The sequence below is a fragment of the Hyperolius riggenbachi genome, chromosome 3 (assembly GCF_040937935.1).
Source record: "Hyperolius riggenbachi isolate aHypRig1 chromosome 3, aHypRig1.pri, whole genome shotgun sequence".
Taxonomy (NCBI): domain Eukaryota; kingdom Metazoa; phylum Chordata; class Amphibia; order Anura; family Hyperoliidae; genus Hyperolius; species Hyperolius riggenbachi.
Genome location: NC_090648.1, coordinates 48,721,830 through 48,786,388, shown reverse-complemented (window position 1 = coordinate 48,786,388; position 64,559 = coordinate 48,721,830). Strand labels below are relative to the sequence as shown.

Sequence of the window (64,559 nt, the reverse complement as noted above, 5' to 3'; positions counted from 1 at the left end):
TGATTAGAAAGGGATCTATCTGTTGACCATACTGATCAGTGTATTGCCACCATTAGTCTGTTTAATTTATTTGTAAATGACACAGTAGCTCACGTTTTTCAGGCGCTTTAACCTCCTTAGCGGTATGCCCGACACAGTCTGTGGCCCCAGGAGTCCCCCATAAATAAACAGATGTGCCTAATGGCTGTAAATCCTCTAGCTAGCACTAGGATAGCTAGTAAGAGTGTCCGGCACCCCTGGATCCCCTGGATCCCCCCATTTATACGTTACCCCCCCCCCCCCCTGGATCCAGCAATCGTGCAGCTTCCCGGCACAGCTCCGGTCTCTCTATGGGGAGGATCGGGTTTGCGCATGACGTCATCTGCGATCCTCCCCATAGTGAAGACCGGAGCTGTCCGCGGAAGGCTGCGCCGATCGCTGGATCCAGGCGGGTAATGTATAAACGGGGGAGCGGCGGCGATCGGGGGGTGCCGGAGAATTATTTTAGCTAGCCTAGTGCTAGCTAGAGGATTTATAGACATTTAACACAAATATTAAATAATCAGGCAAAAAATAACAAAACCTCCTGAGCGGCGTAATGCTCAGAAGGTTAACAAAGTAGTATTTCTTAATTGTTTTTCTTTACAGAGTTACAGACACGCAGAAAGATCTTTTTTTAGCCTTTTATTGATGATTCAGATGCTGGAGCACACCTTTTCACATTGTTTTTATAGCAAGTGTAACCTTCATTGGAAACATTAAATGCAGGATATGAACAATAAAGTTAAATTTTGACTGATTCAAAACATTCTGTATGTAAATTTGAGCTCTAGTCTCCAGAAATGCTTAACTACTAAGATAAGAGATTTCGCACACAGTGTTTCTCTTCCTTCTGACTCCTCCCCCTCCCTATGCTTGTAGAGTTATCAGACACAGGCTGGGGGATGCAATGATTTTTCTGTGATCTGTCCTCACAGGAGCAGCTTGTTAGCAAGTAAGGATTAAAATATGTCAGCAAACTAGCCAAGTACATAAGTAGGTAACTTTTATTCGATATTAGCAACATGATTTGGACAATCTGCTCTGCTCAAAAGCCTCTGAGTTCCGTTGCGATGTTTGCATTTGGTTCCTATCATTGCTAAAGTAGTTAGGGCCCTTTTACACTTAATCAGTTGATCTCAGTTATAACTAAAAGAAAACTGATTTTCATAGTAATGGCCATGTTTTCCTATGGCTTAATTCCCACTATACGTGTTTTAACTGAAAGCTTTCCATAATGCACTGCTATGGAAAAAATCGTGTACTAATGCATACTAACACATACCAATGCATTAAGTGTAAAAGGGCCCTTAGCCTTAATTATATCACCTGAGTTAGGAAAAAAATATGTAAAGCTTGCCAAACAAATATTGATTTTGATCACCCAAATCGGCTTCACCTACCAGCCATCGTGCCTCCTTCATGCCCCCCACCAAAATTTGAAGCCGGAGCTGCCACTGGAAGGTGGTGCTGATTTTGGTGGCGATTGGTAAAGGAGGGCTCATGTGAGAAGAGACTTAGGTCAGGCAATAGTAATATATTGGTAAAAATTAGTGACATTCTACTATCAGAATTAGCCACTGATCAAAAGTGTAATATTGGTAATGTATCCACATTGTACTAATGGGCTGGCTATCCCTGGTGCCCAAATTACCAACAACCCTCTTTTACATTTTTACATGTATGCTATAAATAAGCCAGGTGAGGAATAAACACCCCCCCCCCCTCACCTTTTTTTTTTTTTTTGACTGTTTACTTTTTGTTTGATTTTCCTTTTTGAAAACTGGTTACACGTCATTTTCATCCAATTAACTCCTTGGTAAATCTGAACTATTCTGAAAATAGGAGCTTTATCTAATAGATAAAAATGTCCTCTTAACTTTAGAGGACGTTGTGAATAACATTTTGGACAGGTTATACCAGCAGAGTCCACTAAACCTTGGTCTTAGTCTTAGAAAGAATATTAGTGGGAATGAGTTCATTACTTGCTGTAGCTTCTACATTTTCTGCCAATACTTTTTTTTTGTAAAATGCAAAGGCATTGACTCAGAATTCAGATTTACAAACGCTTGAGATTTGCATGAGCAGGGATGGGGCTGCTGAGCTAACTGACTACACAAATGGCATTCTCAGGAATTCAGTAGTATTTTGTCTCTCCTGCTGGTGGCAGTATATGCTCGGAACTGTATGAACTTCCAAAGCCCACCAACAAGTGGCCTCATTTTATCCTCAAGAGGGTCCTTAGTTCTCAGTGGAATGGATTTCACAAAATTATGAAAATATTCCTCTGAGATTCTAGCCTACACTGACGTGAAAGCATCACACAATTTCTACAGATTTGTCAACTAAGATTTATGTCCATCCACTCTTCTGTCCCTATCCAACAGGACTACTGAGATAATGAAGGTTGGGTGATTGGCTGTAGGAGGGCCATACATTGCTTGGTTTTGCAGGCCATGCTACTTTCTGACCTGGTAATTTTATCAAGTCGGAGGAGAATCAATGCCGCAACATGTTTTTCATGGTTGACTTTGGGTAATATTCAGGGATGCTTATTACGAGTAATCACGAGTAACCACTGGTGGTTACGCATGATTCAAATGAAGATTAATTGCTGCAGGTTTGCGGCGGGGATATAAGGTGTTAATTACCTATAATTCCCCCATCCACCCTGCGTTCCAAAGAGGCTGCAAGCCTCACACATGCACTTCCTCCGCCAGAAGGAGGAAGAATGCCATGGTGAGGCTTGCAACATGCCCAATAGGACGCGTGCAGCCTCTTTGGAATCCTCATTTGAATCATGAGAAACCACTGGGGGTTACTCATGATTACTAGTAATGAGCATCCCTGGTAATATCTAGAGCAGCCTTTCTCAACCTCTTTATCCTTGAAGAACCTTTTAAATAATTTTAAGATCTCAGGGAACCCCTGCCTATTTATTTTGCACAAAGCATTGTCTTTTAGGTTGTTGTGGCTGAACAGTTTTTATTGTAACATCTTTCTATTTTTAGCCCCCTTTCATGTTTATTCTTTGCATTTCATGGTCTCTGATATAGTGCATCCTCTCATAGTGTCCCATCCTATTGCTCATCATTATAGTGTGCTCCTATAACAGTGCTCCTTCTTATATTATTTCCTAATATAGTGCCATTCATAACACTGCTTATCGCAACACTTGATATTTAATATCAGTCTGCGTAATATGTTGGCGCTTTATAAATACAATAAATAAAAAAATCAATGATATTACTGTACTCCTTATTGTACTGCCTCCCCTTTTCCTATTTTTTTTTCCTACACAGGAGGACCATTGTACCAGTGGTGAGCAAGTAGGAAGGCTGGAGCTAAGGATGGCCAGATGATAATGGGCAGACGATAAGTGCAGAGAACACAGAGAAGCCAAGGAGGTATATTTGAAACTTCCTCACTAGGCCAGCCAAGCTAGAACCTGACTCCATTCTTGCTAGCAGGAATAATGCAACAGAACCATGCAGGGTCCTCAAGGAACCTTGGGGTTTCGTGAAATACTGGTTGAGAAAGCCTGAACTAATAGTGATGAGCACAAATTTAATACAATCATAATTTTGCATCGTAATTTGCAATTACAATACAAAATTGTAATGTGAAATTAATTTTGCATGTAAATGTAATCCATCTATAATTCTGTGTAATTACACAGAATTTCACATAATTTCATGCCTGCTTTGTCAAAGAATAGCAAAGCCCCCACACTTGCTAGTATCACCAAAATTACTACTTATGTTAGCAATTTTGAGAAAAATTATTTTACTCAAAAAAAACTGTTTTTTAAACTTTAGTTTTACATTTTTCTTAGCATTTTGTAAAATCATTTTTTCCCACCCGTATGTCATTTAACGAAGCTGTTAGTAGTAAAAACATTCCCAAGGATCACCAATTTTATTACTCTCAGGTTCAAAATTATGTAAGGAATATTCCAGGGGGTAGAATGTCGATTAATACTAATGATGCATTTGAACAACTATTATCACAACTAAAAAATAAACATAGTCTTTCTCGATTATACTCCTTAATTAGAGAAGTTAGGTCAGTAAAGCCGTTCTATAGGAGGCATGCCCTGAAATGGTCAATACTACTTAATATAACAGAAGAAGAGTTTGATAAGGCGGCAAGAGATGGTTGGATATTGATTAGAAAATGCATAATGAATGAAGATTGGAGGGAAATGTATTTTAAACATGTTCATAGAGCCTATATACCTATAAAAGGACCCTATAAACATGATTTGGTGATTACTAAATGTCCTAAATGTCCAGACATGTCCCTGACTTAAATCATATGATGTGGCTATGTCCATCTGTCCAATTGTTTTGGGATCGAGTGCTGACTTTTGCGAGCTCTGTAACTGCTGTCAAGAGGAAAAAGGATCCTGTACTGTGTCTATTTCATTGTATCCCCTTACCTGAAGCAGATAAAGTGTTACCACTATCTAATTTTAACACTTTCTGTTATTGGCAGCCAAAAAAGCAATGTTAAAACAGTGGTTGGAAGAAAAAGCTCCGTCCCTTCCTTTGTTGCAAAACATTCTGAATCATCTTATTCATATGGAAAGGCTGAATTCTCGTATAAATCTATACAGAAATTTTTTTTAAAATATGGAGGAAATATATTGAAAAAGTCTTTAACAGAGAGCAAATTATTGATTTAATGAAACCACTGGAAGGAACGGAATGGTACTTAAAGCAAAAAATTGGGGGGTATCTGGGTTACCTGGAGATTTGATAGGGGAAAGGTGAAAAATGGGTGGCGGGCAAACGGCATAACAGGGCAGGTAGGATGATAGGTTGTTAGTACTAAATAATATCTCTTTATCCTGTTTGTATTAATGCACAAATTTTTCTCTCAGTATATACGAGGTAGCTATTAACGGAAAAGTATTATAGAAACAACTGCTGTTATTTCAGTGATAAGGTTATTTTTTTAAAGCGGCTTTTCTGTTGATGTGGGTCAATGAAAAAGACACTATACCTCGTGATTATGATGTAATCTAGTTGTTTATTGAAGAAAATTGTGCATGATTGATGTGAGAAGCAATGAAGAAACAAAGACAGTTGTATTTTTTCCTTTCTTGTACATCTATCATTGCATTTATGTATAATCATTAATAAAATATGTTAAAAAAAAAACAAAAAACTTTTTTTCCCAAAAACTACAAGGTCTTTTTGAATAAAATCTTTTTTCTCAAAAACGACAATGTCTTTTTGAAAAGTATTTTTTTTTCACTTATACCCACTATTCTCCTTAACATGTGTAGCAATTGTAGTGTCAATAGCGTGTATGGCGGTTTTGCTATTCACTTCTAAAATAGGCACACACTTATGGGAAAATTTACGCAAAATTACAAATTAATATACAAAATAAATTGACTTTACAAATCATAACTACATATAGATGTGATTGATAAAATTTCCGTAGGTAAATTTAATGTACCCCTTACCTGGTTTCCCCCTCCCCTTAAACTTTTAATAGTATTTTACTATTAGTGCTGTGACTAAGTCACAGCACCATCCTCCCCCCTCCAGTACCCCCTGTGGACGCCGTTCTGCTCAGCCATCCGCTTCAACAGAAGCAGAACATCGATTATAAGGGGGGAGCTGCTCTGTGTGCGGGCTTGTGGTAATTGAGGTCGGAATGATATCCGATCTCAATTACCACAAGCCCGCACACAGCGCAGCTCCCTTGCGCGCTGTGTGCAGTAAAACATATACGGATCTGAACCGGCAGGTGAAGGGGGCCGAGTTATGGACACACAGCGGGGAGGAAGAACGTCACTTCCTCCCCGCTCATAATAGTTGCTAGAACGGGGCCACAGGGGGGCGCTGGAGGGAGATGATCATGCTGTGTGCTGTGACGAAGTCTCAGCACCAGCAATAAAACAATTTTAAAAGACTTTAACACCAGGTCAGAGGTACTTTAAAAGGTATTATTTTTACAAAACATTGTTATTTCTACCTATCGAAAATATACATGAAATTTTGTGTAATCGCAATTAGCTGATTACGATCATTACTAATCTAGAGGCTCTTGTTCAAAACATTCCCAGAAATTTAGAGTTACCAAAACACACATACTAGTCCACTTGTTGCCAACAATCACGCCATGGTTTATACCACTCCATTATCCCCATTATGGGCATTTAATGTGAAATGTATATGTAGTTTCTATGCTGTATCCACATGAATATATGCATTGCATTTCTGCCATATTAGTGATGAAGGAAAATATCGATAGGAAAAATGCCAATATTCTTTTTGCATTAATTTTCACAAAAGTAATGTAAAATTTGACATTTGAGAGAAAATATTTAAAACTATTTTGTAATACATTTGAGATTTTTCCCATTTTGGTGAATTTTGAAGCTTACAGATTTTTTTGCGTTTTTGAAAAATTGTGTAACGGAAAGTAAAATTTCTTTCCTTTGACCATGTGGCGAAAATACAATGTATTTTCGCTAATATTTTCTCAAAATCGAAAATAGCAAGCAACACTGGTCACAAATAAGCAGGTGTACAGGTGTTTTTTATAATGTGCTCAGTGACGTTAGATATATTCATCAAAAGGTTCATGAAATCTATAGAAAGCAATACCTCTGTGAAACATTTGTTATGTTCGTCATGGAAAATCTAAATGTATCCTTTGAGTTATTTTTAGATTTAATAGCAATGTAATAAGGCATCTATTTTAGCAATGGTAAGCAAAAAAATCAACAAGTTACACTAAACAATATGCCAGTCACTGCGTGTGATAATATATATTATAAGCATTCCTCTGTATATACAAGCTTGTAAAGGTGGTAAAAAGACGTCTGATGTTGCCATGTCTATAAACTTTCTCAGCAGTAAAGTTACATAGTCATTTGGGTTGAAAAAAGACATACGTCCATCGAGTTCAACCAGAAAACAGTACACCAGCCTGCTCTCTCACATATCCCTGTTGAACCTTGTTAAATAATATCTATTTCCTGTTCAAGCAACAAATAGACATCTTGGGCCATGTCTAATTCACTTTTTCTCCTAGAAGATATTTTTTATCTGCTGCTTACAATAACTTTTCAGCACTCTGCAATTGAAAAAAAAATGCCAAAAAGGAGCTGAAAAAGTACTGTCAAAAATATTCTTGCTTGCTGGTGGCTTAACTACCTGAAGACCGCGCCATGCCGATGGGCGTGACCGCGGCGGCAGCCCCAGGACCGCCTAACGCCAATTGGTGTCAGGTCCTGGAGCTGGCTACTGAAGGAGATTGCACGCAGGGTGCACGCGCATCTCCTTCTTGGGGGATGGAGCTCCGCCCAACTTCACGCTCGGGAAACTGTTGTACGGCGTGATCACCATCTATTTACACAATACAGCGCTGCGATCAACAGCAGTGCTGTACTGGGGACAGCCATGTGACACAGTTGTTCCCCTGGGGCATAAAAGAGCAGTCAGCAGTGATAGGCTGAAGCCTATCACTGCCGATCGCTGTGATAGGCTGGCAGGGGTAGGGAGGGAGGAAGGCTGGCTGGGGGAGGCAGCAGAAATGTTTTTTTTTTTAAATAAAATGACATTATAATATTTCAATTAAAATAAATAAACACAGGGGGGGAGATCAGACCCCACCAACAGAGAGCTCTGTTGGTGGGGAGAAAATGGGTGGGGTGGGGGGTGGAATCACTCATGTGCTGTGTTGTGTGGCCCTGCAGCTTGGCCTTAAAGGAGTCATCAGAGGAAAAAGGATAAAATAAGTGGTACTTACCGGGGGCTTCCTCCAGACCCAAGCTCCCAGCACGTTCCTCGTCACAGCTCTCCACGCAGCCGTTCGCCTCAGGTCTGTCCCAGTCCCCGGTGATGACGTGAGAGCGACCTCCAGGTCGCCCTGTACTGCGCCTGCGCGAGTGGCGCTGTCAATCACCGCCACGTGGACTAGGCGCAGAACTACTGCGCCTGCGCAGTCCGCTCCGGCCCACGTGGCAGTGATTGACAGCGCCGCTCGCACAGGCGCAGTACAGGCCAACCTGGAGGTCGCTCGGACGTCATCACCGGGGACTGGGACAGACCTGAGGCGAATGGCTGCGGGGAGAGCTACGGCGAGGAATGTGCTGGGAGCTTGGGGCTGGAGGAAGACCTGGTAAGTAACACTTATTTTATCCTTTTTCCGCTGATGACTCCTTTAAAGCTGCAGTAGCCCTTTTAGTAAAAAATAGCCTGGTCTTTAGGGGGGTTTAGCACTGTGGTCCTGAAGTGGTTAAAGGCTATTTTTATGGGAATTTATCAAATAGGAGAAAAGTGAATTGGATCAGTCCTGTTGGCCCTTATTCAATTCACTTTTTCTCCTAGGAGATCTATTTTCTTTGTTTGTGTAAAATAACTTTAAAGCACTCTGTAAATTAGTACCAAAATGTAGTTGGGAAGGTACAGTACTGTCATTTCTCGGGAGAAAAAAGTAAATTGCATATGGGCACAGATGTTTTCCTCTGATAATGCTCCAGTGTGTTTATACTGCATCTGGACTTGTCTGAAGTTGTATCAAAGCTAAATGCGTATACTCGGCTATAAGTAAAAAAATATAGGACTAGGGCTGGAGATTAACTAATCAGGGAGCTTTAAGCCAGCAATAGAGACGCTGAAAGAAAAACCCTGCAGAACCTGTTATGCCATCAGACGGCAACTGCACCACCTTAAACCACCAGCGAGAGTCTGAGTAAAAAAAGAACAGTATTATCACCCTAATCCTGCTCTATAGCAATGAGGTATAGAGCCTGGTTCCATTAAAATGGGACTCAAACCAAACAGAAGTCTTTCATGTAGGGTTCTGCAAATAACTTCCCGAACTCCATTGCAGCACTTTAACCTCGTCCTGCTGGGAAGAACTAGGGAGATTCCCACTATGGCTGACTATCCAGCAGAGATTGCTCTGGGTGTACATACAGAGCAGCAGCCACAGCACTTTCCACAATAAAGCCTCACTGAGCTAGAGGCCAAGGCCACTCCATGTGCCCTGAAGCAAAGCATCAGCAGCCAGCCCAGCCAGAACCAGCAACACAGCCTGACAAAAGCCCAAATAAAAGAGATTATAGAAAGCTGCAAGGAACGATACCTAGAGAAATGGAGGAGCTATATAAAGAACTCCCAGAAACTCACCGTCTACCAATCACTAGCAGAGGGAGTATATAATGGCTCCATATCTGGGGAGGCTACACCACCCAATAGACAGACAGACCCTAACAGACAGACCCTAAGCCTGTACTGTCTGAGCACCGCCCAAAGCCTGGTAATACAGTTAAGACAGGGCAGCAGAAAAAAGACATGGAAGCCCCGGGAGGAGAGACTCTGCAGGAAGTGTGAGGCTAGGAAGGATGAGGCCTGCTGCCTGCTACACTGCAGCAAATTTGCACCTGTGAAGACTGCCGACTTTGAGAGTCTTTCCACCCACATCCCAGATTTCACCTCCACAGATGAAGAGAGGAAACTCTACATCCTACTGGGGAAAGAGGAAACAACGGTGCAAATAGCTGCACGATAAGTCACTGCCTGCCATTAACTAAGAGGACTATGATACTTCATGGACTGCATATACCCCTTATACTACCCCTATACCCTCCTCACCCCAATGAGCAATATACCCCAGCCCTATATACTGTCACTTATATCCTCCACACCCTTATGAACTGTGTACCCCAACTCCCTATACCCTTTCCTATAATCACACAACCACCCCTTCCCACGCTATTTTTTTTTTTGGCAAAGGTAAATGTATTTCATATAAAGTTTTTTTTTTTTCAATTTGGACTATGGTGACCTTGGAAGCCATAAGTATACTGATGTAGTCAGGCCAGTGTGAGTGAGAGGAGAGGACACAACACTTGGCGATGGGAATGGTGAGGGACACCATTTTCACTGTGGGCTCTGCAATGTATCATAGTGAGGGGGAGAGACAGTGGAAGCTTTTTAAGAATGTGCCTTTTTAGAACGTGATGGAGGGGAAGTGAGTCAGAGTAGGTAACAGCTTTGTCCTAGTAACAGAAGAGACGGCACACCACTGGCTGCAACAAATATTGCTGTATTCACGAACAAGTACACACTACATGTTGCACGTGGCACTTTGCACGTGTTTGCACTTTGCACGTGTTTGCACATTGCACTTTGCACGTGGCACTTTGCACGTTTTTGCACGTTGCAGGCAGCAGCTGGCCTGGTGTGTGCACAGCACACACACAGACACATAGCAGCTGCAGCAGTACTGCAGCACACACTCTAAATGTCACAATATGACATCAGTCAAGCTAATGAATGATTTAACTATAGTGAGTGATAGTGAAGGGGTTAATCACTGAACAGCTTATCACTGTGTACAGCCCTTGGCCCAGCAGCACTGCAGCACACACTCTAACTGTCACACTATGAGACAGCAATCAAGCTAATTAACAATCTAACTATAAAGTAGTGATAGTAGTGAAGGAGTTAATCAATGAACAGCTTTAGGTTTATAACTGTGTACAGCCCTTTGTAGGGCACCAGCACTGGAGCATGTCTCTCAGTGTGCATTCAGCAAGCTAGGGCGATCTGTCTCATCATGGCAGCCCTCCTTATTTTTCAGGGGGGCTGGCCATGGCCAGTGTTCATTTCTGTGATTGGGTGCCAGAGCTTAGGCTGGGAGGCCTCTGATTGGCTCAATGAGGTCAGGTGGTGCCGACCAGGGTTCCCCTCTGTGAGTGGTTGCCCTCTGATTGGCTCCAGGACGTCATCACCTTAGTTGAATGTTTCGGATCCGGATACCCGCAATATCCACGGATATCTGCGGTATACGCCCAACTCTCCGCAGATAGCTAGCCGGATTTAGGCCCAGGTATCCGGAATCCGAATCTGGTCAGATAGCTGAAAAAGTTAGGATTATCCGGGTTACCCGGATATCCGGGAATCCTGATGAGCAGCACTGGTGATAAGCATTATCACGCTTTAGTGAATCGAGCCCAATTTTACTTTCTAGTAAAAAATTTTTTTTTTAAAATAAGGTGGAAATAGTATGAAACAACAGCGACCCACAAAAGACGAGAAGGAAGCACATAGAGACAACTGGGACGATCATCGAGATGCAAATATTTTCTCTTAACATTCAAATTTCATGTAAATTATATGTAGCTTGAAATTGGATCAGATTAACTTCATGTCAATTATTATTGGTCCAAGTTCAATATGGATATAATTTACATGAAATTTGAATGTTAGGAGAAAAAAATTGCATCTCATTGATGATTCCTAGAGGCAAGTAATACTAAAATAAACTGAGGTATAGATTTCCCGGCAAGCTCATGGTGAACCAGAACTCTTAGGAGCGTGTGAGGGGCTGAAAGAGACCAAAAAACCAAAAAAGCTTCCTTACTGAGATAATATGAAAGACAGAAGTTTGCCTTCCTAAAACAGAAGGTATTTGTGATTATTTGAGGTTATTCAGGTACAGGTGAGCTCCGAGTTGTCCCACAGTGCATCACTGCTGAATATGCCAATCAACAAAGAGATGTTAAAACAGGAAGTAGCGTGAGGCACTTAAAGATTGTACCTCCGCGGTGGATGGAGGTATATGTTCCTCCCCGCCGCCTGCTGCCGCTGATAGATGCTGGAGGGGAGCGCATGGGGAGGGACTTTCACCCCTCCCCACCAATGTGTGCCCATACTCTCTCCTCATGCTGAAACCCCTCTGACCCCCCAAAAATGGCCATGAGCGATGGGCTCTGAAATGCAGCAGAGACTGTGTATGTAGTTGCTGCTAAATGGCTATCTATTCGGACAACTGTTGAACACCAAAGGCAAGCCCATCCCTGGGTGGGCTTGAACCACCAACCTTTCGGTTAACAGCCGAATGTGCTAACTGATTGCGCCACACAGACTGTGTATGCAGTTGCTGCTAAATGATTTTATGGGGATGTATGTGTGTCGTTTGGAGGGAGGAAGTAAGTCTGGTCCAAGAAGTTTAACACCACTTTTTCCTACAATGCAGCATTCACTATGTGGCAGCAGAGTGGTGCAGCGTAAGTGTGCTGGTCCCATAACCCAGAGGTTGATGGATTGAAACCATCCTCTGCTAGGTGTACTTTGCTTTACCACATGAGCCAATTGGCGGCCATAGCCCCTTAAGAGAAAGTGTCATTAAGGCCTTGCTGTAACATATATTGTAGTGTAACTATTTCAACTAATGTACCCTTCTTAAACTTGAAGATTGTATACAAATGTAAGCAGACTGCAGAGTGGTGCAGCAGAAATGTGCTGGGCCCATAACCCAGAGGTTGATGGATTGAAACCACCCCCTGCTAGACATGATTTAATTTTTGCACCTCGCTTTATCGCATGGGCAAAATGGTTTCCATAGCTCTGTAAGAGAAAGTGTAATAAGGGCCCTGCCGTAACATAGATATTACGGTAGCTAAGGCTACTCCTGAGTCCTTGGCCTTTCTTATAGTTGAAGAGATGAGTGAAATTGCTGGCTTCAGCCTGTAATGTTAGTTTACCTGGGTTCGATTCCTGGCCAATGTATGTGAGCTTGCTTTTGACAAATCCCTGGAAGACAAAATCAGAGAGAGAGGGAGGTACAAAAAAAACTAAACACAAGAACAAGATTAGCTCTCAAAAGAGCTGTTGTGGGGTGCTATTTAGGAATAACAATCAGCCAGGAGCAAGCTAACAAGCTTACAAGAGCCTACCTAATCTTTCCCTAGGAGAGTCTGCCAGCAGCTTTCCCTTCACTAATTACTACAGGGACACGAACAACTATAATGGCCGGCGCTGCCTGCCTTATATAAGGGGTGGAGTGGCACCAGGAGATAGTGTAGCCTGATTGGCTACAACGGGCCTGCTGACTGTGATGTAGAGGGTCAAAGTTGACCCTAATGGTGCACTTCCGGGAAAGTTCGCATTCGCATGTGAATGCGAACCACCCAAAGTTTGCCTGGAACCGTTCGCTGGCGAACCGTTTGGGTCATCTCTAACGGTGAGATGGGGTACCTGGAAAGACATACAGGTAGTGTCTTTCATGTAGCCGGTTAACTACATTTTGGGGTTGGGCCACTGCTCCTCCTGGATACAGGAGTTCTGAAACAATCTCTTCCTGAAATTGAAGGAGGGATCCTTTAATTCTCCCAGCCTTACTGTAGAGAACAAAACTGTTGTAAATTGCCAACTGAATAAAAAAACCAGACACTTTCTTATACCAGCGTCTGTGACATATGTGACAAAAAATAAAACCTTTTATGAACTCACCATACCCCTCATGGAATACCCTTGGGTGTCTTCTTTCCAAAATGGGGTCACTTGTGGGGTTCCTATACTGCCCTGGCATTTTATGGGCCCTGAACCGTGAGGAGTAGTTTGAAAACCAAATAACTCAAATTGACCTGTGAAATCCTAAAGGTACTCATTGGACTGTGGGCCCCTTTGCACAGCTAGGCTGCAAAAAAGTGTCACACATGTGGCATTGCCGTACTCAGGAGAAGTAGTATAATGTGTTTTGGGGTGTCTTTTCACACATACCCATGCTGGGTAGGAGAAATATCTCTGTAAATGTACAATTTAGTGTAAAAAATATTGAAAAAGTTGTCATTTACAGAGATGTTTCCCCCATCCAGTATGGGTATGTGTGAAAAGACACCCCAAAACACATTATACTACTTCTCCTGAGAATGGCGATACCACATGTGTGACACTTTTTTTGCTGTCTAGCTGTGAAAAGGGGTCCAAAGTCCAATCAGCACATTTAGGCTTTACAGGGGTGCTCACAATTTAGCCCCCCACAAAATGCCAGGGCAGTACAAGTACCCCACAAGTGACCAAATTTTGGAAAGTAGACACCCCAAAGTAGTCACTGAGGGAGTCTGTGGCAGATTTTAATTCTTTTTTGTCACATAGAAAAAGAAAGATCATCATACTGCAATAAACTATTTCAACTTGTACAGTTTTCTCTCGTTTTACTTCCTGTTTGTGTCATTGTTTTTTTTTTTTTGTGTGTTACGCCTGTAATCTCCATTTATTTTTGGGTGAATGCCACGTACTTCCTTGTAGGAACCGTACCAGTTTGGGTTATAAACTTGTGACAAACATCTTGTTAACAATGTTCTATATATAGAACACACTTTTTTATTGACTTCTTCTACGTCAACCTGAATTTTTCTGAAGTTTGTACAATTTCATGAGTATCATTTAACAACAGTTACTACTTCAGTTACACAGAAATCATTGGTAATGTGCTGTAGTTTATGGATTTTAAAATGAGTTGCACAACCTTAAGAGCAATAAAATGCTTATCATGCTTGCCCACCAGCCTTAAAATATCACCTTCAGCACTAGGCCATGCTTTCTCCTCCTACTGCCAGCACGTCATTCTTTCTTATAAATACAACTTACCACAGAATTTGGAAGCTTTAACACACAGGGAAACAAAGAGGACAGAAGAGCAATGGCAAACCAGAGGCATCCACACTTGTATTCGCTGCTACTTCTAAGTCTAATATCTGGTAAGTCATCTCGTTAGTCTTTTTACATGGACATGGACATGGACATCAGTACCAGCAAACAGTTCTTGCTAAGGCAGTATGTAAACTGGTACAATTTTCCTAGTGAGCCATTCAATGATCAGAACAATTTTATTATAGCCTTGATTTAACACAATTCCCTGCGTTAAGCTGAAAATCATTGGGGTTATTTTAGATCTGTGACCCGGAATCACAAATATGTATCTGCTATTGGTTGACAAAGGTTATCAACGCAGTCCTGGTTCACGTCAGACCACAGACAGGGATGTGTAAGCCTTAGGGTGCTTACTTAATATATGGTTGTTGTTATTATTACTATTGTGCAATTTCATACTTTGGACAACTTTTGTAGGGGTTTACAGTTTTTTTTAGTTATGCCACCAACTGTCCTTCAGAAGAAATTCTTAGGCCAATTTTGAGGAGCAACAATACCAAAAACATCAATATGTTTTTGGTATGTAGGTGAAAACCAGGGTGCCCAGTAAACACTAACACAAACATGGGGAGGACATACACACTCCCTGCAGAAAGTATTCTAGCTGAGACCTGAACATGGAATGTAAGGCACTGGATTGTTTTGTGGTCTCAGGCACCTGAGATATAATACTGCTCGTTGTATACGTAGCTTGCGGAGTGTACAGTATGAGCTGCTACTCTGTTTTCATACTAATAGTAAACTAGTTACAAAGTGTTGACTGTTGGTAAACAATTTAGCTTGCAAACTCTTACAAACATTACTTGGCATTGGCATTTAAAACCCATTCTCCCAGCACATTTAATACAATGAATATATGTATACATGTATACAATGTATACATTTTGTTTCTTGTGTCAGTCTCTCTTTATGCAATTTAAAGCAAAATTAGTAAAATAAACTTTTGAACAAAACCAGTCCAGGTTTGCTGCACAAAACTGGCTCTTCACTACTCTTCAGCTTTCGTAAATCAGAGTTACAAAATGTCATATGTGGTGTAACTACAATCCATAGTGCCCCCCCTCCCCAGCCAAACTTTGATGCCTCCCTTCCAATGTTCGCACCCCCTCCCTTGCCTCCCTTTGGTGAACTTCTCAGCCTGGGGCCAATCTTACATGGGCCATAAAACCAGCTCGGTCATCATGATCTTCACGCCCATAACAAGTGTAGCCACAAAAACACCTGATCTGGATGACAGTCCCCTATATCGGAGGAAGGAAGGAGTAGTAGTTGGGGGGCTCTCACAGCTCTGGGCCCCTCTGTGATCACAGGGTCTGCTCCTATATTGTTATGCCCCTATGTGTACACATGCACAATTGCTGTCACCGACAGCAGGGATTTGGCCGAGTTCTATACAGGTGAGTTGATAGACTACAGGGTAAACCCTGAAGAAGCCATAACAGTGAAACCTGATTGGGTTGGAGGGCGGGCAAAACTCTATATTGTGATACAGTGCATATGGCTGATTTCACTGACTTTGCAGAAAGCACTTGTACAATGCATATTTTATTAAAAGCTTGCATATGCATTTCGGTCTTGTGTGCAGGGGGCCTTCAATGCAAGTGATTTTAACTTAACGTTTTGTATTGGAGATACTAAAATAAGTGTTGTACAAATGTTTACTGTAAAAACAATGAAACTGATGGTGTTTTACTGTATTTGTGGTGATGGTCATCTATAAGTTTGTTTTGTGCATGAGGTGACTGCTGGTTTTGCACAGAAATAATTAGAGTACCAAAGAACTTACTAAAGGTGGCCACTAACTGTCCAATTTCTAGCGAAAAATCGTTTGAGCGATCAGAAATTCTGATCGCATTGGTTGAAAATAATCTCAGTTGATGGGCACAATCCATTATGAACGATTATAAAAATAGTCGTCCGATTGGATTTTTGTCAAACCAAAATTAGGATTTTCTTGATTGGTTGTGATCGATAGGAAGCAATGATTGGTTCATTCGGGGTGTAGTGAACAATTTTTCTTCCGATCAGAATTTCTGATTGCTTGAACGATTTTTTGCTAGTAATTGGACCATTAGTGGCCACCTTAAGGTACAGTAGTTTTCCAATTTTGGAATTGGGATCCTTTGGCAGCCATATTAGGATTTATAAAGGCTACTTGTGTTGAGAGCACCTGTATGTACTCTATAGCCAACAGGGTAGCAATACATTCTCTTGTTGCCATGGAGGATGGGTTAGGGATGATAGTGCTGAACACAAAGGAGTTGAAAAATTGAGGAGCAGAACAAGGGGCTCAGCCTGCTTAGATTATTTGACACTATCTGATCTCCTGGCAATTCATCAGAGAGGATCAGAGCCACAGTATGTACGCTTGAATCTCCCATAATGCACTTCCACACAGGCATGCTGACTTCCACACAGGCATGCTGAATGCTTTTAGTATTCCACCTATATCGGGATAAGTGCAATTAGGGAGACATGCCTAATGGCTTGTGAGATACTGCTTTTAGAGAATTCAGCAACATTGCAGTTTCAGCAACATTGCAGTTGAGCACAATTTTGTAAACCAACTCTCACAAATTCTTAATAGGTACAAAGAAAGTTTTGAGTGCTCTCGCACAAGCCTGGAGTGTGTTTTCTTTCCCCTTTAGTACCATAAAAAGATTTTGAAATACTATATGAAGGATAATGTATAGTTAAACGCAAGCTGGGAAGTATGTACTGACTTGGTATGTATACTTGTTTGACTCTGTATACTCTTTCACACTGGCAGGGTGGTTGGGGACAATTACGCCACACTTGCCGATTGCTAGCGATCGACAATGTGCTAAAGCAGTGTCTCCCCATGGGGAGAGCTGCGTTCACAAAATCAATGAAGGCAGCATTTTGGGAGCAATAATGCAGCAATTCTCATTCCCCAAATGAGAAGAATCTCAAATGCAATGGCCAAAAAAATGTAAATTGTTAAACTCTAAGCAATGGCAATTTTTCAGCTATTTTCAGTCTGAAACACCACTTACAAATGCAACTTTTTAAAAATATGCTCAAATCTCAGGGTTTTGATTTTTTTCCCTTTATTTTTAGGTCTTTCAACAACCACCACTGATCCTACAAATTATTCATCAGAGAGTACTGTTATTACATATACACCAAACTGTATAACAAGCGTCACTTCATTTGACAGTGCTAGCACTATAAGTTTCCCCACTGCAACAACTGCTATGTCAGACGTTACCTACACTGATACTACTATTAGTTGTACTACTGTCTGTATTCCAACATCTGGCTCAGCTGGAACATCTGAGGAATCCACAACGGACTCTGTCACAACCACTGCAACCACAGAATCCTCCTCTACAGTCATTATCACAACAGTCTGTTATTCCACAGACTTCGCTTCTTTTACCACATCTGACTCCACGATTTCTAGCTCCACAGATTATACTTCCACTGAGACCACTACTGAATGCATTACAACAACTGGCTTGTCCACTGCTTCAAGTCAAGAATCCACAACAGACTCTGTCACTAGTACTGGACCCACAGAATTCTCTTCAGACAGTACCTCTATTGAAACCACTACAGCCACAGAACCTTCTTCAGATAGCACCTCCAGTGACACTACTGTAAGTGGATCTACTTACACGTCTCAAACAACACTAACATTCTCTACTGAATATTTCAATTCATCATTTTCCATAGCTGCAATGACTGTGGAAAGTTCTGCCCACACCTCTGAATCTAGCTTTACTGAGACCTCCACCATGCCTGGGGATAGCACCACTGATACTACTGTTACCTGTTCTTGGGTATGTGTGACAACATCTCACTCATCAGTTACTTCAGGTAATGAATCCACAACTGATTATGTCACTACTACTGAGACTTTCTACACTACCATTTCAACTACCGTGGACTCTACCACAGTGTCTACATCTAAGAATGCCTCAACCTCTACTGAGATGTCTAACACATCAGATGGAACCAAAGATTATCTTACTGATACTATAACAACAACATCTGTAGAATTGGTAACTGAATCAGTGACTTCTACTGTTTCTGCAACCACTAGTGAGTCTACTACTACTTGTTTGCCGCTTTATTCTTCTAGTAGTGATGCTACAGAAACTACATATGAATCCACAACTATGTCATCTATTTCAACACCTACTAGGACATCTGATAATACTTTGATAAGTGACACAACAACCACAGAATACACAATTAATGCAACCACTCTTACACCTACTGAGACATCTTATGATAACACAGTTGCCACAACCACACAATCCACAAATAACTCACCCACCCCATCATCTTCTGAGTCATTTAATGAAACAACAGTTACTTCAAATACAGAATCTACTTCACAGCCACCCACTCCATCATCACCTGAAACAACTAATGGGACTGTAATTGTTACAGGTTCCCAGACCACAAATAACTCATCCACACCATTATCTGCTGAGCCATCTAATGAAACTACAAATACTACAACCACCCAAACCACAAGAAATCCATCTACTCCATCACCTACTGGGTCTTCTAATGAGACTACAACTACCCCAGTCACCCAGACCACAAGTAACTCATCCACTACATCACCTACTGGATCTTCTAATGAGACTACAACTACCCCAGTCACCCAAACCACAAGTAACTCATCCACTACATCACCTACTGAATCTTCTAATGAGACTACAACTACCCCAGTCACCCAAACCACAAGTAACTCATCCACTACATCACCTACTGGATCTTCTAATGAGACTACAACTACTCCAGTCACCCAAACCACAAGTAACTCATCCACTACATCACCTACTGGATCTTCTAATGAGACTGCAACTACCCCAGTCACCCAAACCACAAGTAACTCATCCACTACATCACCTACTGGATCTTCTAATGAGACTACAACTACCCCAGTCACCCAAACCACAAGTAACTCATCCACTACATCACCTACTGGATCTTCTAATGAGACTACAACTACCCCAGTCACCCAAACCACGAGTAACTCATCCACTACATCACCTACTGGATCTTCTAATGAGACTACAACTACCCCAGTCACCCAAACCACAAGTAACTCATCCACTACATCACCTGCTGGGTCTTCTAATGAGACTACAACTACCCCAGTCACCCAAACCACAAGTAAATCATCCACTACATCACCTGCTGGGTCTTCTAATGAGACTACAACTACCCCAGTCACCCAAACCACGAGTAACTCATCCGATACATTACCTGCTGGGTCTTCTAATGAGACTACAACTGCCCCATTCACCCAAACCACAAGTAGCTCATCCACTACATCACCTACTGGATCTTCTAATGAGACTACAACTACCCCAGTCACCCAAACCACAAGTAGCTCATCCACTACATCACCTACTGGATCTTCTAATGAGACTACAGCTACCCCAGTCACCCAAACCACAAGTAGCTCATCCACTACATCACCTACTGGATCTTCTAATGAGACTACAACTACACCAGTCACCCAAACTACAAGTAACTCATCTGCTACATTCCCTGCTGGATCTTCTAATGAGACTACAACTACACCAGTCACCCAAGCCACAAGTATCTCATCTGCTACATTACCTGCTGGGCCTTCTAATGAGATTACAACTGCCACAATAACACAGTCTACAAGTAACTCATCCACTCCATCATCTGAAACTACAGTTGTCACAACTAGACAGTCTACAATACAGACATCCATTCCAACTTCAACAACCAGTACAACAAAAAGTGACACTGGTGGTGAGTCAAATAAATACATTCTTATTTATTGCAGTCATGTTCTAAGATATTGATTTATCCTGGATCTTGTGAAGTGAAAAACTTTGGAGAAAATAGGCCCAGTATCAATTTATTAAAAGTATTTTAGGTTTAGATCATAGTGAGGGCCGAATCCGATGACAGATTAATGAATTAGCACTTGCAACAGACATGCAGTCAAAGTGATTTTTATAATACATCCAGCACAGTCTGCATTGATTATAAATAAAAGTTCACAAGTTAGCAAACAACAAAAATAAGCTGTCAAGTTTTTTTTATTTTAGTTAGAATGTTGTTTTATATATAGATATCTCATACTGTTTACTGCAGTGCAACTTTGATCACTCAAAATGATTGTTTGTGATAATTTCAGGCATCTATGCAAATTCTTTATGTCAGTCTCCTTATACCTTTAGACTTGTCATTAGTAACCACGCATGCTGGAAAAACCACTTGTAGTGTTGTCTCCCAAACACTGAAGGATCAAACTGCCTTTAAGGGGAGTGTAACAGCTGAAAAAGAGAGCCTACACCCTCTATACAGTAATAAACAGAGAAAAGAGCTGGCACCTCCAAAGTAAATCTTTATTGGTTCCATGTAAAAGCATATGGCCAATGTTTTGGAGCCACCTAGGGCCCTTTCATCAAGGCAATGCTTGCTCGGAGGCACAAATCTTTCTGCCGCTGTATAAAATTCCTGTAGAGTCAGGCTCCTCTAAACACTTGCATGCAGCGGTGTGTACTCGGCAGGAAACAGCAGCATTGCCTTGATAAAGGGGCCCTACGTGGCTTCGAAACATTGCCTGTATGCTTTTGCATGGAACCAATAAAGATTTACTTTGGATGTGCCAGCTCTTTTCTCTGCTGAATGCTGAAAAACCATGCATAGCCACTCAAGTTGTTCTACATAGAGCAGATAGCTGAGCAGCATAGATTTGAGTCAGGTAAAAAGGGTGCCAGTGATTTTGGGGCAGCTTATGCTGCCATAGGCTGTAATGTAAATTAAGGCTATAGCAGCAATCAGTCAGTAATTTGGGTGCCATCAAAAAAAGGAGCCCAAATTACAATAAAAAGAGGGTAATTCATCCACCAGCAATAGCTGGAAGCTGAACTGATTCTTATACCCGTCGCAATGGCAGCTTGGAGAGGGAATAATAATTAATGCCGCTGGGACTTTGGCAGGAGCAGAGTAAGCCGTTTTTCGGCTTTATTTTGCACCCAATTTTCCCAGCGCCTTAATTACATGTATATATTTGAATAGGAAAAGAGTGTCCAAAATGATCAAGGATGAGCAATGGTCATTATTAACACTCTGTACCTAGCAATGGATGAATCAGGTCATCTCAGCGCCTTGTCGGTGCTGCTTAGTACCTGACTTGGGTGCCGCCATGAGCCCTAATGTTAACTATGGCTATAGCGGCGCAGGGGGATTTCTCAAGAAATCCCTGTAATGTGGTTGCTGACAATAGCCGGACCTCAAATTACATGTTCAACCCCCCCCCATGACTCGGACAGGTTATAGTTTTTAACATGGTCCAGGAGTTTCAGCGGGAGCAGAGAGAGCTGTCTTTTGGCCAACCAGGTGCCCAACTGAAAATCATTGACTTAATAGGTACGTGTAAAGGAGAGGTAATTTAGGTAGCAAATGTTTTCAACCCAAACTTGGTTGTTGTGTTTGACCATAAAGAGGTTAGCTTGAAGATTAAATGGTTGCAGCCATATTATTAAACTTTTAGAGGTTGAGTACTGTACCAGTAATGCCCCAATTCTTTAAAAAGAATCCACTGTCAACTCTCCTCTCCATTCCTCCCTACGAGCACAGTTGGCAATTGTAATACAGGAGAAGATACAAGCTGCTTCCATTGGAGCATGCCGCCTGGAGAGGAGAGGCATCAACTGCGCTTATTCTCTGCAACTCTTATGGGGATGACGTAGCAAGCGCCCATGTAATGGGGAGGTGGCTGCAGTGGGAGAACACTTTCTTGGAAAGAGGGATCACTTTGCTTGGTACTGGCCACTAGTAGTCTCTAGCTTGGATGTGTTGGGAGGGATTAAGATATAGTAGAGCCCTAGGCAAGTTAGTGGATTTGGGGCCCCCTTGTGATCCTTTTGGTAAGCTGAGGTGAAGAGAGGCAAAAAAAGGTGGCAGATGGGCACCTTGACACCCACTAGGCCCCAACCACCTGCCTAGGTTGCCTGGTGGATGATCCTGCTCTGGGACCTGGCTGCCACTAGTCTTTAGGTTGGATGGGATAGGGGGGTAAGAAACAGATTGGATGGGGGAGTCACCTGGCCCTGGCTGCCACTAGTCTTTAGCTTGGATGGGGTGGGGGTTGGGAGACAGATTGGATGGGGGAGTCACCTGGCCCTGGCTGCCACTAGTCTTTAGATGGGGCGGCGGCAGCTTACAGGGGAGTTACCTGGCACCATCTGTCAGTAGTCCTTAGCTTGTAAGGGATGGAGGAAAGCAGCTGGGTGGGTGACATCTGGTGGTTGCAGCTACTCTGCTGGGGCCCTGCGTACGTTAAAAAGGGGCGCTGGGAAAAAAGGGCGCGGGGTTTTAAACGATAAGCATGGATAACATTTAAAAATGTATTGTACTGTATTTCGTTTAAAATTAATGTTTTATAAAGTTATAAATCATTAAATAATGTGCATTAAATCGGAAATTGTAAAAACGTTAATCTTTCGTTTAAATAGTGAAACGTATAATAACGTTTAAATTTTTTTTACTAAGTAACCCTCCCTGTACCTACCCCTAACCCCTAGACCCCTCTGTTGATGCCTAAACCTAAGACCCCCCCCCTTTTGGTGCCTAAGTAACCCTCCCTGTACCTACCCCTAACCCCTAGACCCCCTGTTAGTGCCTAAACCTAAGACCCCCCTGTTGGTGCCTAAACCTAAGACCCCCCTGGTGGTGCCTAAACCTAAGACCCCCCTGTTGGTGCCTAAACCTAAGACCCCCCTGTTGGTGCCTAAACCTAAGACCCCCCTGTTGGTGCCTAAACCTAAGACCCCCCTGTTGATGCCTAAACCTAAGACCCCCCTGTTGGTGCCTAAACCTAAGACCCCCCTGTTGGTGCCTAAACCTAAGACCCCCCTGTGATAAGCATTAATAAAGTTTCAAAAACATATTGTGCGTTTTTTTTGTTTAAAAATAATGTGAAAAAATTTTTTTTTACTGTTTTTCGTTTAAAAATAATGTTTGAAAAAAATATTGTACTGTTTTTCGTTTAAAAATAATATTAAAAAATGTATAAATCATTAAATAATGTGTAATCATGAGAAGCAGTAATAAAACATTAAGTCTCCGGGCGCCGCTTTTAAAATGTTATTTTTCTCCGGCGCCCTTTTTTCCTATCGGGCGCCCATTAAACGATATTTATTATGGGAGTGAATGGCGGCGCCCGATTTGTCCACTAGTCTCCTGCGCCCTTTTTTACTGTTGTGTTATTTTAGGAGGGGGAGATGCACCAGGTTGAGAATCTTACTTTACCCTGTTTTTTGTCCTCTAAACCTTGGTTCAGCTTATGGTCAGGTGCATCTTATGGTGTGAAAAATATGGTAATTAGCATTATTTTGCATAAGACATGAACAGAAGGTCATCTCTCACTTGACGTGATGTAATTCTGCTGTCTTTTCTAAAAACTGTTTTTTACTGTTGCATGTAATACTTTAGCCCTATTTCCTAATTATTTATGAAAGCTGATATATTGTGTAATGTTTCACAGGAGGCAAATGCGAAAATGGAGGCACTTGGAATAATGAAAAGTGCTTCTGCAGGAAGAGCTTCTATGGGAGCCGGTGTGAATTTATATCAGATGAAATCAGACAAGGTAAGTTTTTATGGTTCTAAAGATTGTTGAACAAAAGAGAGGTCCGTGTGTTGTATATTTCTGATAACATTAATCACCATTGATCACTCTGATAAACTGGTGTGACCTGACTGCAAGTCCGCCCTTGACCAGATGAATGTCATAAATCTCAAATGTCCCTCTTTTTTAGTGGTGAAGTCCCTATGCTTAAACCAAACCCCTTTCTTAATCACTTGTACCACCTTTTCCTCCATATCTGGTATAAATAAATGCACTGTTTCATCGCAACCAGTGCTTATACTGTATTTTAGATGCAGTCTCTAAATTACAACATTGCCTATTTTCAACTCTTTAGCAGCCAAATTAAATTAAACTTTATTTGTCTACAGGGCCGAACTGGGAAGTCTTCCTTCCCCAGAATGGCAGATTCGGCAGGTTGTGTGGTGACAGTGTAGGAGTGGTGTCAGGGAGCTCAAATACATAACTGTCTTGACGGCTGAATCGTCTTCTTCCTCCACCGTGGCAGCGATGTACTCCCGACATGTCTCCTTGTTTCCAATCACATGATATGACGTGATCAGGATCCAGGAGACCGTGTCAGCATTACAGCACCACTTGGTGGTAGAAAAGGGATGATGATACATGCCGTATCTCTGAACTCCCGTCAGGTCTTCTGGGTCCCAGTCACATCCGATTACATGATACAACATGTGATCAGGATCTAGGACACTGTGTCAGCGGTGCAGTACCACTGCTAGAAGAGTGTCTTCCATCACCCCTCTTCCACCACTGGGTAGCGCTGTAAACTGACACAGTCTCCTGGATCCCGATCACATGTTGTATCATGTAATCAGATGTGACCGGGACCCAGAAGACCTGCCGAGAGTTCAGAGCCGCCGGTGGAGGAAGAGAAGAACTCTCTTGGAGCAGGTAAATTTAGCTTCTTACTCCCATGCACTGGTTTGGCTGCACTAGGCAGCCAGATGAGTCATCCCACCAGAGGTTTACACTGCACAAGCAGATTCAAATGATGTATCTTGTTTGAAGCTGTCATTGGGTTAAGTGCAGTGCAGTTTGATAGTATTCTTTTCTCACCCCCTACAGAGACTGGAAAGCATGCTGACAGCGGGTCTTCTCTGTGTGTGTAGTGGGGTGAAGACAAAGACAGCACTTTTTTTCAGTGTAAAATCTGAACTAGGCTGAGCCATTTATTTTTTGGCCATTTGGTGGAGAATCTAACATGTGGACATGTGTTTCCCAAGGTCATTTAAACATCTGTCATGCCAGGTCTTTCATAGTGATGAGCACAAATTCACATTATATTAACCTTGCAGTTTAATTTGCAATTACGATGTGACATTGTAATACGAAATTCAGGAAAAATTGTAATTCATTTCATATGTAAACGTAGTCAGGAACCGTGAGTTGACGTAGTTGGGTTTTAATCCCTGAAGGGCAGAAATCACACGATACACAGCTCTGGATATCAGTGGGCTGCGGAGTGTCACAAACAGAGAAATGCAATAGTATTATTATTATTATTATTTATTTATAGAGCGCCAACATATTCCGTGGCGCTGTACAATGTAAGAAAACAAACAAGGGATACATAATGATACAGACAATGATATACATCAAATATGAGCACTGATACAAAATACAGAACTGCTGATTACAATTTGATTTAACATGATGACTAAAATGTATAAATGTCTAACAGTGTGCAAGCAATTACATTAATAACATTCCATGACACAAAAGGGTGAGAGCCCTGCCCTTGTGAGCTTACAATCTAAAGGAATGGGGTGGAAACAAGTATACAGTATATGTACAGGCAGTGCGTAATTAGGTTAGTTAGTGGGTGCATGGCCTAAGCTAGAGAATATGCTTGTCGGAAAAGGTGGGTTTTGAGGGAACGTTTAAAGATTTCAAAGGTGGGAGAGTGGCGGTCGGATGTGTTGTGGAAGGGCATTCCAGAGGAGGGGTGAGGCACGTGAGAAGTCTTGTACACGTGAATGTGAGGAGGTAATTGTAGAAGAGGATAAAATAAGCTCGTGTGCAGATCTGAGTTTGCGGTTGGGTTGGTATCTGGAGACTAGTGAGGAGATGTACAGGGGAGAGAGATTGTGGAGAGCTTTGTAGGTTAGGGTTAAGAGTTTGAACTGAATCCTCTCATTAATTGGTAGCCAGTGAAGAGCTTGACAGAAAGGATCAGCAGAGGAAGAGCGAGAGGAGAGATGAATGAGTCGAGCAGCTGAGTTCAGTACAGAATTGGGCGGTGCTAGTCGGTTAGTTGGTAGTCCACCAAGCAATATATTGCAATAGTCCAATCGAGATATAATAAGAGCATGTACTAACATTTTGGTTGTGTCATGGGAGAGAACAGGTCGGATACGTGCTATGTTTTTCAGTTGGAAATGGCAGGAGCTGGTTAGGGAGTTAATGTGAGGAGTAAATGAGAGAGAAGAATCAAATATTACCCCCAAGCACCGTGCTTTGGGAACTGATGTTATAGACGTGTTGTTAACATTTATTGTAATATCAGGCAAAGAGGTGGACAGGGATGGTGGAAAGACTATTAGTTCAATTTTATTCATATTAAGTTTTAAGAAGCGAGAGGACATGAAAGAGGAAATAGGAAGAGGAAATAGCGGACAGGCAGTCGGGAACCCATGTGAGGAGGGAGTTAAGGTCTGGGGCCGAGAGGTACAGTTGTGTATCATCTGCATATAGGTGGTATTGGAAACCAAATGAGCTGACTAAGTTACCAAGACCGTGCATGTAGATGGAGAAGAGGAGGGGACCGAGGACAGAGCCTTGAGGTACCCCTACAGACAGAGGATGTGAAGAGGAGGCCTGATCTGAATAAGAATCAGTGAAAGACCTTCCAGAGAGGTAGGAAGATATCCAGGAGAGAGCGAGGTCCTTTATTCCTATAGATGAAAGGATCTGTACGAGTAGAGTGTGGTCGATAGTGTCGAATGCTGATGACAGATCTAGAAGGATGAGTATGGAATAATAGCCTTTGGATTTAGCTGTGAGGAGATCATTAGCTGCTTTGGTGAGGGCTGTTTCTGTGGAGTGGTTTGGCCGGGAAGCCAGACTGGAACTGATCAAGCAAGGAATTTGCAGATAAATACTGACTTAGTTCAGCATGAAAGTGGCGTTCACGCAATTTAGATGCAAATGGGAGAAGTGACACTGACATAGTTAGCAAGTTCGGTGGGGTCTAGAGATGGTTTTTTAAGTAGTGGTGTTACAACAGCCCTCTTGAGTGAGGATGGAAAAGTTCTAGTGGAGAGGGATAGGTTAAACAGCGATGTTAGGGCAGGGATGGGTATCAGAATACAGTGAAATAATAATGCACTGGAGTGGTTCTGTACCTGCAACTCAATGAGGCAACAGCAGTAGTGTGCACACAGCTCTGGGTGTCAGTGAGCTGTGGGGTGTCAAACGAAAAAAAAAAAAAAAAACACAGGAGACCGATGTGCGAAGAACAAGGACACAGGCCTAGCTAATGCTTTCCCTACCTATCCGCAGCAAGTCTGACCCTGCTCTCACTAACAGTCAGCAGCCAGCAGAGAATGAATCCAATATGGCCACCACAACTGCTTTTTATTAGGGGGTGGGGGGTCCAGGAAGGGGTGCGGCTGATTGGCTGCCATGTGTCTCCTGACTGTGAGGTAAGGGGTCAAAGTTTAGCTCAATGATGATGTATAGGGGGTGGGTCGAACACGCCACATGTTCGCAGTTTGCGGAGAATGCGAACAGCAGAAATTCGCCGGATACTGTCCACCAGTGAACCGATCAGGCCATCTCTAATCCTAATGAGGCTTCCACCATCCTCCTAAGCCTCAGGGATCCAGCACTGTCTTCCCAAAAAACACAGACAACAAGGATGATGGTTGTGGCATAAGCACTGTAGCGACTGCAATATTTGCCTACTGTGATCCTGCACAGGTGCAGTAGCGGTTTTCCAATCTGGCTCAGGTGGAAATAGCCAACCTGATTGGGTCTGCTATGCTGCGCAGGGGGCTCTCATCACTTAATCCTGGAGGGTGAAGAGGACTGGGTTCCAGAAGCTTTCCCCTCCCAAGGTAAGTATAACCCTAGAGGGTTTGTTACAGATTTTCTTTAAAAGAAAATAATGATGGCAGCCTCCATATTCTTCTCACTTTATTTGTCCTTTAATAGATTAGCTCTGCTCTACCATTCTGGTTGATCTGCTTAAATGGGTAATAATAATTAAATGGGTAATAACAATAGCCCAAAATAGGGGGCACTGAGCAAACACAAATTTTAGCAGAAATAGAAAGGTGATGCAGTTACTGTCTAAATAGTGTGTAGTGTGTTCAAGAGACATTTAGGAGAATGAATGAGTGGCACTAAAATGGTAAAATTTGCTTCCTACAGATATCGTACATGCCACAGTCACTGTCTACGTTCGCATACACAGTCAAGAGTTTCATGAGGATCTCAACAAAACAAACACTGAAGCACATAAAAATTTTACACAGCGCTTCATCAATGAGGTAGGTCTATATTATTTTACCTCTATGGGCAGCAACATTGTGGGCTTAAAGAGAACCTGTACTGAAAATAAAAAGTCAAAATAACCATACACGGGTCATACTTATCTCCTCTGTAGTCTACTCCTCAATCTCTTCCTCCCCTCCTGTGTCCCATGTGTCCACTGTGATCAATGGAATTCTCCGTCCTTCATTTTAAAAACAGACATTACCCCATAACAGCTTCCTGGTCAGCACACTTTTAAACTGTAATATCACCCACTTGAGCCATAGGGAAACATGGACATTACCTTTCACATTCAGTTGTAACTGACAGCTGCTGAAATATAACTGACAGCAACTGGTATATTTCAGTTCCGACAAAATATTGTCAGAACTGGAAGGGATCACTGTAAGAAGAAAATGGTGAACTTCTGAGAGGAACTGATGGTGAAGTTAGTATGTAATATTAATTTGCAGATACATCAAGGGCCTGATTCACAAAGCGGTGATAACTCAGTTATCACGTCTAAAAGACTTTAGGCATGATAACCTTTGCACCACACTGGTGAAAAGCCAGTTTAGGTGTGATAAGTTTAGGTGTGATAAGTTTAGGTGTGATAAGTTTAGGCATGCTAAGTTTAGATAAGTGTAGATAGCGTGCAAAGTCCCGCACGCAAAGCAGCGCCATTAAACTCTATGCGAAGTGCACCAGACTTTGCTAGCGCAAAACTTTTGATCAGCTGTGCACTGCGGTGCTAACGCAGTTGGTGCTTAAACTTATCATGCCTAAACTTATCACACCTAAACTTATCATGCCTAAACTTATCACACCTAAACTTATCACACCTAAACTTATCATGCCTAAACTGAGTTTAGGCGTGATAAAGGGCTTTTCACCAGGGTGCTAACTGTTAGCACCGCTTTGTGAATCAGGCCCCATGTGTTTATTTTAAAGGTTCCCTTTAGACTGCAGATCCATATTTTCGGAGTTTAAATTCTTGGACTGTTAGTTTAACTAGGAAGATGTTATAATTTAAAAACAAGCCAGGAGCAGTAACCCTTAGTGTGACTCATGGTAGCTGCCGGCAGGACTGAGCAGAGCATTGCACGCATCAGGCGTTTTAACTCACCTCCCACAGATACAGACGCTGGCAGCCATTCTCCTTCCTGTCCTCAAAGGCTCTGGATACCTCGGGTGAGATTGCCCTTTGTCATCATGATGACAGATGGCAATCTCAATACAGGATTAGAGCACCACCTGGAGCATGGAGGGAGGACTTCAGCGCTGGATACCAGGGAGGTGAGTTTGTGCTGGGGCTAATACAGATCTTTCTGCTGTGTTTTTTTTCCCCTTCTTTGCCCTTCTTTGGCTGCTTTATTTACAATCACAGATTAAAACGGACCCAAACTCTAGCACAGCACACAATGCAAAGTCTTTACTGCACATATAGCTGCTGAATAAATTCAGTGATGTGTGCACTGTGTTTGTTAAGCTTTACCAAACTGGCCAATTAGCTCTTAACAGCAGCTGTGAATCAGAGCTGTGAGCTGTGCCATGACTGATCCCTGCTTATAGGTAAACACTGAGGCTTAACCCTTTCAGTGCTTCCAGTAAAGTGAATCAGTGTTAAAACTTCAGGGTTTTTTTTAGGATTTCCATAAACTGTTATAAAAATAAAATAAAACAAAACAAAAAAATCCTCTAAAGGTTATCATGTTATGGCTAATCTTTTAGAGCAGAGACAAAGTTCTGAGTTTAGTTCCACTTTAAGTCTTCCTCTCTCCTAACTTCCTTTGTTTGTTCTCCTTCACCTGTTTCTTTCATGATTATGGTTTAAAACTTCCTCTCTCTCTACATTCCCTTCATTTGCACTTTTTTTTTCTTTCATGATTACGGCTTACGCATCCCTCTCCTCCATATCTTCACTCCGGTCATTAGCCCTTCTTTGCTGGTTTCTTTCCTGATTACAGTTTAAGCCTTCCTCTCTCCTCCCTCTATTGCCCTTCATATACTCTTCTTTGTTTCATTCTTTTACAATCGTGGTTTAACATTTGCTCTCTGTCCTCAGTAGCTTCATTTGCCTTAATTTTTGGCATGAGGCAAAAATGAAAATTTCATGTAAATCTTTGTATTTTTTGCAAAAAAATCATGAAAGTGGTTTGGGCAATTTCAGTTATCCCTACTGTGGACATGGAAAAAAGTTACTGAGTCTTCGATTGCCCCAAAAACTTTAGCACTAGTGAAATTATTATAGAGTACTATACAATATATATTGCTATATAACATTATAAGGCACAGTGTGGAGCAACAAAGTACAAATTATTGGTTTATGTATCACATTTAAGTGTGCCTATAGGGAAAAAGTTATACACTTACCTCTAGGCAGGGAATTCTGATAATCCGAAACTTTACCCATTCCCCCTGAGCTCGCCGATCCAGCACTGGGGACCCGCTGAGCCTTTTCTACAGGCGGTTGTTGAATAAGTTTGCGCAGTTGCGCTATTATCCGTGAATGAGTGCAGCTGCACTGCACAGGTGCCGGCCATCATGCACCTGTGCATAGCGTAGCACAGCATGTTTTGTATATGGCTTTTTCATTACACGTGGTTCTTACCATGCTGCCACACTCATTCATGGATGGGAGGAAGGTCATGAAGAAGGAGGGTCCTGGCGAGAAGTAGTGGGGTTAGGAAGGTTTGGTAAAGCCTTTGGAGCTTTCAGATGCTTCCGTCTACTGAGGTAAGTATTTTACTTTTATGTTTTTGCATTGCTTTCCCAATAGATACACTTTATCCTCTTGAGGACCTCAGTGTTAAACCTCTCTAATGCCCAGTCCATTTTATGTAAAATGTGCCACTGCAGCTTTAAGGCCAAGCTACAGGACCACACAACACAGCACACTAGTGATCCCCCCCCCTTTCTTCCTACCAACAGAGCTCTCTGTTGGTGGGGTCTGATCGCCCCCCAGATGTTTTTTTGTTTGTTTGTTTATGTTTGTGTTTATGTGTTTTTTTTAATAAAAAAGGTGTTTTTTTATTTATTTCTGTAAACCCCCCCCCCTCCCTCCCCCCCCCCCCCCCCCCCCCCCGCCAGCCAATCCCTGTGATCAGCAGTCATAGGCTTCAGCCTATGACAGCCGATCACTTCTGTGCCTCAGGAGGGGACTGCCGTGTCACACGGCTGTCCCCAGTACAGCACTGCTGCTAATCAGAGCGCTGTACAATGGAATTAGACGGCGGTTTTGCAGTCTTAGCCTCCCGAGCGCCCACTGAGCAGGAGCGTGCGCGCGATCTCCTGCAAAACAGAGCCCCAGGACTTTACGCCAATTGGCGTTAGGCGGCCCTGGGGCTGCCGCCGCGGCCACGCCCATCGGCGTGACACGGCCGGGAAGAGGTTAACCTCTCTGGTATTCAGTTTTTGCTGGATATCTGTGCAAAGAGTGATCCAATTACATTTTCACATTTTCATGTGTCCCTTTTTGTCCCTCATGTGTCCCCTTCTGCCACCAGTGTGTCCCCTTCTGCCCCATGTCTCCGCTTCTGCCGCCAGTTTGTCCCCTTCTGTTTCCCATGTATCCCCTTCTGTCCACCATATGTTCCCCCTCTGTATCCAGTTGTATCCAGTATCTCCCCTTTTGTCTCCAGTGTGTTCTCCTCCATACTCATGTGCCCTTCTCTGCCCCCATTTATGCTCCGCTCTTCCATATGTCCTCTTCTGCCCCTGTCTGCGCTCTGCTCACCCCCCCCCCCTTTTTTTTTGCTCCATCCCTTCATGGCTCCCCTAGTGCCAGTTTCTGCTGATTGTGTCACCAGCACAACCCAGCACTAGGGGAACAGCGAAGGAGAGGAGAGGTCTGTGATCTTCAGCGTATGAGATGAGCCAAGCTTCCACTTCTGATTATTATCCAAGGGGCAGAGGAGGACACACTGGGGTGGGGGGGGCACAAATGGGGGAAGAGGAGGAGGACATACGGGGGAAGCAGGAGAAACACAGGAAGTGCCACAAACTGCAGCCCGACACTGTGTCAGGCATTCTGCTTTCAACTCGTGTTTCTTGCCCGACACAGTGTCTGACATACTGCCCAGGAGGTTAAAGAAACAAATTCTACACTGTTTTCAAAGGTGTGCAATAATTTTTCTACTTTCAGCTTTGTATAATTTCAGTAGCTATACTGAAAATGCCATAAAATGAAGATGTATTAAAAATATAATAGAATAGTATATGTATATAAACAGGACAGGGCCAGGGTACATAACATTTCATACTTATTAAAGACATGTATATCCTTTTTTGGTTAAGCTTGGAGATCCAAGTAACTTTTTTTTTTGTCTTACAGATGTTACTTTTCTACAGACAGGAATATGATGGAAAAATAATAGGAATTGAGATTATCTCTATAACGTAAGAATAGAAATGTTATGCTTGAACCTTCAGTCTTATAGCCGAATGCTTGTCTTTTACCCCCATGTGCCCCTCTTTACCCAAATCATAACAGGGCATAGGAATGAATATTAAAGTGCATTTAAACAGGAACACTAGTGACATATAGTATAATGTAGAAAATTATTCAGGATACCCAATTTTATGTTACTTATCCTGGTTTCAGCATCAGAATCACTTGACTTCCTATACCCATATATTGCTGTATATATGTAATATACTGTATATGTAACCCTTCCCCCCAGTGATGTCACAACCTAGGTTTTTTACTTATGCAGCCTTCGGTCCTAGTGTACTCTGTGAGACAAGGACCCATATGCAATTCACTTTTTCTCCTAAGTTATCTCCTAGGAGGTAATTTTCATATTTTCTTTAACTACCTTAAAGGGAAGGTTCAGGGACTGTTTAAAAAAAATAAAAATCCGCATCCACTTACCTGGGGCTTACTCCAGCCCGTGGCAGGCAGGAGGTGCCCTCGGCGCCGCTCCGCAGGCTGCCGGTGGTCTCCGGTGGCCGACCCGACCTGGCCAGGCCGGCGGCCAGGTCGGGCTCCTTCTGCGTTCCAAAATGCGCCTCACGGCGGCGCGCTGACGTCATCAGACGTCCTCCGGGCTTTACTGCGCAGGCTCAGTAGTTCCAAAAAGTGGATGAAAAAGTAACATCAAATTTTGAGTATTTTTTTACTTGCTGGTGATGCAATTAACAAATTTTAAAACATCACCTAGGAGAAAATGCAAGAGAAAAAGGAAATTGAATATGAGCCCTGTGTTGTTTCTGCTCACTTTGGAACACACAACAGACAATCATACACCTTGCCAAGTTGCCATCAGTAAAATGCAAATTAGGGAACGATTTTACAATGGGCAAACTTTTACTAAATCAGTTTTTAACTACTTGCTGACCGCGTTACGCCAATGGGCGTGGCCACGGTGGCAGCCCCAGGACCGCCTGATGCTGATCGGCGTTAAGTCCTGGGGCTCTGTTTTGCAGGAGATCACGCGCAGGCTGCGAGCCCATTTCCTGCTTGGTGTCTCTGAGCGGTGATCGCCGTCTATTTATCCATACAGCACTGCGATCTACAGCAGCGCTGTACTGGGGACAGCCGAGTGACACAGCTGCCCCCCTGTGGGACACAGGAGTGATCTGCTGTGATAGGCTGAGGCTGTGATAGGCTGATAGGCTATGTTTAATACATTTCATTTTAAGTACTTCAAGAAGATCACAGGACCACCGCTCACTTCAACTAACTGCACTAAACAGTAAAAAACAAAAAACAAAAAACAAGACTCAAACCATTGATTTCCCACCTCCTCACATGTTTGATGAAAATGTAGTGTGAGGCCCCATCACTCTTTTTGTTCTATTAACTATTCAAAATAAAATTGTATCTGACTTGTGAGGTTCAGTAGATCACTCACACATGTGATTAACCACTCTGCTAATACAGGATAGCGGCCGCAGAGTGGCTCCCTTATTGCTCCGCCATGCCATATGGCGTCATCTCGCTCCTCATGAGAATAGTTGAGAGCTCACGCTTGCTGGAGAGCGAGTGCCCATAAATAAGCATCCGTGATCGGCGGCTGGCAGGATGCAATCATCACAAGGAGGGGGGCGGGTGAAATGTCTCTGTGTAGCACTGCAACTTAACTGTCCCACAGAGGGGCTCACAATCTAATCATAGTCATATGCCTATGTATGTATTGTGCAATATATGTATTGTAGTCCAAGGCCAATTGGGGGGGGGGGGGGGGTTAATTTAAAAAAAAAAAGGATTTTGTATTTTAAAAATTGCAATTTAAAATAAAAAATAAATAAATAAATAAAACAGCAGCAATCAGATTTGTGACAAGAAAAGGATGTGAAGTTCATTTGGGTGCTAAGTTGTATGGCCGAGCAGCGAACTGTTAAAGCTGCGTAGTGCTGAATTGTAAAATATCGCCTGGTCCCTAGTGGGGGATAAACCTGTGGTCCTCAAGAGGTTAAAACGCTCAAATCTGCCAGAAATATATGCTATGTAGTTTACTAACTTAAATTTCAGTCCATTGAGATATTGGGCCAGATGCAATAAACTGCATGTGCAGGGTGCTCACAGCAATTTTTACCATTATTATTACCTGCGACACCCATTAACCGACTAACACAACAGGCATTACCACAGAAATGTGTTTTGCTATGGTAATGAATGTTACGCTGCACGTTACCAACGTCTGTGGCCCTTTTGGATGTATGGGTGGCGCGACACAGGTGCTAGTAACTGTAAAATTGCTGTGCACTGCAATTTTAGGCATCTGGCCTAATGACTGATCAAATCCAAACAACTATGACTCAGAATTACAGCTTTTGATGTTTTCACTAATAGATTTTTTTTCCTTTCTAGGAAAGGAAGTATTGCTGTCCTACACAAAGTTGTTGCAGAAGTCGCGTTCCAGGACGTTGTAGGACAACAAGAAGTCTTGCAGCACCATGTAGACCGTCGTCTTTACAATGACAGCTGTTCAACAGAGCAGGCACAAACTAATGGTATGTGTGGGTTTATGTACAGTATGTATGTCTAACTAATGCTGTAATGGAAAGCAGCATTTAGGCTTCAATTCATCAAGCATTACCGCATTCGGTAATGCTGAAACCAGCTGACTTTACGGAGCACTTAAGAAAATGTTAATTCATCAAAACTGTTACCGCATGAAAAGCTGAAATTACAGAGCAATGAGATAAGTTACCGACTTGTGCTCAACACGTCAGCAAATGTCAGTAAATGTCAATTCATCAAGGTTACAGCATTCACTAACACATTCAGTGATTATCTCCAGCTCTCCTCTGTTGGTAACCAGCTTCGAATGCCTTCCTGTGTATGTCCTCATGATTGACAGGAGCAGGCAGCCAATAAAAACAGCCCCTGTTCTCCTGCAAGTGCCGCTGATAGGTCACACAGGCTTCTCCAGTGGAACAAGCTTTCAGACCCCCCAGGCAGTGATCAGAGAGAAGTGGACAAAAGATATTTTCCAGGCACCCTTCGGCGGTGTAACCCTTTGAGTCCCTGTATTAAAATGCAAAGTTGCTAGTGGTGAAATCAACAAGCATGGCATTTGTAATGTCTCCGGGAAGTTAATCTAAGTTGTGGCAATTAAATAAAATGTTAACCTTTTGGGGACCGACGTAGGTTGAATCAACGTCCAGCAGGTGGTGGTACAGTTCTGACCGGACGTTGATTCAACGTCAGCGCTAAAGAACCATCCAGATGCGATCTTGCGCACCCGAGAGGGGAGATTAAGCTGTCATATGACAGCTGGCATCTCCCCCGAGTGATCAGCAGCCATCGCGTATGGCTGCTGATCATGTGATCACTACGATCGCCGTCGGATCGTAGTGATCACTTTGACAACGGCGGCAGCAGGGGGGGAAAGAAGAGGATCCACTCACCTCCCTGCTGTTCCAGCGACAATCGGCACCCCCCCCTCTGCTCTGGCCAGCTGGCATCTCTGCTCCGTCTGACGTCAGCGCCGGGTCCCGCCTTGATGACGTCATCAAGCCGCGACCCGACCTGAGCGTCATTTGGAGCGGAGATGCCAGCTGGAGAAGAAGGGGGCTACTGCGGCTCATCGCTGGACCCTGGAAGGTGAGTGATTGCTGCTGGCATAAGGGGGGACACTGGCCACCATGGGGGGGACACTGCCCAGCCAGCCACAGACGGGATCCGGCCGCCCGACCCCCCAATCGCGCGCACCCCCCTCCACCGCAAAATGCCTGGTCCTTAAGCCCCCCTTAGGCGGCCGGTCCCGAAGTGGTTAAGAAAGACTGAAGAACAGATTCAGAGCAGCAGAGGCAGCATAAAAAAAACAGTAAATATAACAAATGTTTACATCTAAAGGGATGTCGGGATGCCTTCTATTGTAAATGCCTCAAGGCAGCTTGTAACATCACAGAGACACTCCAAGCTGCTCTGCACTGCTCTGCTGTTATCCAACAGCCTTTGATGAATTGAAGCCATAGTAGTTCGGTAACTTAACGAACATCTACCACACATGGGAAAATATTGATGAATTAGCACACACAAGTATAAAATACCGAATGCAGTATTTTAACGGCTGGGATTTTGTTATCGAACAGCCTTTGATTAATTGAAGCCTTAGTGCACTTCCAAACTATGTCCATTTCAAGTCTAAAAGTTCCTCTGACAATCTAATCGCATTGCAACAGGGTGCAATGATATCCCTATTCCCTATGAGGCCTGGTGTGTTTGAAGTGCAACGATTCTAGTTGGAATAACCAGGACAACATGCGTGATCATGGTTGTGGTGCAAGCAGAAGTATAATGACTGTATACTGAACTGTTTGTGTTGCATCAGCTATGTGTGACATGGTTTTATCATGATGTGTGATAACCTATAACCCCCACCCCATCCAATGCCTATCCTTATTCATCCTCCCTGTGATGCCCAACCCTAATCAACCCCCCTGCCGATGCCTAACCCCAACAATGCCTAACCATAAAACCCCTCCCCATGCCTAACCTCCAAACCAACATGTGCCGAACCTTAAAGCCCCCCATGGGCACCTTACCTTAACTGCCCACCATAAAAATGCTTAATATAATTTATAGAAAAAAAATCCTTAGTAGCATAGTGGGCACCTAAATCTCCTGCTATAAACAATATTTGTATGGGTGCCTATAGCGACGCTCCGACTTCTGTTGCTCTCTGGCGCCCACATAATTTGCTTCCGAATATTTATTTATTTCTATTTCATTTATTTCTATATTTGACCAACATTTGTCTGAATGCCACTTTATCCAAACAGAGCAACATTCAAAATAAACTTACAGCCTGTTACTGATTTCTCCTACATTACAGTCGAAATCTGGCAACTGAAAATGCCTTCTTATATTGTACTCTTGACAAATACACTTTAATTTGTAATATCGATAGTTGAATGGTTACATATAACATGTTTCATTGTTTGTTTTTTTAGACGCATTGTGCTGGAATCATAATGAAACAAAAGTCAATGGAGTACCGCTTGATGTAACAGGTAATCTGTTTTTTTTTTTGTTTTTTTTTTTAGTTGGGTAAAATTTCCCTTGAAAGTGTCCAAACAAATACATACAATTATGTATGTTTGTAATATATCTATTTGTCTTTGTGCTGTTGTCTAGTCTGTGTTGCATGCAGAGCAGTGTCGCTTGTGATTTTTTTTTGCCGAGGTCATTTTCGCATCAAAAATCCTATTTTTGATTTGAGAACATTTTCAAGAAAAATTCCTTGCATTTTCACGTTTTTGTGTTTCTCGCAACAAAATCAATATTTTTTGTGAGAAAACAATCTATATTTTTACCGTGAAAAATTGCAAAAAGTGCATACATTCGGAAAAACTATATTTTTACTGTGACTATTTTTCCATCAATACCCACCAAAAATCTATATTTTTACTGTGAAAATTTGCGATAAACGCAAAAAAAAAAAAAAACACACTAGAATGATGGATTTTTTTAAATCAAAAATCAAAATTTAACATTATATTTGCAAAAAATGAATGCAAAAAAAAATATTGCCATTTTCACTCATTACTGATGCAGAGCAACTGATAAATATTAGAGCAGTATTAGAGTCAGCATGTTATGCGACTTGAAAACCTATCTGTATCAAATTGCTTATTAGAATTTGTTGGATAAAACCAAACTCAGTAAATAGGGCTAGAATGCAGCTATTTATATATTGAAACCTGAGAGCACCTGGCATGGACAGAATTTCCATGACGAATTATCTCCCCATTCAGATTCAGATAGGTATTTCCTAACAGCACTAGTGAGTTTTTGCTGAACCACTTACAGGGCTGGTTCTAGTAACTGTGGGGCCCCCAGGAAAAATATATCCGGGGGCCCCACTGACATACACCTCCAAAGCAGAATGCATCATGAGGGGCCCTTTGATGCGGCCAAATTTACCCCAGGGCCCCTGAACCAGATACTCTCTCCCTCTCCCCCCAACCACCACTCAACCTAACTGTGTTTCCTGGGGCCCCTGTTGAGCCTTTGGCAGTGCAGCATCTCACCTGTTCTGGTGGGTGGGTGCCTCTGTCTGTCCATGACTTCATGCACTCCCCGACTTCATCCTTACAGGGGCGCCTCTCCTCTGTGACCCGACGCATGTTTTTGTGTAATATTATGCCACAGGTCAGAGAGAAGGTACAGCTAGTGGCGGGTGAAGATGGAAGTGCACAAATCCACAAACTTGAAAGAGGTGTTCGCTTGTCGGGACATGTGAGATGCTATGGTGCCAAAGACTGCAAGGGCCCAAGGGAGCAACAATTAAGTTGGGGAGACACCTTTGAGGGCCCCTACAAGCTCTGGGGCCCTGGGGCAATTGCCCCCTTTGCCTCTATGGTAGCGCCGGCCCTGACCACTTACTAGTCATTTTTGCCAGTATAGAGTGCTGAAAACATTTATTGAAAACAAATGCCTCTCTGAAAGTAATTTGCATCTGCTTTAGGCTTGTACTGCTACTGGCAATCCTGAGATTAGCTATAAGCTGCCAGTTGTGTAGACTTGTTGTAGTTACCAACATTATCTTTTTTTTTTATAATTGTCACTATACGACCTTATTTCTTTGGTTATCTTTAAAGCTCCCCCTCCCCCAGCTGTCGTAGATACATTCACTAACTGCATTGCTGCATTGTGGTTTTCTTAAAGTGGACCCAAGGTGACACGTGACATGATAGACATGTGTATGTACAGTGCCCTACATATTAATAACCAGGCCTGTGTCTCTTTTTTTTTACTGCCTGACAGAATTAACCTTCAGGCATGCATGTGACAGCTTTTGTAACCCTCACTGATAAGTAATTACAGCCATAAAACTGTTTCCTTGCAAAGAAGAGTGTCTGACTAATAGATACAAACAAATGGTCAACAGATCATGTTTGTTAGCTCTGGGACACTTAATAAACTGCAAATGAGCAACAACAACAAAAATTAAATGTACTTTGTAAATATTTTAAAGAGAATCTGTACTCTAATATTCTTACACTAAAAAGCATACCATTCTATTCCTTATTTTCTCCTGTGCCCCTCTGTGCTGTTTCTGCCACTCTCTGCTGCAATCCTGGCTTGTAATGAACAGTTTTAGGCAGTGTTTACAAACAAACTAACCAGCTTGTGATAGGCTCACATAAACAGAGTGCGTGAGTCATACAGAGTGTGCAGGGGGCCTGCAGAGGGTGTGTATCGCTTCTATACAATCACAAGCAGCCCTGCACATTCCACACATTCAAGCCTTAGCCCAACAGACACGACAGAGGAAAGGAGATACGATGTATTACAGAGACAGTGCAACTAGGAAAGGCTGCAGTAAGCCAGAGCACATTAGAACAGGCATAGGAACTTATAGGATAGAAGAACTAAGGCTGAAAAATTTGTTTAAGAGTCTCTTTAAGGGAAGGTGGGTAGTACAGAGTCAACTTACTTGTACAGATAATGCAATGCAGAACAGGACTCTGTCTCCTCTTCTCTGTACTGCATAATTTAGCTATAAATCCTCCTAGACTTATCCACTTTGGGATCCATAAATCAAGTTCCTCATCATGCACAAGCACAGCCAAATGACGCTGCAGACGTCATGCTCATGCTGATCTCCTGAGCATGCTGACAGCACATGACAGGAAACTTGATTTACTGTGCACGTATCGCATTTATAGATCCAGATCAAATGCCCCGACCGAAGTGGGTCATGGAAAAGTCCAGTAAGATTTAGAGCTAAACTACATAGTGCAGGGGAGAACAGGAGATGGAGTCCTGATCTGCATTGTATTATCTTCACAAATAAGTCAATTCCTTACTACCATACTTCACCTCGGAAGTCCTTTAAAGCAGGAGGGACAGCCATACTATCCCAGGAAGAAAAAAAACCCACAAATATAAGTAAATAAATACTTGTTTTACTTACATAACAGATGTAGAATACTGTCCACGTTTTGACTTCAGTGACTTTTATATAGTAAATAAACAGAATTCTGTTCCTGGAATTTGCCATTTTGCTTCCCTCTGACTGAAGCTGATTCTGATGTTATTTCCACCCTTACTTTTCTTCTCTTAGAATATGCACAGTCATAGCTAGCTTGCTTTGTGAACACATCAGCAGGTTTCAGCTTCACACTGAATTGCCCTCAGCCAATCAGTGAGAAACAGGAATGTGGTAGGATGATGACAAGCTTCCATCTCATCGACGGTAGCGAGGTTTACTTTGAGATGATATTTATTACAGCTGAAATATTCCTGAATATATTGGAGTGCTTGCAATGCAGGATGAAGTTCCAGGCTGCATAATGAACACAGACTAGTGGGTAAATGGAATTTGATTTTGTGGCTGACAATTCCTCTTTAAGAATAAAATAAAACTATGAGATATCTAAAAAAAAAAAAAAAAAAATTCAGAGGATATATACAATTGTTTATCTCATCAGTTTATTTTCACCTTGAGTTCACTTTAGCAATTGGTTGCATCGATCTGCCCACTCAATATCCCATGAGTTAATGGGTTTCAAGATCTGCTCTTCTTCCTCCTTTTTTGGAATTCTCTTCTGCACTATGCCTGTCATGCTTGGACACAGAAACCTTTAGCGCTTGTTCACACTGTGAGCATTTTATATTATTTTTAAGCACTGGCTTTAAAAGCGCTTCTGCAATGTTGGATTCAAAATGAGGAGAGTGGAGTACCGGCATTCTTTTGAACTGCAGCAGGAGACTGGGCTTGACTATAATATGCTATAGACTGTAAGGATGTAGGTCCCTTTAAATGGTGTGCACAGGCTGCATAGCAGGAAGCAGTCTTGTAATGGAAGGAGAGGGGTTTTTTTTTATAAATATTTGTGTTTTTTTTACTATTTTTTTTTTTTTTTACTATTTTCTGTTTATTTATTTTTTAACAATCCCTCCCTCCCCCCAGCTGGCCAGTCATGGCGTTTGGCTGTCTGTCATAGGCTTCTGCTTATGAGAGCCAATTGCTCTCTTGTTCCCCAGGGGGATCAGCAGCAGCGCTGTACTAACAGTAAAGATGGTGGTTTCGCCGTCTAAGTCTCCCGAGCGGCCATCGCAAACTGCTGCCCCAGGACTTTACACCAATCGGCATTAGGCGGTCCTGGGGCTGCCGCCGCGGCCACCCCCATCAGCATGACGCAGTCGGCAAGCAGATAAAAAGCACTCACAAAAGAGCTCAGCGCTTGTGATTGCGCTAGCGATTTATAATGTGAACAAGGCCTAAGTCATGCTAACAATAAAGCTTTTTAGATAAGAATATAATATGCCCTATTCATTCTCCAGACTTGTACACACATTTTTCTCCTACACCAACTGTCAAAGAACCTGCTGATTCCTCTGCTACAGTTTTTTCATTGTTTGCTTAGCACATCCCTCCCTATGTAAGCTCACAAGGTCAGGGCACTAAAACTATTTCTTCTTGCCTTCCTGTTCTCATCCTACCTAACCATACCCTTTATTTTGAAATATTAGTATTATAATGTATTTGTGTGTATTTTATACCTGTATCAGTGTAGTTTGCCTTCTTAAAACAGAAGGTATTTGTGATAATTCAGCTTTAAGTGAGCGACTGTAGTTTTCCACAATGCATTACTAGTGAGTACTGAGTATGCAAGTCATCTCTTTATGCTCCTAAAGCCAGGGCACACATTCAGAACCACTGGTTCTGAATAGCAAGCCTATAGCTTATACAATTTACAAAGCCACATAAAATCAAAATGCAGACAGCCTGTTTTAACTGTTGGTCCACATCAGTGCATGGCAGGGATTGATATGGCTCTATGGGATAGGGGCTTGGACCAGTACAGTAGAATACAGTACAGTACAGCTCAGGGTGACCCAAAACCCCTAGGAAAGTATTTTTGGACTACAAGAGACTAACATGTCCCCCTACTAAAAAGCAATGCGTAATGCAGTTTGCCTTCTTAAAACAGAAGGTATTTGCAATGATTCGACTTTAAGTGAGCAACAATGCATCACTACTGAATATATATGCAAATTAGCTCTTTATGCCCCTGAAGCCAGGCTTGCATCCAGAACCGCTGGTGTATAGCAAGCCTAAAGCTTATGAAATTTACAGAACTGGCTTCAGGGGCATATAGAGATAATTTGCATATTCAGTAGTGATGCATTGTGGGAGATCACAGTGACTCACTTAAAGTTGAATTACCACAAATACCTCCTGTTTTAAGACAGCAAACCACACTAAGTGTTGCTTTTAAATAGGAGGAATTTTAGGTCTCTTTTAATCCGCTAAATTTTCCTAGTAGTTTTGGATTGCCCCTTGGCTGCTCAAGAATTCTGTTATACCTGTATCAGTGGATGATCCTGTTGTAAAATGATTGATGTAGAAAATAATGATGATAATGATGAGTAGAAGTAGTAGTTTAGTCTACATTATGTTTATATCTTTTTTTCCCCCTAGGAATGTGTGATGGCATTGATGGGGATATGAAGCAATATTATTATGGTATTAACAAGACGACTGAGCTCCTATGTGTCACCAACTGCAGCAACGAGAATAATATTCCTATAGACTGCAACCATGGACAGTGTTCTGTGACAAACAAGGGTCCACACTGCTAGTAAGTACCTAGGGGTCAGGCCTGTATTTAATATTGTGGCCAATCAAAAATGTGCATAGGGCTAAAAGTATTATTATTTCAAAGTGGATGTATAGTCTAATTAATAATTTCTAGCTATAAGAATACCTGTGTATGATAAGTACTTCATATACCTCGTTGTAGGTGTAATTTGTAGTCATGTTTGTGCATGGATGCAAAGAGAGAAAACTGAGATTGCCACTGTAAAACACAACAGCATTACAGAAGTGTGTTAACTGTTGCTTTATCTTATTTAATATGATAAACTCTGATGCCACTGCACATTGTTTTCTAGTTATGTGCAGAATTTCATATATCCTCAGTGTGATGGCAATGACAAGCCAGGAGCACAGTCAGTTAGGGACTTAAATTAGATAAATTCATATGCTAACCTTAAAGAGAGTCTGAAGCTAATTTGCTACCTGGGGCTTCGGAAGTCTTCTTCGGGAGCCTGAGTGCTCCTGAAGACCTTTGGGAGCACTCAGACTCCGAAAGACTTCCTAAGCCTCCAACTGTAGATTTGGGGATGTTATGTAAGTTAACAACTCTGAAGCAGGCCATTTCAGCACGCGCTCCTACCCGCATTGGGCCCAGGTTACTATTTATGTCTATGGCAGTGCAGTAGTGTAATACATGTGGCGGTGATCGCCAGACCCCGTATTACTTTTCCCTCCAAGTTGCCATGACTCAGAGGGGGAACAGTAATTAATGCCGCCTGGTATTTGTGCAACAGCAGGTTTGGCCATCATTCGTCTCAGCCTTCGCCAAAGCGACATCGGCGAAAAGCCAAGTATGCAACAACACACCTTTTGGTGCCCACTGTGTTTTATACTACATCTACCTTTTTATTTATGTTCTTTTTTAACAAAAGATCTTTATTAGGCAAGTTAGAAATACAATGCATGTTATCACACTTCTGGTTTATAGAAGAAAGGATGAAGAATGCACACAAACAACAGCTTAAGTCCAAAGTGCTAAGTTAAGTCATAGTGACCGCTAATTAGAGCCCAGAGAAATATTGAGACAGGTGCCAAATACACATATCAGGTCAAAATTCTCAAACAGAACTGCAAGATCACTATACATTTGGGAAAAGTTTGTCAGACCCGGACGACCAGATTGCATCAAACTTATCCTGGTCGGACAAGGAGATTATTTTTTCCATCCAGAAAAAAAATTGGTTATTTTATGAGTTAAAATGACATTAGGAATAGATGAAGACTTCCACTCTCTAGCTATTATAGCCTTGGCTGCATTACAAAATTGAGCTAGGAGCTTGTTCCTACATTTGGACAAAGAAGGGACCCTCTGATTAAACAAAGCCACCCAAGGGTTTAAGGAAACGTTGTATTTATTGTTAATCTATACTAAACTTATGCGCATACTATCTTATGGTGGAAAGATCTATCATATTAAAAACAAAAGATTTAATTTACCATTATTCATTTTGCCCAGCCCCACTATGGGGCTCTCTTTTTATGGTGTTACAATATTATAGTGCTCCTTTATCTCTCTTATTGTCACCAAATTATTCAAGGAACTGATGATTCTAAAAGTCATCTCACATTTACTCCAGACACTAAAACTTTCTTAACAGGACTATAGTGTTTTGTTAAGATCAAGTAGTCAGGTAGCGTTGTCAACTCATCACATCACTATCATCTAAAAACAGCTTCAGAGGTGCATTCAAAAGGAATATCTCTTATTGGCTCATATCCAATTTGTTTATTCTAAGGTGATATTTTCAAATCTTCTTATTAATAAAATACCTTTAAAGCTCCAACCGTGCAAGAAAATACTCTAATGAATTTTGATATTAATTTGTGTTGCCTACATTTTATGTACTTTTTCAAAGCTAAGTGCTAAAACGTTATTTTTTAGATAAGTGAAAAATTGCATCCTGAGAGAAAACTCAGGAGAAAATGGTAATTGTCTATAAGTGGGTCTGAACCATTGTAAAATGGTTTCTTAGTTCATACACACTTGGAAGATATTCTTCTCTCCCATAGACCCATAGAACCTATGCATCAAGCTAGAGGGGCACTGAGCTTGGCAAACAAATAACACATATTTCAGGGTGAAATATTTATGGCAAGGGACATCTATCACACCTTATAGTGATCAGCACAAATTTCGCGGAATCATAATTTTGCATAGTACTTCGCAATTATGATGCAAAATCATAATGGAAAATTTCAGGAAAAATTGTAATTCATTTTGTTTTTCAATGTAATCAGGAACCATAATTTAGCAATTTTGGATAATTTTCGTGTAATTATGTGCTAACTTTTGCAATTAGTAGTAAAGCCACCATACATGCTATTGTCACAAAAATTGCTAAAAAATCTCAAGAATTTTAGAAAAATTATTTTTCTACTTATTTCCACTATCCTCCTTAACATATGTAGCAATTTTGGTGACAAAAGCATGTATGGGGGCTTTGCTATTAACCACTAAAATCAGCAGGAAATTACTTGAAAATTATGCAAAAATTAAGTGAAATTATGAATATTTTATACAAAACCAATTGCATGTCCAAAACATAATTACATACTGTCATAATTGCAAACATTTACGTGAAATTTTGGGTAATCGTAATTAGCAGATTACGATTATCACTACCTACCTAGTAAAATAGATTCCATTCATTCCCAAACTATATTATTTATTGATTATATATTATAAAACCTCCTTTTTATGATAATTTTAATAAATATTTATTTTACTCACTTTATTCACTCATCTTTGTTTTCAAATATTCTCTCACCAGCTGTGCACTTTCGAACCAGTACTGGTACACGGGAGATCGATGCCAGACAGCTATTAGTAAACCTGGAGTAATTGCTGGAGTGACAGTTGGCTTGGCCGTTCTTGTTCTTATCATTTTTATACTATGTTACTTTTCACATAAACGGCAACATCACTCAGACACATTTAAGTAAGTGCATATTTTTTACATAAAAAATTAAGCAGTAACAATGTCATTTTGGTGGAAAGAAAGAAAAGATTTAAACTGGAAATTATTTTCACTCGCTCACTGCAAAAAAATGAAACAAAAACCTAATGCAAAAGTGAGCAAAAATAAGGCAGCTATCCATGCCTTTTAAGATTATTTTGATGTTCCAGAAATCTCCTCCAGTCTTAACTGTCAAGTCAATACTCTCTAAGTCAACCTATCAGTTTGAGTTGTTTTGGAAGACATCAGCTCAATAGAAAAAAAGAGTAAGAAGGCAGCTAAATGTGATTCTTAAAAAACAGCAAAAAATTGGCAGTGCTCCCAATCAGGCTGCTACTGGTATCAATTAAATTGCCAGTATCCCCCAGGGACTTAAATATACACTGTGAATACAAATCAGATGCAATTTGGGTGGGGCCTCCATTTGGAAGCGCTGTCAATATCTCTTGTTGTACAAAAATATAAGTCTACTTGTGGCTAGCTCCATGTGTATCAGATTGCATTCAATTTATCCAGATTAGGGTTTAGTGCATAGATTGCATCTGGTTTGTATTCAAGGTGTGTAATTAAGTCCCTGGGGGTCAGTGCACACCTCTGTTGGTTTCATTTTAGTTGCAGCCTGACGAGGAGCGCTGCCAATTTTTTGCTGTTCATTCTGTGACCAGTTTACCAATGGTAAATTTTACATAATAACATGGTGAAAACACTTGTAGGTGTTGCAAGGGTTTAGTTAGTGAAGGCAATGCCTTGACTTGACACTGACAGAGTACTGTAGATTTTTTTTTATTACAAAGATGGTACTTAGACACTGCAAAGATTATGATGGTGTAACACAACTTCTGGACACCAGGGAAACACTCACTTCTATGTTTCTTACATTCTGTTTTTCTAAAACCAGATTGATGATGGAGCCAGAGCTTGTTTGGTATCAGGATGATGGGAAAGCAGAAGGTTATGAAAGAAGTATTTTTAATAAAGAAAACAAGAAATTGGAAGGTGAGGCATCATATAAAGACGTGTTTCTCAAATTAAGTCAGGTTTTTGACAAAATAATAATCTTTGCAGTATCTAAGTATCATTGGATGAGTGTAATGAAATTGTGTGCATCACCCAACTATCCTTCCGTAACACCTCTTTAGCTGGGCTAATGGTTAATGTCAAGTCCTTACGAGAATCCCTTCCTAACCTCAAATAGCATTCTGCCTACCTGAGGTTCACCATATACGTCCTCAATCCTTGTTTATAATGACCATGGAGATCACAGTGTAAAAACCCCTTCATTTGGTACTTGACACTAATACCAGTGACAATTTAGAGCAGTTCATCCTGGAGATACATTTTGAGGATGCCCTGATGGACACGCTTGGGAGAAGGTGGACTAATGTGTTTACTAACACTTCACGGAGTATGATGGAGGTCAAAATAGCAATTTAGCAAGTTATTATTTGATACCTGGGACAAAGGAAAAGGAAAGGAAAATGTGAGTTTAGCATTAAGAACATTCCATTAGGGATTTTACCATGGAACTCATTTACAAATATTTAAATGTAAAAAAAAACCATGTACGTTATAATCATGCATATTAATTGTCAAATATACTAGTAATACATAAAAAAATAAATACATCTTTTTTATTCTTCTATTTTAGCATCAGCGAAATCAAATACCAAAAATTTTCAACCATCCCTGGGAACAGTAAATACTGATACTATGGTGAGTTAAAAAGATACAGAATTATTAATGCACGCACGCACACACTATTTATTTTTTATTTTTCTTTCTTTCTTTCTTAAATCTGTTGAAAACAGATAATTAACTAAAAATTGAGCATCTCTTTCAGTTTTTAAATAACTTTTGGAGACAGTTTGATATAGTTACTTTAAAAAATAAACAAAACATACTCACCCCGGCTCTAAACGATGGCTGGCAAAATTGGAGTTTGTGCAGTAGAAGAGGATCAATACCTAATATTTGTATGTTGAGCTGAAAAAAAAATGCACTGGCAGCTATAGATCTGTTAAGTGTTCAGTAATTTGCTAACCTCAGCTTCCTCCTCCCTAGTGAAGCTAACTTGCATATTAGCTTACGTTACATACTATCATCACCAAAATGACTACGTATGTTAAGAGGAATAGTGGGAACAAAGTGAAAAAAATCTTCAAAAAGACCTTGTAGTTTTTGAGGAAAAGTCATTTTAGAAATGCAAAGGAAAACATGTTTTTTTAACCTAGTTTTTCTGAGGTTAGAAACCATGTTTCCTTTGCATTTTTTTATTGATTTTCTCAAAAACTACAAGGTCCTATTGAAAAAATAGTTTTTGAGTTGTTTCTACGTTTGACTTATACCCACTTTTTTGACTTCCTTTTAACATACGTAACAATTTTGGTGAATATAGCATACTAGCCGACCCGCGGTGTAGCATACGCCGCATAAGTGGGTAGAGAGCAGGAAGGGGGTATTGGGCACAGCGGCGGAGAGGGGGATTGGAACCCCCCTCAACTGGGTCCCCCATGTGTGCTCTACCTCCAGCTTAAGCTCAGCAGGACCCCCCCCCCCTTACCTGGGTCCCCCCATGTGCGCTCCCCCTCCTGCTTAAGCACAGTAGCAGCTGCCACTATTAGTAAGAGGCAGCGGGTGGGGATGACTCACCTCTTCCGTGTTCTATCGTGCGTTCCACTGTCGTCACTTCCTGCAATGCTGCACACTGTATTGGTGTAATTTGCCTTTTTAAAACAGAAGGAAATCTGCAATAATTCAGCTATAAGTGAACATTGGTTGCTACCCGCACTGCTACTAAATATGCAAATTACCCCTTTTCCCCCTTGGTAAGCCAAGCAAGCATCCAGAGACGGTGGTGTATAGCAAGCATATAGCTTTAAATTTTACATAGTCATATCAAACCCACATGTAGACAGCCTGTTTCAGACTTTTGGTCCTCATCAGTATATGGCAGGGATTGATACGGCTGTATGAGATAGGGCTTGGACCAGTACAACAGAGTAACCAAGCAGCTCAGGGTGACCCAAACCACTCGGAATGTACAGGGGGATAAAAGGGACCAAAAAGACCTCCTACAAAAAAAAGCAAAGCTTGGTGTAATTTGCCTTCCTAAAACAGAAGGAAATATGCAATAATTCAGCTATAAGTGAACATTTGTGGTTACCCACAACGCACTGCTTCTAAATATGCAGATAATTCCTTTTTGACCTTTGGGAAGTCAAGCAAGCCTATAGCTTTAAGTTTTACACAGCCATATCAAACCCACATGTGACAGCCTATTTCAGATATTGGGTCCTCATCAGTACATAGCAGAGATTGATAAGGCTGTATGAGATAGGGCTTGGACCAGTACAACAGAGTTAACCAAGCAGCTCAGGGTGACCCAAACCACTCGGAATGTATAGGAGGATAAAAGAGACCAAAAAAGCCCTCCTACTAAAAAAAGCAAAGCTTGGTGTATTTTTCCTTCTTAAAACAGAAGAAAATCCGCAATAATTCAGCTATAAGTGAAAATTTGTGGTTACCCACAATGCACTGCTACTGAATATGCAAATTATCCCTCTTTGCCCTTGGTTTGATATGACACTACTTCTTCTTCTTGCTTGGAGCAGCCCCTTCTTCTTTCTTGGACCGGCCCTGGGGGCAGGACGCTACTTCTTCTTCTTGCTTGAAGGTTGAGGCACTTACTCTATTATATATATAGATATGGGGACTTTGCTATTAGTCAGCACAAAATTGTGCAAACATTTTGTGTAATCATGCAAAGTTACTAATCAATTGCATAAAGTCAATTCAATGTCCAATTTAAAATGTCCAATACAGTCTTAATTCACGGATGGCAGTAAATATGCAAAATGTCTCATAATCGTAATTAGCAGTTTGTCATAATCGCTAATGAAATGGATGTTTACAATGGGGAGATAGACAGCATTAACCACCTGAGGCTAAGACTATAGAATTGTTGGAGATTTTAAATAGTAAAAATGTGTCTGGATGTACATAAAACAACCCTCCCTATCAAAATGTTCTCCCTTTCAAAGCCTAAAACTAATTATTACGTAGCTCTATGGTGCTCATTTTATGAAGTTGAGACTTGGATGTTAGGTTTACACTTACCTTATATTTTAAGAATGGCCACAAGTCTGTCCTTATCCTTAAACTCCATATTTTATCCATAGCCCTAACTCCATGCTGCCTTTTAGAAACCAGATCAAACTGTAGCAATTAAAAATGTTTTCCAACTATTTTAGTTGGCTAGCTGCATTATAAATATAACTTTCTCTGTTCATTACATGGCTATGTAACCTCGTTCTCCTCAGACATCACACCTCACTTGCCTTGATACTCTACTTCTCTACTTCTGGATGGCTATGTAACCTATTACTTACTTTTTCTAGTACTGGTACTAGCAGCAGTAATAGTAGTAATACTAGTGTTAGCACTATAGCCTAAATAGAGCTGAATATATTGATATGATAGGTTTACTTTGGCAGTAACTCATCTGCACAATCGGGTACTGTAATTGTAAATATCTCTCCGTCCACTGACGAGAATAAATAGATAAAATAGCTCCCTCTTGTGAGTTTACCCTTCATGGGTGTAGGGAAGATGTTATAGCTACTCCTGGCGAGCATCGGACATACTGTAAACACTTCTTGCAATTACCTTGCTCATGTGCTTCATGTAAAAGAAAACCTAAAGGACCACTTTGAGAAAAAATGAAAAGTATAAAATAAATGTGTATAAAATACATTTCTTCTCGATTAAAATGCACTATAAATTACTTTTCTCATACAGTATGTTTCTGCCACTTAAAAATCAGTAGCAGTAAAAATCTGACAGATCCACCATGTTTTGAACAAGTCCATCTTCCCATGGAGGATTCTCTAGGCTTTCTTTATTTTCAATTGATAATTTGTTGATATCCATGATTATTATTATTATTATTTATTGCATTTATAAACATATTACGCAGCGCTGCACAATAGATAAATGGGTTAACATACAAGGTAGAACATACGGAAACTCACAACAAAACAAGATCATGCACATGATTTGATAACAGTACAGAGTCATAGGTCAAAATAGAGACTGTTCGAGTCTACAAGAGGGGTGGTTGTGAGTAAGATTGCATAATCAAGCTGGATACACTAAGGGAGGAGGGCCCTGCCAGAGGCTTACAATCTAAAGGGTGGGGTGGAGACAATAGGTGCATCTTTTGAGAGGGGATGATTCAGGTCATTGTTAAGTAACTGATTTAAAAAATACAAAGGAGAACACAAAACTAGATGGACAACAAAAAGTGTCAGTAATATAACAAAATTTGCTTATCGGTGGGGAGAAAAGTGATCCATTCTCTATATTATAGACATTTATATTCTGTTAGAGAAATTTACATTGTCTGATCATTTTTCTTTTCAATATGTTTAATAGATAAGGGCTCCTAGACCCACGATTTCTCCGTACGAAACTCTGGGATAACTGATCTACACGCAAATACCGTCAACCAGAATGTGGAGATCGGTCACTCCAAAATCAAGACTTGAAACATTGACATATCATTATATTCAGAAAAAAAATACTATTGAAATTCAACAAAGGGATTTCAAGACCCTTTGAAAGACTATGTTCCTATATTTTAGTGAATTATTTTAAGTATAAAAAACAACTATACCAGGAGGGAACATTAGCTTTCAGGAGTTTCAAAGCTGAAGGCCAGGGGAAATTAATCTCTCTCAAATTTGTCTTCCATTCCCTACATTGAAGCTTTGTTTTAAGATTCCTGCAGTTTTTAGACTGCATTGATGGTCCATCTCATCTGCCATATTCCTGACAGCAATTCAATTAAAACAAGTGTGGTTTCAGACACTTCCTTTATAGGGTAGCTCACTAAAGTGCTATGATGTCATCAGGTATGTCAGGGTTGCTGAAAATTCACTCTTGTGCAGACTTGCTGCTTGATGGAAGGCATTGAGGAAGTATGTCCGGATGAATATATAATAGTTTTTATACTATCATCCTCAAGTTCAGCTTTAAAGGGAGTCTGAAGCCTAATTAAAAAAAAAAATAAGAAACTTACTTAAAGAGAGGGAAGCCTTTGGGTCATATAGAGTCTTCCCATTCTCCTACTGGTGTCCTTGTTCCCCCGCAAGCTCCCCCATTAGCAGCCCACAATGGTTCGGCCATGGATTGCTCTCTTCTGGGTTGAGCTGGCTTCAGCCCAAGTGCTTCCAAAGCAGTCCGCTGTGTACTGCGCAGCCGTGAACGCCCTTTCTCACGCACTCGCACGTGCACAGTGCAGAGCTGCCTGTCTTTGAAAACCCGGGTGCTTCCAAAGATTTCCAAAGTCTCCCATAGAGGGAGATTTAAACTGTGAAACATGCGGGGGAATGAAGAGACCGGCAGGAGAATGGGAAGGCTCACAGAGTTCCCCAACCCTGACCTCAAGGCCCACCAACAGTACGGGCTCGTTTCCACTATCGCGAATCTGCATGCGTCCAACGCATGCAGATTCGCACATGGTATGCAAGTGGGTGGGCCTGTTTCCACTGTAGCGTTGGTGATGTGCGTTTTTTTCAGCGGTAAAAAAACGCACAAAAGAGCCAACGATTTCGCCTGCGTCGGGAATCCGTGCGAATCGCCGCTAATGTATTTAATAGTAAAAACGCATGCGGTTTTTACATGCGTTTTTACCCGCGATTTCGCGTGCGATTTCGCACCTTTTCCAATTTTATTTTGCCCTGGCAGTGTCATGGTTAATTTCGCATGGCACCCTGCCATGCGAAATCGCACGCGAAATCGCGGGTAAAAACGCATGTGGAAACGCATCCGCATGCGTTTTTACAAGCGTCGGAATGCGGCCGAAATCGCGTCGCAACAGTGGAAACAAGCCCTACATTTTTTGCAGGAAACCACAAACATGCACAGGTGGGGTAATTAGTGTTGCAGCAGAGCTGAATAAATACCTCTGTGGATATCCACAAAACATGCACTGTTGGTGGGCCTTGAGAACAGGGTTGGGGAACACTGCATAAGACCCAGAGCCTTCCCTCTCCATCGGTAAGTTTTTGTTTTAAAATAGCCTTCAGATTCTCTTTAAGTATAAAAATCATAATGTGATTGGAGATTTTTGTGTGTGTGTGTGTATAACAACAACAACAACAACAACAAATCAGAAATAAACACATTATTGTGTTGTTTTTAAGCTGTGCATTTGGAAAAACCAGTTCTTTATTGTCTGTGTTTAAAATACAAAAGAAGTCAACACAACTGTGCTTAAATGTTTATTTATTATTTATACCTATAGTCGAGTAAAAATATTTATTTTCTAGTGAAATGTTAATACATGTTTTTATTTTTTTTTCTATTAAAATAATAATAAAAAAAAAGATTGTTGCCTTAGTAGCAGTTCTTAATGAGGCCGTTTTTTTTGTGAGGGCCTCAAACTTTTAAACAGGGTGCCACAAATTACAAGAGAATCAAGTTTAAAAGGATGTGCTACATGTACCCTTGTGGTACCCCACTGCTGACAATTTTCCATTTAGAGTATGTTTTGTTTACCACAGGCCCGGATTTACCTCACAGGTGCCTATAGGCAGAGGTGTTCTGCCACCTTAGACTTCTCCCTCCATGAACCTACAAACCCCCTCCTTACCGCAGCGGTTGCTTCTCCTTCACTTCCCTTGACCATCATAGGTAGCTACAGGTGCGCCGTAGTATTAGGTAACCAGAAGTACCCTCAATATTAAGTAGCTAGAGCTGCCACCAAGTTTTAGGTAGCTAGAAGAACCTCAGTAGACGTTCCTCTGATGGAAAGATGATCTTGCCAGTGGAGTGCCGAGGGGCAGGTTGTGTAACCTCTCATTTATACTCTCATCAGGACTCTACAAAGGGAAGGAGGGAGGAAGGATTCTGGGAGGAAAGTAAGCTGCTGAACCATCATCAGGCACCCGTAGGCGCGTGCTTACAGGACCTTATGGTAAATCCGGCCCTGGTTTATCACCAGTCTTTGCCTTCTATCCCTTAACCAGTTATCTATCCACATACACACATTTTTTCCTAGTCCCTGTATCCTCAGCTTCTGCACTAGGCTATTGTGGGGAACAGTGTCAAAAAGCTTTGCAAAGTCCCACCTTATTGTATCTATTGCTTTCCCAAAATCAACATTTTCATTCACTCACAAAGCTGAGTGTGTTTAAGAAACTGGACCTGTCTTTCGTAAAACCATGTTGTTGAACTTAATATGCCATGAACTTAACCACTTCACCCCAAGGCGGTTTTTACCCTAACTGACAAGAGTGATTTTCACCTTTCCGTGCTCATCCCTTTCATTTGCCAATAGCTTAATTACTACTAATCACAATGAAATTATCTATATCTTGTTTTTTTCACCACCAATTGGGCTTTTTGGGGTTGATATTTGTTTTCAGTAATTACTTTATTTTCTATGCATTTTAAAGGGAAATACAAGGAAAAAATGATAAAAATACACTATTTCTCCAATGCCCTCCCCTATGGTTTTAATATGAACACTGCTACTGTACATAAAACCCACACATTTTATCTGCCTATTTGTCCTGGTTATCACAAGATTTGAATTATGTCCCTAGTACAAAGTATGGTGAGAATACATAATTTGGAAATAAAGGTGTATTTTTTGGGGGGTGTTTTTTTTTTTTCACTATTTTCATTTGCATGTGCATGGGGATGCACGAGCACCCGTGGGAGCGCACATGTGCACCTGCGGGAGCACGCATGTGCATGCGCACAGCGGCAGCAGCACTGTCAGACTTATAAAAACGTCCTGGAGCCATTAAGAGGCTCTAGCAGGACGTTTTTATAAGTGGTTAAATAATATTATTCTGTGCTACATGATTTTGTATAGCTTCCCTTAAAGTGTACCAGAGATGGTTCACTATTGTTAATTTATACTTCCCCGGGGCTTTCTTCAGCCCCATGAGCAGCACTGAGTCCCTCACCATCCTCTTAGGGCCCTCCGTTTAGCCGCTAGGACTCCCAGTAATCCAGGCAGTGCGTGCACCCCTCGTCATGCTAATGTCCCCTGGAGTATTCTGCACCTGTGCAGTAGTAATGCGCAGGCGCAGAATGCTCCAGGGAAAAAGAAGCATAGCAGGGGTGCAAGCAGCTCAGCATGGGCAGAAGCTCTCTACTTGCGGTGAATGACTAAATTACCGGGAGTCGTACCGCCAGAATGGGCAAAAGAGGATGGCGAGGGACTCAGTGCTGCTCATAGGGCTGGAGGAAGCCCCGGGTAAGTATAAATTAGTGATAGCGTGCCATCTCTGGTACACTTTAAGATAGCTTCAAACAATTTACACTGAACTGCACAGCCGGTGTTTAGCTTACAGATCTATAGTTTCCTGGTTCTGATTTTTTTCGCTTTAGATGGTTTTATGTTATGAGTAAAACTGACAGTTTTGGTTTATCTGACTTTCATATAAAAGCTAAAAATACAGAATTATACATTGTAGTCAAGGGAGAAGGCCCCTCAGAGAAGCCAATTACAGCAGTTATTTGCCCCTCAAAAAAGGCACAAGCTCACAACAAGCAGTGCCACCCTGTGAATTTTATTCAAGCCAACTGCAGACTTATAAGTAAGTACATGGTCTAAAGTTTTTTTTGTTTTTTTTTGTTTTTTGTTGTGGGGGATTGTTTTAGTACAGAAGATATACAAAAAAAAGTATGTTTTTCCCCTTAATGCATGAAAAAACAATACTACGGTATAATGAGGTCAAGAAAAGCATTGGCTTACACAGTTTTATCCAGCAAATAAAAAAAATAACAATTTAGGTAGATGTGTTGCAGTTATAAAAAAAAATGGACACATAAAATTAGTAAGATAAAGAAGTAAAACCTGGCCATGTAAAACAAAATCAATCAAAGCAAAACACTTCAAAATGAAACATAATCTGCAAAGGATTACCAGTAAAAAGCAAAAAAAAAAAAAAAGAAAAAAAACAGAAACCAACTGACTACAAACAAATTAAATACCAAAGCAAGCCAAAAACAAAATACATCAACAGTCCTGTTTTGACAGTTCTCATAGCCTCACACCTATTTTTGCTTCTGTGTAAAACTCTTATCTCATAATATCACCAACTCTACAAGTACTAATTTCTCAAAGAGCTCAAAGATGGGGAAGCACAGTGGCGTAGTGGTTAGCACTCTTGCCTTGCAATGCTGGATCCCTGGTTTGAATCCCTGCCAGGTCAACATCTGCAAGGAGTTTGTATGTTCTACCCGTGTCTGCATGGATTTCCCCTGGGCACTCTGGTTTCCTCCCACATCTCAAAAGAATACAGATATGTTTATTGGCTTCTCCCTATATTGGCCCTAGACTATGATACATGCCCTACATGATATCTACATATAAATACTTAAATCTTACTAATATTATAAATAGGAAAGTTTGGATGTTTGTTGCTCAATCACTCAACAATGGCTGAACGGATTCCAATGAAATTTGGCTCACACATAGTACATTGTAACGAAAAATCCGCAACGCCGGATGGATTGCGGAAATATGGTTGCATCCAGTCCGGCAAGCGGACTTTCCAACGCGGGATGCGGAAATTCGTCCGCATGCGCTGCGCAAACCCGTCCGAGCACTCTGCTCCAAACTCACCAGCATGCTGCTCACCAGGGCTCTGCCATCTTGCCTCTAGGGGGTGCGCACGCGCGCGCGCCAGATACGCCTTTATACTCGTAGAAAGCGTGTCAGCTGACATTTTAGCCTGCTCCTATTGGCTGCTGCCTGGGGTGGAGACTTCTGTCCCAGGCAGTACTGTATATAAGGAAGTGCTTTTCAGTCACACTTCGTCTGTGTTTGCGATACCCTGTATCAGCACTCAAACCTAGTCAGCCTTGTCTCTGATATTGTGTTATATATTGGTTTATCGCCAATATATACACATATTATTACTGTTTGACTCATCGTATATGACTCTGTGCCTGTCTTGACTACTCTTCTGCTTCCTGATTCTGTACTTCGCCAGCCCGTACCGTTATCGACTATTGGCTTGGTTTCCGACTATTCTCTTGTCTCACGTTTCTGTACTGCTGCTGCCTGATCTGTTGCCGAACCTCATTTTGTCTGACCTTTCTCCCTTCAGTGGAACGTCTCCCACTGTAGGGTTCTATTAGAGGCTTGCCTCTTTGAGACGACCGCCACTAACAAACCCTTGCTGCTAGAGGCCGAGAATCCTCCACTCCGTCCTTTGGAGGATCTCACACACGGGGTTCCCATTTAGAGGTAACCACACCTCTGAGGAATTACGGTGTGGTGGATATTTCCACAGACTTGAATTTACGCTGTATATTATTATTGTTGTCTGCTGTTCCAGCTTGCTGGAGGTTGTATCTCTGTGCCCTATAGAGATACTCTATTGTACCAAGCCCCCCTTGCATACGATTGTATCGTGTCACGCTATACTTCCATTATTGGTGATTCTGCAGATCACCATATAATCAGGTATAGCATCTGTATTATTGGTGATACTGCAGATCACCAATAATCAGAATATCTGTGCTTGCTGACACCATTCGTTACATACATTACCTGGAATAACATATAGGATACTTTTATCCCCATAACCAAACAGTGGGCGGAGACAAATACAAATTTGTGGAGCCACAAACAGCCAATCAGATTTGTTTCATTTCAGTGCAAATTATTGATTCCAAAGACCTCAAAGCTCACAAACTTGGTCATTGAGTAATTGTGTTTTAGGGTTAGAAAAAGTGGGCGAAGCCAACACCAGCCAAATACATACCCGGCCAACGCCAGGTCATCAGTGTGGGAGAAAAATACAAATTTCACTGGGAAAATGTAAACTGCAGCCATGCTTACACTGTTAATGGTAGGGTTCTCAAACATTGCACAGTTGATCACTGGGGGACTGGGATTAATATTCAGAAAAGTGGGTGAAGCGTACAAAAGTCAATCAAAATTCACCTATTGATTTTTAAGGTGAATATTTTATTGCTGCCATTCCTGCACTGTTAATGGCACAAGCCTCAAACCTGGTCATTGGGTGACTGGGGTTTAAATTCAGAAAAGGGAGTGGAGCTACAGCCAATCAGATTTGTTTTATTTTAATGCAAATTATTGATGCCGAAGACCGCAAAGCTCACAAATAGAGATGTCGCGAACCGCCAATTTCCGGTTCGCGAACCGGGTTCGCGAACTTCCGCGGAAGGATCGGTTCGCGGAAAAGTTCGCGAACCGCAATAGACTTCAATGGGGAGGCGAACTTTGAAAAATAGAAAAAATTATGTTGGCCACAAAAGTGATGGAAAAGATGTTTCAAGGGGTCTAACACCTGGAGGGGGCATGGCGGAGTGGAATACATGCCAGAAGTCCCGGGGAAAAATCTGGATGTGACGCAAAGCTGCGTTTTAAGGGCAGAAATCACATTGAATGCTAAATTGCAGGCCTAACGTGCTTTAAAACATCTTGCATGTGTATACATCAATCAGGGAGTGTAATTAGAGTACTGCTTCACACTGACACACCAAACTCACTGTGTAACACACCGCAAACAGCTGTTTGTGTAGTGACGGCCATGCTGGACTACTGTGCAACATGGCGAGATTGCTCTTCCTCACTCAGTGATGTCAGGTAATGTGTGACTTCCTTCTCAACTTTCCATGGCATTGTTAAAAAGCTTACGTTTTGTTTTTAAATTACATTTTCTACTTGCTGTGTACTTGTTCAGTACCGCTACAATGAGAATCCTGTGGAGGCGGGCAAGTCTGCCATTGTGACCCCGGGTAATGGCCGGGGAATGAGGGGTTTGAATCCGGTGTGGAGCCTGAGCAACGGCTACCACTACACATCCAAGGAGGGCAGCAGGCATGCACGCCCGCCCGCCCCGAGGTAATGACCAAAAATAACAATACAGGAGGAGGACTTTCGAGGCCCTGCTGTGTATTTGAAATAAATGTACTTTAAATCCTTTAACGAGAACCAGTTATGGCGGGCAAAGATGACACCAAATTCCTTTCACGAGAATCATATGGAGGCGGGCAAGTCTGCCATTTGTGACCCCGGGTAATGGCCGGGGAATGAGGGGTTTGAATCCAGTGTGGAGCCTGAGCAACGGCTACCACTGCACATCCAGGCAAGGAGGGCAGCAGGCAGACAGGCATGCACGCCCGCCCTGAGGTAGTGACCAAAAATAACAATACAGGACTCAGGAGGACCTTTTGCGGCCCTAATTGTCATGAATCAACTTTAAATCCTTTAACGGGAATCCGTTATGGCGGGCAAAGATGACACCACATTCCTTTCACGAGAATCATATGGAGGCGGGCAAGTCTGCCATTTGTGACCCCGGGTAATGGCCGGGGAATGAGGGGTTTGAATCCAGTGTGGAGCCTGAGCAACGGCTAACACTGCACATCCAGGCAAGGAGGGCAGCAGGCAGACAGGCATGCACGCCCGCCCTGAGGTAGTGACCAAAAATAACAATACAGGACTCAGGAGGACCTTTTGCGGCCCTAATTGTCATGAATCAACTTTAAATCATTTAACGGGAATCCGTTATGGCGGGCAAAGATGACACCACATTCCTTTCACGAGAATCATATGGAGGCGGGCAAGTCTGCCATTTGTGACCCCAGGTAATGGCCGGGGAATGAGGGGAGATGCTAGGTATATGCAGTGAGCTGGGTTCACTGAACAGTAAAGGTACTTGGATGCAGTGAGGTGGGTTCACTCAACACAAAAGGTAGTATAATGCAGTGAGCTGGGTTCACTCAACACAACAGGTAGTAGGATGCAGTGAGCTGGGTTCACTGAACAGTAAAGGTACTCGGATGCAGTGAGGTGGGTTCACTCAACACAACAGGTAGTAGGATGCAGTGAGCTGGGTTCACTGAACAGTAAAGGTACTAGGATGCAGTGAGCTGGGTTCACTGAACAGTAAAGGTACTTGGATGCAGTGAGGTGGGTTCACTCAACACAACAGGTAGTAGGATGCAGTGAGCTGGGTTCACTGAACAGTAAAGGTACTAGGATGCAGTGAGGTGGGTTCACTCAACACAACAGGTAGTAGGATGCAGTGAGCTGGGTTCACTCAACACAACAGGTAGTAGGATGCAGTGAGCTGGGTTCACTCAACACAAAGCTAGGTATATGCAGTGATGACGAGGTGGGTTAAGTCAACACAACAGGTAGTAGGTATATGCAGTAAGCTGGGTTCACTCAACACAACAGGTAGTAGGTATATGCAGTGAGCTGGGTTTACTCAACACAACAGGTAGTTATGTGCAGTGATGAGGTGGGTTAAGTAAACACAACAGGTAGTAGGTATATGCAGTGAGCTGGGTTTACTCAACACAACAGGTAGTTATGTGCAGTGATGAGGTGGGTTAAGTAAACACAACAGGTAGTAGGTATATGCAGTGAGCTGGGTTCACTCAACACAACAGGTAGTAGGTATATGCAGTGAGCTGGGTTTACTCAACACAACATGTAGTAGGTATATGCAGTGAGCTGGGTTCACTCAACACAACATGTAGTAGGTATATGCAGTGAGCTGGGTTTACTCAACACTACAGGTAGTTATGTGCAGTGATGAGGTGGGTTAAGTAAACACAACAGGTAGTAGGTATATGCAGTGAGCTGGGTTCACTCAACACAACAGGTAGTAGGTATATGCAGTGAGCTGGGTTCACTCAACACAACAGGTAGTAGGTATATGCAGTGAGCTGGGTTTACTCAACACAACAGGTAGTTATATGCAGTGAGGAGGTGGGTTAAGTAAACACAACAGGTAGTAGGTATATGCAGTGAGCTGGGTTCACTCAACACTACAGGTAGTTATGTGCAGTGATGAGGTGGGTTAAGTAAACACAACAGGTAGTAGTAGGATGCAGTGAGCTGGGTTCACTCAACACAAAGCTAGGTATATGCAGTGATGAGGTGGGTTAAGTAAACACAACAGGTAGTAGGTATATGCAGTACTGGGTAGTACAATGTGCAGCTCCCTGTCACACACACAGGCAGTCAGTCACTGAATGTGCTGGGCTGCTGGCAGTGGCACACACACACTATCAATTAGCAAGGATGAGCTCTGAAAAGAGCTAGGGTGCTATAAAAGCAATAGCAATCAGCCAGGAGCAAACTAAGCAGCCAAGAACCTAACTAATCTGTCCCTAGAAGAACAAGTCTGCAGCAGCTCGCCCTAGTCTGTCTAATAGCAGGCACACGAGTGAGTGTAATGGCCGCCGGACCCTGCCTTATATAAGGGGGGGGTGGGGCTCCAGGGCTTACTGTAGCCTGAATGGCTACAATGTGCCTGCTGACTGTGATGCAGAGGGTCAAAGTTGACCCTCATAGTGCATTATGGGGCGAATCGAACTTCTGCAAAGGTTCGCCTGGCGCAGGCGACCGTGAACCCCCAATGTTCGCCTGGAACCGTTCGCCGGTGAACCGTTCGCTACATCTCTACTCACAAACTAGGCCATTGAGTCATTGAGTAATTGTGTGTTAATGTTAGAAAAAGTGGGCGGAGCTAACACCAACCAAATACATACACGGGCAATGCCAGGCCATCAGCTAGTAAATAAATAAATAAGATAAAAACATAGTACCTTACACTGCCTTCAGGTCTTTTACATAAACAGCTGACAGTGATATTTGCACATCCTGTGAACTGCTCCCATGGATCTGCCAGTTGCTTGCATGCAGTTGCAAACATTTGGTACAGGTAATATGGTGGTGCCCATCTCTTGCATCAACATCTCAGTGGGCGGCATTCACCTGCTAGGTATTGCATGCTGTAATCTTCTACTGTGCAGTAGCTGCCACATATGTCAACTGCAAACACATCAGTGGCTATAAATGCTGCCATTCAGTTGCAATCCACAGCAAGCAAACGGTGAATGTCTCCTTGCAGACCCATGCAACAAATGCACACGACTGTATTAGCTGTTAAATAACTGGATTGTTATTGACTGGCTAACTCAGAGAGGGGATTTTAGCTAGGGGCAGTACAAAATATACAAACAACTCACATTCACTGACTTGATGAAGTGATTTTTTTTTTTTTTTTTTTGCTGGCATAAAATTGGCTGTGGCTTAATTTGTCTGACTTATTCTTGGAGGTGAAGACTCTCCATTATATAGTGTTCAATATTTTATGTTGGTAAAGGACAAGTGAAGTGCTGCCATCTTGTAGGTTTCCAATGCTTCTGACAGGAAGTGAAGTCAGTGGCATTGGAGATATAGAAGAAAATAGAGGCACGCAGAGCTCCATTGCTGTCTGAAATTAGAAATAGGTGAGCTGGGAGCGCTGAAGGGGTGGCCCGAGGTGATGGAGGGGTGGAGTTTAGGCCCCTCCCCACCTCTGTGTGCTCACTGCTTACCCTTCCTGTGCTGTAACCCACCCCTACTGCCTCTTAAAATGGCCTTGGGTGGTCCCCTTACCAGGCTTCACCCCCCACAGGTCCCCCCTGCACCTGCATCCCTTGTTACTCCCCTGACCACTGTATATTTTGTACATAGAGACAACTTTACTTGAATGTATGAAAAACCATAACCAGAGTCGTTTGTAAGTAGGTGACTATCTGTATAGACAATGGTACTATAGGAACTCAACAACTAAGTCCTGATCACTGGAGTCTGGAAATGGTGCAGAGTTAGCCTGATAAATAGTGGACTAGGCTGATGCATATGTGCTGTGTGGTGCAGCTCACACATAATCCATAACATTATGGATATTCCAGGGGGATCCTGCCTTTTAATGGACATCAGGGAGGTGAGTGTAGTGTGCCTGCCTCCAATATAGTATATAGGTTAAAACAAAGTCTGACACAAAAATTAAACAGAGGGAGAAAATGTTTAAGAGTTGTTTCCAAGCTCTGATATTTTTCTCCTCCACATACGATTCTATGTAGCTGTACCTCCCCTGGCCACTGACTGGATGTTGCATCTTATATAATTAAGAGGTAGCCAACTGATTTTTTCCCAACAGATGTTGCTGCGGTGGGTTTCGGTGTTCCCATACAAAACATGAAATGTTTAAAGAAAATCTTATGTTTATCTCAATCTAATAAGTCACACAAACCAGATACAGGAAGCCCAGAAACATTTCACCACAAGGGGAAATGAAAGGACCACTATCACGAAACATTTAATTTTCAACACCCCCACAGTAGTTACACCAAGCATACAGAAGATTCCCTGTGTCATTCATTTTAATTTCTAATATGGTCCTTTAAACATTCAGATGTCACTGTATGCTGTATACATCAGTGCCCACACTTGTGCTGATTAACTTCTGTAACTGTAATGCCTTTATAGGGGTAGCCTGGTAAGGTGTTGTAAATAACAGATCAAACACAGACACAGAACATTTATATCGCACTTTTCTCCCAGCAGACTTAAAGCACCAGAGCTGCAGCCACTAGGACGCGCTCTATAGACAGTAGTAGTGTTAGGAAGACTTGCCCAAGGTCTCCTACTGAATAGGTACTGGCTGAGATTCCAACCCAGGTCTCCTGTGTCAGAGGCAGAGCCTATAACCATTACACTATCCAGCCACTGCTTATCATTCCCCTCAACTGCCATTTCCCAGAGAAAGCTCACGCCACCTACTCGCTATTCCTTCGGCGACGATACTGGAGAAAGGTCCCTGCACTCTCCCTGAGCCCTGCAGGCATTCGGGGATGCAGCTCTCAGCGCAGACACTGCTGCATAATGACAAGCTGGAGCTGCTCTCCCCATCCATTGAATCTCCTCTGAGAGGAGACAGCTAATTTGGGTGCAGCGTGGCAGCCAGGATTTGAGCATCGCCATGGGCCGTAATGTAAATTACGGCTATAGTCGTGCTTACTGACTAATTTAGACGCCGGTAATAGCCAGATCCTAAATTATGGAAGAATAATGGGGTAATCTGGCTGC

The 64,559-nt window shown here is 42.0% G+C and overlaps 1 protein-coding gene across 2 annotated transcripts; it reads left to right on the top strand.

Annotated features, from left to right (window-relative positions):
* The first annotated feature begins 14,456 nt into the window (after positions 1-14,456).
* LOC137562596 (uncharacterized) lies at positions 14,457-53,369 on the top strand. Of its 2 annotated transcripts, XM_068274091.1 has the most exons (12): positions 14,457-14,536; positions 17,571-20,261; positions 24,010-24,114; positions 28,507-28,625; positions 32,942-33,006; positions 35,423-35,565; positions 38,014-38,073; positions 43,497-43,656; positions 46,445-46,612; positions 47,529-47,626; positions 48,279-48,343; positions 52,064-53,369. In XM_068274091.1, the coding sequence occupies exons 1-12, from the start codon at positions 14,479-14,481 to the stop codon at positions 52,109-52,111; spliced, it is 3,780 nt and encodes a 1,259-aa protein (XP_068130192.1). In that variant the 5' UTR covers positions 14,457-14,478; the 3' UTR covers positions 52,112-53,369. The 2 variants fall into 2 exon arrangements, with proteins under 2 accessions (XP_068130192.1, XP_068130193.1); XM_068274092.1 differs by lacking the exon at positions 47,529-47,626.
* The last annotated feature ends 11,190 nt before the right edge of the window (positions 53,370-64,559 follow it).

Coding starts and splice junctions, on each gene's coding strand:
- LOC137562596 (XM_068274091.1), top strand. CDS start 14,479: ATGGCAAACCAGAGGCATCCACACTTGTATTCGCTGCTACTTCTAAGT. Junction 14,537..17,570: donor ACTTCTAAGTCTAATATCTG/GTAAGTCATCTC, acceptor CTTTATTTTTAG/GTCTTTCAACAACCACCACT. Junction 47,627..48,278: donor AGAAAACAAGAAATTGGAAG/GTGAGGCATCAT, acceptor CTTCTATTTTAG/CATCAGCGAAATCAAATACC.